The 72,089-nt window shown below is 45.0% G+C and overlaps 2 long non-coding RNA genes across 4 annotated transcripts; one reads left to right on the forward strand and one right to left on the reverse strand.

Annotated features, from left to right (window-relative positions):
* The first annotated feature begins 467 nt into the window (after positions 1 to 467).
* On the forward strand, positions 468 to 43,438 carry LOC146808844 (uncharacterized). 3 transcript variants are annotated; one of them, XR_014966268.1, is made up of 6 exons: positions 468 to 567; positions 1,026 to 1,090; positions 1,291 to 1,325; positions 8,197 to 8,261; positions 8,462 to 8,509; positions 41,587 to 43,438. It is a non-coding gene; the product is annotated as an uncharacterized LOC146808844 (long non-coding RNA). The 3 variants fall into 3 exon arrangements; XR_014966267.1 differs by lacking the exon at positions 1,291 to 1,325; XR_014966269.1 differs by lacking the exons at positions 8,197 to 8,261; positions 8,462 to 8,509 and having other exon boundaries at positions 1,291 to 1,338.
* Positions 12,170 to 43,875, reverse strand: LOC146808845 (uncharacterized). The gene is made up of 4 exons (XR_014966270.1): positions 43,758 to 43,875; positions 12,710 to 12,818; positions 12,523 to 12,621; positions 12,170 to 12,265 (listed from the first exon to the last, which is right to left on the reverse strand). It is a non-coding gene; the product is annotated as an uncharacterized LOC146808845 (long non-coding RNA).
* Between the last annotated feature and the right edge of the window lie 28,214 nt (positions 43,876 to 72,089).

Genomic DNA, 72,089 nt, shown 5'->3' on the forward strand with positions numbered 1-72,089 from the left:
GACCTCTAGATCTTGTTGGATCCTTTCTTTACTTTGTGGTTCCGATTACGATCTGGGTAGTTATCGCGGCATTCCAAACTATGTGGGAGCCCGTGGTAGGCTTGCAGTGGTTATCTGTAGCATCATTGCCCATTGTTTTCTGTTTTTCATGCTTATGCATGGATGTCAACACAGTTAGTTCACTCTTCATTTCGGGCTTTATCCAGTTTTTCGAGTAATTGGCTCATTTATCTAGAGCAGCGTAAAACCCACTAGCACGTATTAGACCCAGATCTGTCACCTTTGAGCGCATGCGCAATAATTAGTGTTTTCTTCACAAGCATGCCGAATGGTCTCCTCTGGCACGGCAGCAAGATCGATGTTCTTTTTGCGCATGCCTCTGAATCAGTGTCTCGGGACGCGCACTATTCCTAACAGCGGCGCATGCCCATTGATACATTTTAAAACAACAGCTGTTACCAATTCAGTTGTTTGGGACCAATGACGGCAGGTTTAAAAAGAGCTCCCCTTCCGCCTACCGTCACCTCTCAGACTGTTCGCAGTCCAGCCCGAGGTACCGACGGATAGGTGAGTAAGGGAAGCTCTCTGAAGTCCAATAAGCTTTTTTGAATGCTGTAAGCTTTTTTAGTCATTTTTCTTTTAGTCCTTCTCATGTTTCAATGTTAAACTTTTTTATTTGATGGGGTTTTGTAGTAGTTTACAAGTAGTCCTGTTTATTACGCTATCCCATCTCTATCTTTAGTATCCAGGGATGAGGGTATTTATACAGAAGGCTCCCTCTGGCCCTGGCAGTTCTGTAGTTTTTAGAACTATTCAACAATTGATTCTGGACAAAGTTTCCTCTTTTCACTGAGGCTCCACTCTAGTGATTTCCTGCATAAGCATCCTTCTTGTGGGGTAATGTGTTTTGTTGGTTGAAGATCTTGTAGGGTTATGATAATGATAATGTTTGATATATGGGTAGAGTTTACAGTCAGATCAGTAGCCTTTGGCAACTTTTCCGTTTTTACTCTATCTACTAACAGAGCGGTGCCTCTTCCTCCGAGCAGTCAGACGGTTGAGGTGAGGCGGTTCTCCCACACAAAGCTGGGTAAGTCCAACATAGTTATAATTTGATCTGAATTGGATGAATGTAACCACTTTGATGGTTTTTTTTCTTATAGTTTAGTGCTTAAATGGCATTAATTATCAGGTTCTTTTCTGAGACAGTGTATCTGTGAGCTAGTGATTTTTCAGTCCTTCTTTGCAGTTAACAAGGTTGTGATAGTTTGATTCTTATTATTTTTTCAGGAAAGAAGAGGTGATGCCCACCTTCCTAACACTAGGTCCGGTTAACTGGTAGGGTGGCTATGGCCACAGACTGGTCGGGCCAGTATTATTATTTCTCATAAGAACTGTCTTATGTACACACTTGCACGAATTGCGCTTATTTTGCAGTAGCTATTTTCTGTTTATTCCTTATTTTTTGAGGTCCTGAAGAAATCCGGGTCGAGTGACCCATCCGGCTGAAACATGTCGACCACAACTGTATTTAATTAGGAATTAGTCTATATATTTTTGAGACTATTAGGTGATTTTAGACATGACACTTGGACGCATGCATAATAAACTTAGTTTTTTTGCCCCAGTAGTCATTTTTAATCAGCACTTGCACTAGAGCACTGCACATTTATACACATATGTATCTTTTTTGAGTTCATATAGTTGGAGCATACATCTGGTTAAGAGTTTCTTCAGGAGTATCAGGGCCAGGTTCCCAGCAGGGCCCGTTGGCTCAATTCTTGGGCCGGTATCCTGTTCTCCTTTAGGTCCAGATGACGAGGCTCCGCCACTAATGGGTGGGCTGATGGACTCTATAATCTTACCGATTTGTGAACGAACTATCTGACCTCTTAGGGGTTTTTCTGAGTCTCACTACTCTCTTTTACCCGTCTCAGCAGGTATCTGTTTAGTTTAAATAGACTGAGAATCTCTTGTTAGTTGTCAAGTCTTTGAATTGGGATTTGAGATTTTTCAGTCTTTAATCATTTTCCCGTTGACCCTTCTGTATATATGTTTGTTAGTTATTAGAGCAGCTTAGGCTGTGGGTCCTTTGTTAGGTTTCGGACTTTTCCTTGAAACCTTTTTACGCTCCCCCAGGTCTTCTCCCTTTTTACACTGATCCCACTATGACTGACTTTGCAGGTCTAGCCTTTGATGACGAAACTTTGAGCACTATATTATCTGATAATCCTAGCATTCTTGACTCCTTACCAGAAATCACAGGGAGTCCCAAGGATGACTGGGCTACTTTACTGACCCTAAGGAGAACGCAGTCTCGAACAGCTATCCATGGTTTGGTCATGGCCGAATACTTGCGCGGGAAGTGTGCCCCCACCGGTTTGATTGTGACCAACACACCAAGACTATTCTTGACGGACAAACAATTCATGAAGGATTGGTCACTTATTGCCTGGCGGTGTACCCGTGACTGGTTAATCTTGATAATCAGCACGGCGAAACGCCAGGCCGATGCCATCCTCGTCGAAATACAAATTCTCGAGGGCCAAATCAAAACCACCCTCACTACCACTGCTTTTAAGAAACAATTGGATGAGACCAATAAGACCAACAAGGAATATCGAGACAATATTCTGATAAGCAAAATAGATAAATTCAAAAAGGATTTGGCTCGTTTTACCTGGGAGAAGATCTATCCCTATATGAGCGACACATATGTTGCTCCGGTATTCAACAGCAAAGGCAGGCGTTATGGGTCTAATTACTCATCGTCTGGGTCAGATCAAGAATCAAGTGACTCTGACTCCTTTACTGCCAAAGCCCCCCTGGGCAGAGGTAGAGGCCAATCTCGCAGATACAACCAAAGGAGGGGCACACAAGGATTCTTCCAGAACCAAGGTCAATGGTGGCCACCGGCTCCTTGGGGGGTCTCAACCGCCCCCTTTTCCGCCCCATATGCAAATGTTTCCACCACAACAGCAACCCTACCTAAACCAGTCTTTTTTAGGCCAGGGCGAAGGCCCTCCCAGGGGCAAACGGAGGGGTACCCCGTCGGTCCACTGGCAGGAAGACCAATCATTCCCGAATACCCGGAGCAGGAGGGGCAACCAACAACAGACCCCAAATTCGACCGGGAGTGAATGATTTAGTGGTCAACCTTAGCTCCAGGATACTCACAAAAGAAGAACTGAGTGTCCTCAACAAGGGTTTAGGTTTTGTGCCTACGTTTGGGGGTGATCCTTTTACCTTAAGGTGTGAGCTGGAGAAGTTCTTCAGGAAGATACGACTCTATTTTTTCTTTAAAGATAGAGAGACAGAAGATTCAAGTTCTCTGGAGGTTGCCAACACGGGTTTACGCCCGAAATCCAATTTTACACCCTTAGCACATCAGGTCCCGCACCAGGTATCCACTTTTGAAAGAGCTGTTACTTATGAGGTGATGGCACAATGCGACAAACGATTTACCAACTGCAGTAACTTTACCAACAAGGACAAATTGGCCCTTCAGCAGCTCACAAGAGATGCTTCCATAGTTATCAAGCCAGCAGACAAAGGGGGTGCTACGGTCCTCCAAGACACTTCGGTCTATCGTACCGAGTGTCTAAGACAGCTGAATGACACCAAATCCTATCGAATCTTACACACAGATCCCACATCAAGGATTAGCTTGGAGATACAACATCTGGTTGAGGAAGGAGAGGCTGAAGGTTGGATCACGCCACATGAAGCCAGATTTTTGGTCAATACAAATCCGGTTATTCCCTATTTTTACTGTATTCCGAAAATCCATAAAAGTCAACGACCACCACCTGGACGACCCATCATTTTAGGGATAGGCTCATTACTTGAGCCTCTGTCCAAGTTCGTTGACTTCTTTTTAAGACCAATTGTTATGGAAATGCCCACCTATCTTAAAGATACTTCGGATGTGTTACGGCTTTTGCCTGAGATAGAGTTTGACATCAACACTGACATTCTGGTCAGCTTTGACGTTGAGTCTCTGTATACTTGTATACCTCAACTAGAGACTCTGGAGTGTATCAAGGGATTATTAGAGGTTCGCGATCTGGATAGCATAACCCCTGTCACCTTCATAATGGAGTGCGTCAGAATCGCAATGATGGAGAACTTTTTCGCCTTTGAGGACCAAATCTTTCTTCAGGTCTCTGGGACCTCTATGGGTAGCATTTTTGCACCCAGCCTCGCCAACCTCTATGTTCATCTTTTTGAGCAGAACTATGTACTGAACCACAGCAACCCCTACCGACAACATCTGGTGCTGTGGAAGAGGTACATAGATGATGTTCTAGTGGTTTGGCGCGGTACCAATGTTGAGCTTCTTGCTTTCCATGCCTGGTTAAATCAACAAAACGTTTTTTTAAAGTTCACTATTGAGTACAGTCAACAACGACTCTCCTTCCTAGATATTTCCATCTTTCCAAACGAAGGGACTCTGCATTGTGAACTATTTAAAAAACCTATGTCCAGGAACTCGTTGTTGTCCTTTGATAGCCATCACCCTAGGGCTCTCAGGGAGAATCTGCCGGTAGGCCAGTTCCTCCGGGTTCGAAGGAACTGTTCCACCCGAGACCTTTTTGACAAACATGCCAGTGAACTTGCACTTCAATTACGGGCGCGTGATTATCCCAAGCGTCTGGTACGTCAAGCCCTGAAGAGAGCATCGAATAATGATCGTGATGCCCTGTTGGATCACAATCCCAGAAAGAATACCAGTGACAGGCTGACTTTTGTGACAACTTTTTGCACTCTATCTAACCAATTGCAGAAAACAGTTAGGAGACATTGGCGAATCCTGAATGTGACATCGGAAAACATCCCGCCCCCACTGTTTGCATTTAAGAGAGGTCCTAGTCTGCGGAACAGCCTGGTCCATACACGACCTCTATCACAACCCGCATGTGGAGTTAACACTCTGTGGGCTTTGAGTCCGGTACGAGGCCATGTAACGCCCTGAACGTCTCAGGATCGTTTAACAGACACGATAATGAGAACGCAACCACTTGTGAAGGTTTAGGTATTTTAATGAAGGCAAAAATAATACAAGGAATAAACAAAGGTTATAGTCACTGGAATCCTCCAGGCTAAGTACGTTACTAGCCCACAGCACGGATGGTCCTAACCGTCCTCTGCATATACGCCGATCCCGGCGTATGCCAACAGAGGGCAGAAATGAAATGGCCGTCAATGCCAATCGGTAGGCTGTGAGGGGCACGAAGAGTGTTGGGGAGAATCGAGGAGTCAGGGAAACACCCAGCCGGGGTCTCTACCTGAAGGGAGCAGCCGCTCAACCTCTTCCTCAGACTGCACCGGGACGCGGAGTCACCTCCTGGTGATGCGTCACCGATACCCCAATCACAAGCAAAGAAGACTGAACCGAGAGCAGCCGCTCGATCGATCCTGTGGACTTCCGAGTCTGTAACGCGGCAAACACCTCCTGGTGTGCGTTACAGCTGGCAGTCCCTGTATCTCTGGTCGGGCTGGGAGTTACGACTCCAACCAGCAAAAGCGCCACTGCGCTTTGACTCAGCCGAGTCAAAAAGCGAAGCTCAATGGTTATCCGGTAGAGCTTCCGGGTCCTTCACAGGTGACGATGGGGCAAGACACGGCCCAGGGAGTAACGACTCGACCTACCTCCGTTCTTGCCTTACTGGAGCACCACTCCGGAACACTGCTCTTCACTAAGCAGGTACGTCGGTTGTGAACACAATATCCGACAGCGTTGTACCTCCCGGTTCCTCCCTTTATAGGGCGTTGTTTTCCTTGAGTTATGTAACAGCTCTCCTGTTTACATAAGGGCGTGTTTTCCTTGAGTTATGTAACAGCTCTCCTGTTTACATAAGGGCGTGTTTTCCTTGAGTTATGTAACAGCTCTCCTGTTTACATAAGGGCGTGTTTTCCTTGAGTTATGTAACAGCTCTCCTGTTTTACATAAGGGCGTGTTTTCCTTGAGTTATGTAACAGCTCTCCTGTTTACATAACCTCTCAACCGCTAAGCATCCTGGGAGATGTAGTCCGTTTTCGCTGGTTACCGTTTTCCTCCCTCGCATGACAGGAATTCTTGACAGGCCACTATCCATGCGGCACTTGTAGTGTTTGCCCCCAGACGACCAAAACCATATCAGTAGATATAGGTACGAGTCGTCCGTGGATTTTGCAGCGTCACACCAACTGCAACTCCGACGGCGTGATCTACATGATTACGTGTCCGTGTGCTCTCAAATATATTGGTTACACTACACGTAAAATTAAATTACGTATTAGTGAACACAAAAGCACCATCCGGTGCAAGAAGCAGTCCACGTGCCTCACTGATCATTTTCTTGTACAAAATCATAAGGCCGATGATCTACGTTGGGTGGTGCTTGAACGTCCAGTAATCCCCCAGCATGTGCCAGACACTTCCAGATTTCTGTTCCTCAAGGAGCAGAAATGGATTTTCAGATTGAAAACTGATATACAAGGTTTGAATGATAGTATTCCCTGGTCCTTGATTTGATTTTTTGACTATCTCTTTGCTGGGCTCTGGGGATACTCAAATGTGTAAGTCATTCGGCAACAGACATTTTTGAACTGATATGACACATAGTTGCCTCATTATTTGCCGTTACTTTATATTCAGTATTTGGTCTGAGTAAGGTTTAGATCTATCCAGTGCTTATTAATGATTGAAGGATTTTGATCTTTCCATCTAAATACATCTCATCATTATGTTAAGCACTTGATGATTGAACTAATATGTACTTCCATCCTTTCAGGCATGTATGTTCCATGACTTTGGCACATGTTGATTTGAGGTCCGGCATGAACGACACGGTAGCTGTGAACTCCCCAGATACAGCTAAGACTCAGACAATTGAGTATATTGCTGCTTGCTACTTATTTTCTGATTTGTCTATTTCTCATTGTGGATGCTTGATTTTTGTGGTCATGCTCTGTGGCACACAATTATCTTACTACCTGGCTTCCGTCAACTTGATGAGACTACGTTTTTTTCATCCACTCGCGGGTGGTTTTGATTTATTGGTTCCTCATTGTTTTCTCATACATATGCTTTTTGAGAAATTTTTTGCCTTAGGTTAGGCACGGCGCACATGGCGCCTTCGCTTTCCCTGATATAGTGCAACTAAGCAGATCCCTAATTTTTAGTGAAGGGACCTCTAGATCTTGTTGGATCCTTTCTTTACTTTGTGGTTCCGATTACGATCTGGGTAGTTATCGCGGCATTCCAAACTATGTGGGAGCCCGTGGTAGGCTTGCAGTGGTTATCTGTAGCATCATTGCCCATTGTTTTCTGTTTTTCATGCTTATGCATGGATGTCAACACAGTTAGTTCACTCTTCATTTCGGGCTTTATCCAGTTTTTCGAGTAATTGGCTCATTTATCTAGAGCAGCGTAAAACCCACTAGCACGTATTAGACCCAGATCTGTCACCTTTGAGCGCATGCGCAATAATTAGTGTTTTCTTCACAAGCATGCCGAATGGTCTCCTCTGGCACGGCAGCAAGATCGATGTTCTTTTTGCGCATGCCTCTGAATCAGTGTCTCGGGACGCGCACTATTCCTAACAGCGGCGCATGCCCATTGATACATTTTAAAACAACAGCTGTTACCAATTCAGTTGTTTGGGACCAATGACGGCAGGTTTAAAAAGAGCTCCCCTTCCGCCTACCGTCATCTCAGACTGTTCGCAGTCCAGCCCGAGGTACCAACGGATAGGTGAGTAAGGCAAGCTCTCTGAAGTCCAATAAGCTTTTTTGAATGCTGTAAGCTTTTTTAGTCATTTTTCTTTTAGTCCTTCTCATGTTTCAATGTTAAACTTTTTTATTTGATGGGGTTTTGTAGTAGTTTACAAGTAGTCCTGTTTATTACGCTATCCCATCTCTATCTTTAGTATCCAGGGATGAGGGTATTTATACAGAAGGCTCCCTCTGGCCCTGGCAGTTCTGTAGTTTTTAGAACTATTCAACAATTGATTCTGGACAAAGTTTCCTCTTTTCACTGAGGCTCCACTCTAGTGATTTCCTGCATAAGCATCCTTCTTGTGGGGTAATGTGTTTTGTTGGTTGAAGATCTTGTAGGGTTATGATAATGATAATGTTTGATATATGGGTAGAGTTTACAGTCAGATCAGTAGCCTTTGGCAACTTTTCCGTTTTTACTCTATCTACTAACAGAGCGGTGCCTCTTCCTCCGAGCAGTCAGCCGGTTGAGGTGAGGCGGTTCTCCCACACAAAGCTGGGTAAGTCCAACATAGTTATAATTTGATCTGAATTGGATGAATGTAACCACTTTGATGGTTTTTTTTCTTATAGTTTAGTGCTTAAATGGCATTAATTATCAGGTTCTTTTCTGAGACAGTGTATCTGTGAGCTAGTGATTTTTCAGTCCTTCTTTACAGTTAACAAGGTTGTGATAGTTTGATTCTTATTATTTTTTCAGGAAAGAAGAGGTGATGCCCACCTTCCTTACACTAGGTCCGGTTAACTGGTAGGGTGGCTATGGCCACAGAATGGTCGGGCCAGTATTATTATTTCTCATAAGAACTGTCTTATGTACACACTTGCACGAATTGCGCTTATTTTGCAGTAGCTATTTTCTGTTTATTCCTTATTTTTTGAGGTCCTGAAGAAAGCCGGGTCGAGTGACCCATCCGGCTGAAACATGTCGACCACAACTGTATTTAATTAGGAATTAGTCTATATATTTTTTGAGACTATTAGGTGATTTTAGACATGACACTTGGACGCATGCATAATAAACTTAGTTTTTTTGCCCCAGTAGTCATTTTTAATCAGCACTTGCACTAGAGCACTGCACATTTATACACATATGTATCTTTTTTGAGTTCATATAGTTGGAGCATACATCTGGTTAAGAGTTTCTTCAGGAGCATCAGGGCCAGGTTCCCAGCAGGGCCCGTTGGCTCAATTCTTGGGCCGGTATCCTGTTCTCCTTTAGGTCCAGATGACGAGGCTCCGCCACTAATGGGTTGGCTGATGGACTCTATAATCTTACCGATTTGTGAACTAACTATCTGACCTCTTAGGGGTTTTTCTGAGTCTCACTACTCTCTTTTACCCGTCTCAGCAGGTATCTGTTTAGTTTAAATAGACTGAGAATCTCTTGTTAGTTGTCAAGTGGTTGTAAGTCAACCTTTTCAGACTAGCTGCCCTAGTGGTAGCGTAGGCTAAGCAGTCTTTGAGGCTAAACTCGTTAAAGCGTGCTAAGCAGGCTGTTTTACCAAATGTAACCCCCCTTTATACCAATGAAAGGACACCACACAGATATATATTGAAAATATATATGTATTTATTTCTCAAAGTATCCCCTAGACTCTTTATGAGCACAGGAGCACAAATCGTTAAACAAGACAATGTGATAATATACAGAAGTTGCACTTTATATGGATGGGCCCTGGTGGCCACTCAAACCATATACTAAAATAGTGGTATAAGTACCACGAACAGGAAAGGGAAAAGGCCTAGGGCCTCTAGAATCGCTGGGCCTACAAGGAGCTAACTTCAGTTAGTGACCAGGAGGTCCACGGGTCGCGTGTGCAGTGAAGAAAGTTACACGCGGGCTCCCATAGGGTTTCAATGGGTGCGTAAAAGTTACAAAGTTACTGCAGAAAGGGTCTTCTGAATGGACTACGATCTTTAGATTCAAAACAGACACTAGAGATGTTTCTCTACACTTGGGCACCGGAGTGCCAGCTTTACCTCACCCACAGGAAGCGGGTGCATAGGTCTCGAAGTGCGTCAGGTTTCTTCTATCGATTCAATGGAGCCTGATGACAAAGATGCTGCAGGCGGTCGGTCCAGAAGAGATGCGGTGGATCCAAGGGTGGATCGGAGTTGTAGAAGACCTGAAAGCAGAGGGGACAGTGTTCACAGTCACTAGCCAGTGACCGGCGTGGCACCAGGTAGGTACCAGGCGATGTCGGGTGCAAACAGGCAAAGAGGTGTAGCTTGTCTCCGCAGCCACGTGGTCCCTGAAGGTCGACAATGCCCAGGAGTCGAGTCACGAGCTGTCCCACGCAGGCTCTCGCTGTCGGCGGTGTCGGCGACTCAAAAGAAGCAAACAAGCCTTGGCAAAGGCAGGAGTTGTGGAAGTTCAAGAAAGCTGATTGTTCTGACCAGCAAGGTCAGAGGGGCTGCTCTTTTGGAGAGAAGCTAGGGCCAGTCTGGAGCAACCAGACCAGCGTCGTTGATTTTAAGTTTCGTCGCCAAAATGGCCACTAGCCAACGGGCCAGGGACCGGGCAGGCGCGTCGAGATGCAAAATGCAGAGGGGCCCCACGCAGATCGTGGAGATGCTGGAGGGCTCACCTTTGGTGCAGATGCTGCTCGATGGTTGGGCTTCTCAGGACCCAAAGCACAACTCGGAGGGAGCCTCTGTCGCTGCACTTGCAGCTTGTCGTCGGTCTTTCAAGATGGCTGGCTCCACGTGTCTCGGTGCCTCCACGGGTTCCTTCTTTTCAGGGACTGTGGATCGGGCGGTGAGAGGTCTGGAGGTCCAGGTCTTGTTGGGCTCTGGGCTCGGGCTCCGGCAGGAGGCGGCAGCAAAGCAGACGTTCAATAGCTGGTTGGTGCTTGCGTTAGCAAGATGGTCACTCCCTGACCATAGGGGAGATTTCCTTCAGTCCTCTGTGCAGCAGAGCGTCGAAGTTCCCGTCTTCTTCTTGTGGTTAAGTTGATTCCAGGATGTCTGAAGTCTTAGGACACAGCTCCTACCTTTAAGCGGATTCTAGGGGCCGGACTACCTGCTAGGTCCCTCCCTAAGGGTGGGACCAGGAAGGGGGGTGGTTACACCCCCAATCCTTTGTCCAGCTCGCCCCAGGTCCGGGGCTGGTGTGCCCCAGGACCGGTTTGAACTGGCATATGCACCGAGGCTCCTTGTGAGCCTCAGGCATGTCTGGTTTCTATCAAGCCCTACCTGACCAATACACAAAATCCTGTCTGGGGTGGTGCACGCACCCCCCCTGGCAGGAAACCCTTTGTCCACACCTCCCAAGCTGGAAGGACTCCCAGCAGCAGGAGGGCAGACTTGTGTCTGTGGTGGCAGCATCCATTTTGTGGAGCTGAGGCTATGTCTGATTTTACCCGGATTTCAGGTACTGTACATGTCGTGTCCCTCTAGAAGGGTGGAATGCTAACCCCGTCGCCAGAATTGGCGAGGGGTTAGTATTCCAATTCGTAGGACACCTTACTCGACATGTTTTGATAAAGCCAAACCAAAGATAGCATTTAACCGAGAGGTTCATAATGCACTTAAGAGTATATGGTATGACGATATCTGGAAACAGTAGAAGGAAGTTGTTCCGACCACTGCAGACAGGCTCAGCTCATGCCAGAGCACCATCTCACATGGAACCAAGCACTCTGCCTTCAGGATTGTTAAGGCCTGCCATAGGAGTGACTTATAGGTTAACATGTGTCCCATTTAAGGTTAGGTATAGGTATACTACACCTAAGTAAGAGGTGGTTACACCAACTTACCCCAGCTGAGTGATCAGCCAGTTGTGTCAAATTTGTTAGGCCAGGCCAGGGGTGGCACAATACATGCTTCAGCCCCTGGTAGGCCTTAGATACACCAATGCCCTGTGTACCTAGTGTACACTGGTATAGGGGCTCACAGGGTGATCCACTTCCAATTGGTTATGCACCTAGGGTGCATAGTGTAAATTTAGTAGAGAGAACAGCAGGCTGGGGGTCTGATTAGCAGGCCCACAGCCTCAATATGTCAAAAACCAGTGAAGCAAAAGCAAAAATTTGGGGTGACCATAGGATAGCAGACCCTACTCTCCTACAACTTCTCTGCCAGAACGATGTTTATTGATGCACCTCTGTCGATGATAAAAGGTATGGGACAACAATTCACCTTTAGTGTGATCTTTGGGCAATGTCCAAAGAAATGTTGTTATTTTATACAGTGATCTTGCTTGGTGATTTCAAAAAAGAACGAAAAGGTGACGGACATAAATGGTAGCACCTCACTTATATAATGCTGCTGCCTTATCGGGCTGTTTATGCACAAAAGCTCCAGCACCCTTCACCTGATGGTGCCTCTGTAAACAGATCTGACAATTTATTTAAAACAAATGGAGGTGCACTGAACATAGAATAGAGAGTCCAAAATATTTCTCTTTTTCTTTGTTTGACTTTATTTCATAGATGATAGATACACAACAACAGCCAACGCGTTTCGTTCCTTTAAAAACAGTTTTAACAGAACTTCTTCAGGGCTGCAACAAATAGAAAAAACATTTTTATAACACTCATTAAAAATGACGGACTAACGCATGTTTACAAAAATGTAAAATATTCTACAAATAGTACTCAATTGTTTTGAAGGTATTCTAAACTACACAAAGAGAGAGTCATAGTATACACAAGACACCATACATTCTTCAATGTTCTTTTTGACAAGTTCATAAAAATTTGAAAAATTCTAACTTATATTTACTAAAGCTAGAACTCAAAATAAAGACTACTGTCTCACCTCGAATTGATAGCAAGTCAATTTCAAACTTTATATTGGTGATTCGAGAGTGAAAGATCGACGGCATCTCCTACTCGATGTATAGGAGATCCAAATTAACTAAAAAGTGAAGCAAAAGAAACCAAATAAGCCAGACCCAAATTATTGCGACACATTTCAATAAATTATATAACTCTACATATCTCACCTTTAGACGTCGGTCGGTGATGGTTTAGATATATATATAAAAAACCATTGATTCATTTTAAAGATGAAAGGCCCTTTGTAAAATGGACTATCAGATTTATGATAGAAATCTGAAATTAAAAAGAAGAAAATACTCAATCATAATATTGTGGGTATGTTAGATAAAAATTATTATATAACAATTCAGCATTTCTTATAATTTTGAGATAATGAAATGTATTATCTCATCTCTACAAGTTGACACAGAAAAATAAATATGAGTATCATGAAATCCAAAAACGATAACCGTTTCAAAGAGAGACCTGTGGTAAATATTTCGTTACCGGTACTATTTTTTATGCGGTAAAATCTATCAAGAATAACTCAGTAAATATAAGAGGCAGAATCCGTGGTATTAGAGGTTTAAAATGCTTTATTCCTATACAAAGGAAGACAATTCGAATTGTGGGCCTTCTGTTCCATCACCACGAAAGTTCAGGAAGGAAGGGAGCACATATTATTAACAGATAGGCAGTTTTATAGAAAATACATTTCAGTGAAACAGATGCAAGAGGCGTAACAGCTGATAACAGGTGCATACGTAGCTAATAGAGGGCGTAATTTAATAAACGTCATCATACCTGATGTCATAAGTGGGTGGATCCATAAGAGAATCCTGCAATGTCAGCAGAAATAGTTGGCAGAGATGCGCGCGCAGCCGCATGACGTGTGATTGACGTGCAACTAGAGGGTGAAGGGGACTTGACATTTAGCTCTACATGTGGAGACAGAAGTCTGGGGTTATGTCAACCTAATTCCAAATCATATCAAATATCCTATGTTTAAAGAACTGTGTTATCCAAAAGGAAAGGTCTCTTAGGATAGAATCTTATTCTATACTGACTATACTGACTGTTAGTGCGTGTACAAGCGTCTAAGTGTCTACACTAGATGCGAGGGGGTAGGAATATTCCATGGTAACGGGGCTATGAATTACTTGCATGAGGACAGCGAGGCCTGGCCCCTTTGCACGGTAGCTGGAGGAGTGTTTACCTAAACTACTAGACAGGAATGCATCGGATGAGGAGCGAAGGAGATAATCTCGAAGGTGAAATACAGTTTTTTGGCAGGCGACAGGCTGGATCAGGCACCGTTAGCCGCGCAAGGAGTAAGACAAAGTTCATGGTCACAGATGCAGGCTCAGACTGGAGCTTTCAGAGGCAGAAGGCAGGAAAAGGCTTGATGACAGAATTCGGGCCTACTCGCCTGAATCTGTAAAATGTGGAAAGTGAACCATATAAAGTCGGTGGCCTTTCATACTTAGGAAAGGAATATCTGACTCATTCATGGCGGATCTGAAAGAGGACACGTTGACGGTGGACACACATATATTTGCGTCTTCAAAAGTAGAATAGGAGGGAACATACATGTACTTATAGCATGCACATGGAGCCGTTGGGGTCTACGATAGGGGACATAACTGATCACAAAATTCATATTTCCTCAGACCAAGCAGAAAAACCGAAGAATTCGTTTTTAGCGATAAAGAGAAACCGTGCATAACCCAATGTTTTAATAGATTATACCACTTTCAATTATTAGCTAGCGTCTCACCTGTTGAAAAGCTCCTACAAGTTTTGACGGAAATGCTACTTTGCATTGATAGTCACTCAGCTTCATAAATGCGAAGCATCGATCATTCACCTAAAATAATATATATAATAAAATATCTAATCAGCAAGTCACTGTTTAAAACCTGTGTATATGTATACAGATTCATAAAGAAACATTTATAGCATGAAAAATAGCTAGGGTCACAAAATAGATGGAAAAGAGACATGAATATGTTACTATATACATATAACATAATCAAATTCATCCTATGTATCGGATAAGTTCTTATCGATAGCTCTTATAACAGGTAAGTATACGGGAGGTGTCAATCGATATCCAAACTAAAAATAGGCGTTAGTTTGGACATACATATTAAACACTAAACAATAACCGCAAGCTTAATATTATACAAGTTGATAGAACGAGCGCAAAATATACTGACCAATAAAGAAAGTGTTATTCAATTTCAATTCTTGAAGGGCATTAGTAACCACATTAGGCAGTACCAAAAACCCTGACCGGAAGTGAAAATATATAGATGCATGAGTGATAAAGTCTCGGTTTCCCAATATAATATTCAAATATAACGTGACAGTCTGAAATATTTAATAAACAGTAGCCTTTAAACTTATTATACTAATTAATAAAAAGAACGCAAAATATACTGACCGATAGAGGATAGTAACATATTCATGTCTCTTTTCCATCTATTTTGTGACACTAGCTATTTTTCATGCTATAAATGTTTCTTTATGAATCTGTATACATATACACAGGTTTTAAACAGCGACTTGCTGATTAGATATTTTATTATATATATTATTTTAGGTGAGTGATCGATGTTTCGCATTTATTAAGCTGAGCGACTATCAATGGAAATTAGCATTTCCGTCAAAACTTGTAGGAGCTATTCATCAGGTGAGACCCTAGCTAATAATTGAAAGTGGTATAATCTATTAAAACATTGGGTTATGCACTGTTTCTCTTTATCGCTAAAAATGAATTCTTCGGTTTTTCTGCTCGGTCTCTCTTTGAAACGGTTATCGTTTTTGGATTTCATGATTCTCATATTTCTTTTACTGTGTCAACTTGTAGAGATGAGATAATACATTTCATTATCTCAAAATTATAAGAAATGCTGAATTGTTATATAATAATTTTTATCTAACATACCCACAATATTATGATTGAGTATTTTCTTTTTTTTAATTTCAGATTTTTATCATAAATCTGATAGTCCATTTTACAAAGGGCCTTTTATCTTTAAAATGAATCAATGGTTTTTTATATATATCTAAAGCATCACCGACCGACGTCTAAAGGTGAGATATGTAGAGTTATATGATTTAATTGAAATGGGTCGCAATAATTTGGGTCTGGCTTATTTGGTTTCTTTTGCTTCACTTTTTAGTTAATTTGGATCTCCTATACATCGAGTAGCAGATGCCGTCTATCTTTCACTCTTGAATCACCAATATAAAGTTTGAACTTGACTTGCTATCAATTCGAGGTGAGACAGTAGTCTTTATTTTGAGTTCTAGCTTTAGTAAATATAAGTTAGAATTTTTCAAATTTTTATGAACTTGTCAAAAAGAACATTGAAGAATGTATGGTGTCTTGTGTATACTATGACTCTCTCTTTGTGTAGTTTAGAATACCTTCAAAACAATTGAGTACTATTTGTAGAATATTTAAAATTTTTGTAAACATGCGTTAGTCCGTCATTTTTAATGAGTGTTATTAAAATGTTTTTTCTGTTTGTTGCAGCCCTGAAGAAGTTCCGTTAAATCTGTCATTAAAGGAACGAAACGCGTTGGCTGTTGTTGTGTATCTATCATCTATGAAATAAAAGTCAAACAAAGAAAAAGAGAAATATTTGGGACTCTCTATTCTATGTTTAGTGCACCTCCATTTGTTTTAAATAAAGTGATCTTGCTTGGACCTGGACTCTTCTCTGCATGAAGTGAAACCCACATACGCTTATCGTTCACCAATCAACATCATCATCGCACAGCCATTCTCTTCATTGTAGCTTGACAATTATGTTGAAGAACCTTTCCAAGATTAATTTGATGTTTGGTTTCCACTTGCCACTGGGACCTTCTGGTGTAGTGCTTTAAAAACAAAGCTGTGCTTTAGAAATGCTATAAATAAATGGGTGTCGCCATTTGGTTTTGTGGGCATGGCTAGATGGTTTCTGGAACTTTCTGGCATCCATGTTCTCTTGAACTGACTCAGTTGATTTCTCTTTCGCTTTGCAAACCATTATTAAATGGTTTTCTTTCCTACAGCCTTTTCATGTTTGTCCAATGACGGGATGTTTACTTTCGTGCAGAAAGGAGAATCTGCATTGGAAACACAATTTTGTCTTCTGAGGCATGACTTTATGGCCCTCAAACTTGTGTCTCTGATTACTTTTCATGTTCAATGCTGATTCACTCTGGGCTACTCCGGCTTCCATAGCGGCAGCTTGTCGATCTGCAGGTCCTTCTGCTCTCACAGCCATTAGACTCTCTCCATACCGAGTGTCTCAGACAGCATACGTCATCTGAAGGAGTCGGAAAGGCATCCATTGGTGACTCGCAGATGGATGGGCTCTTCATCATTGAATTCATTAAACTTGCAATGCTTGATGATGGCCTCCAGTCTGTCAGGAAAGTCATCCATCCTTGCTCCACCTTCCTTTCTAGCTTGATTTAAGATTTACCTTTCAAAGTTGACGTTTGGCAATGGATTGAACTTGATGTCTGATGCCTCCTTAGTCTGACAGCAAGATATTCTATGAGATTGGGGTATTTTCATTATCAGTTATTTCACTGCGTCACCTACAAGGTTCTTTAAGTAGTTGATGATCTTTTTGTCATTCGTTTCTTTTAGCTCTTCGATGAAATAATCGCTTGTTTCAATCCAGGCAGTCTATCTGGTGCCAATATTCAACTTTTTAGCTGTATAAAATATAGAAGCGAAGGTTTCAGGAAAGCGGTGTCCTCATAGCCAGTAGGTAACCTCACTGTGTGGGGAGTAAGGCCTTCTCCAGCGCCTTCTGCTGCCTGCTTGAAACGACACCATCCTCACCATCTGTAAGCACGAGCTGTGTGCTTGCGTCAGTGTTGTTGCTGCTGATCTGATGTTGCATGTCCTCTTTTCCATCTTTGGATGTGAGTAACTGTTTCCTCTCTTGCACATGGTCATTACCATTTTCCATCTTTTGCGTTGTACTTCGCTGCCTTTAGCGTTTCTCGGCACCTGGATGCTTCTGCTCTTGGTGCACTTTAGCAACTGGCAATGGCTGCCTTCTGCTTTCTCGTTCTATATACTTGCACTGCCTTTAGCGTTTCTCGGCACCTGGATGCTTCTGCTCTTGGTGCACTTTAGCAACTGGCAATGGCTGCCTTCTGCTTTCTCGTTCTATATACTTGCACTGCCTTTAGCGTTTCTCGGCACCTGGATGCTTCTGCTCTTGGTGCACTTTAGCAACTGGCAATGGCTGCCTTCTGCTTTCTCGTTCTATATACTTGCACTGCCTTTAGTGTTTCTCGGCACCTGGATGCTTCTGCTCTTGGTGCCCTTTTGCAACTGGCAATGGCTGCCTTCTGCTTTCTCGTTCTATATACTTGAAAGCTCGGTGTTATGTGGTGTCACAGACCTCTTCTTTCAACCATACTAGCTGGTTCAAGGCCGACTGTGATTAAACTTTCTGTAGGGCATTCGCCTTCTTTGAAAGCCTTGCACTGGCTGGAGTGGCGCTTTGACTCCTCATACGCCTTCTGTTGACGGCTTCACTTTGACTGAGGTGCCCATGGCACGAACGAGCAGTGTGATGGATTTCTGAAAACGCTCAGGGAGAGCGCTCTTTGGTTTTCGAGTCACGTCTCTTATACCTCGTCTCCAATTGTAGCGTCCTCCCCAGCCTGGTAGCCTGTAAATGGCCACGCCACACACAAAGCTCTGTAGTGCATGTCTTTATTCTTCAGAGTGCAACTGTTAACTGTATGCACTGCTGCATAAACTTTATTAACCACACCCAAACAATTACGTCATACTCTTAAGGGGTCCATCGGGGACCAGAAGGGTCCCACTAGTCATACTCACAAGACACTACAGTACACATCCTATGAGGGGGCGAAGCTTGCACTGTTTTTGCTCCGGCTGTACCTATTATGTGATGAAAGGAAGCATTCACCATGCTCCCTGTGTTATAGTTGGTGTGTGTGGAACATACCCTGGTGCCTCCCCTGTTGACACCTGTCCATTATCTAGTCATTGGGTTAGGGAAAGTTACACTGCTGCAGCTGCCCATTTTGTATCTATGTTCAGTGGTAATGAAGCTTGGTATGAAGCTTTTCAGTATAAAAAAGCCAAACTGATTGGCATTGTCACCGCTTGTTGTAATGCATAATGCACATAAAAGAATGAACCTTGAAAAAGATGTGTGAGGAGCTTATTTTTCGATCTCGCATATCAGACAGTGCAAGCCTTATTATGAACTTACCCCTGCCCACACTGCAAGCTGTATTGTGAACTTACCCCTGCCCAGAGTGCAAGCCTTATTATGAACTTACCCCTGCCCATAGTGCAAGCTGTATTGTGAAAGACCTCCTGCCCACAGTGCAAGCCTTATTGTGAACTTACCCCTGCCTACTGGTTGACTTTGCCACTCTCATTTGCTTGTTTCCAATGTGTTGCCTTGCCTTCCTCTTCTCCACTTTGTCCCTCCCCTGGAGCACAGCCTCTTTATCATCCTTTTGATTGGTTTACATGTAACCTTCCACAGATCACTTTTTAGGTCTCGGCTAGCGACGCAGCGCATGCGCGCTGGTCGCCTTGGCGAGATCTATTGTTGCCGCTTTCTGTGCCGAAGGGAGACAGGAGATGGCACGCGCGGACAGGAGATGTGCACGCGTATGGACAGGAGATGTGCACTCCGTATGCGTGCACATCTCCTGTCCCCGGAGGCTGGCGGTACACAGCGCACGCATCCCCCGCTTTCACTTTCCCTCCCCCCCGTCGGCTCCACGGAGCCAGCTTGTTTCCCCCCCGCTGGTTGATTCATGTTGGTGTCTGTGCAGTGTGTGTGTGTGTGTGTGTGTGTGTGTGTGTGTGGTGTCTCCTGCCCCATGCCTCCTGTGAGCTTCCCCGCACCCACCTGTCTCGGTCTCCCTATGAAGCCCAGCTGTCCTGTGTGTATGTGGGTCTTTGCATCATGGTGGTGTCAGTGCGGTGTGTGTGTCTGCCTGTCTGTTGTCCCTCCCTGTCTGGTGTCTGTATCTCTGCAGTCGGCCTGTTTCCTCATTTACACCCCCGCCGCCCACCCATTCCGGCGAGCATGTATTTAGACCATCACATGGTAGCAGACAGCCCAAGTTTTGGGAGATCGGGTTTTATGGAGACAACAGTAGAGATGAGTGACTGCTACCAGATGTAGATCATTCACTGAGCAGCGATGCGGCGGCTTGTAGCCGACATTCGTGTCCATTTCACAAGATTGTGGCAGTCTTGCTGTAGTGGTGTCTGGCTGGTGAGGAGATCTGGAGAAGAAGCGTTTGTTTTTAGGGGGGTCGGGTGTATTGGTGCTGGTGTCAGATTAATAGTGTCAGTATAGTTCCCAAGGAGGTTGTTTACCATTCCGGGAGACTCCCTCGACTTCAGGAAGACTTCATCTGTGTTCGATTTCTAAAGGCTTGCTTACCCAATCGGGGAGATGCTTTCAAGTTCGCGGAACCCTGGGCTGAGCACACGGGGTCATGGCGGTGTCACCCTGGGAGACTCCCAGGAATACAGGGTGACTTTGACTGTGTGATCTCTGAAGTCTAAGACTAGGGAGGGGGTTATCACTCATGGAGACTCTAGGCCATGCAGGGAGAATTGGACTGAACCTCCAGGACACATATCCAACAAAGCGCTTCAACGCTGCATCAGGGGTGCTAAGCGCTATACAAATGAAATTACAATAATGTAACTGATGCTCGTGTAAAGTGCTCTAATACCTCCAGGACGAGTTTGCGCTATATAAAAAATGCTTGCTCTCTTAAGACGTTCAATTTAATTTGAAGACATCTGAAAAGCAGCTGCCATGTCTGAAACGCTAAAGCAACTGTACACAATAAATCAAGGGGCGCGGAATTCCGTGCTACACATTGGCATGATAGCTGTCAGGCCTACAGAATGGAGACATCGAGGATCAGGAGGTCGGGGTACCTGAAGTTTATAACAAGCGAATATGTCCAGTGTTATTTTAATGAAATACTTCAGCACCAGGGACATATTGCAAAATCTTTTTTTACAGTCACGGGATGAAAATGTTAATTGTGAAAGATTATTGGGTTTTTTTCTGGTCGCTGGTCTAGGTTTTTTTTTTTTTTTACAGTCTCGTTTCTGCCCCTTCTTAAAAGCAGTTTTGATACGTGAGCTCTCTAGCACAACCTGCCCTGATTTGATTAGTTGTATCATGTCAGATCATTGTTATTTAAAATGCTCAAGTTGGTGGTGATTTTTTTCCTCTTGAGTTTGTTGAAGCATTGTGAAACTGTTGTGCTGTATTAATGATATAACAACAGCTTAATGTTGATTTATCAGAAATAGGAAATTGGAATATCAAAAGTTGCAGGTCGCTTGTGCCCGTTTTCTATTTATCTGATCAAATATAAGGTTCCTGCTCAAAGAAGAACTAATGCCATGTTGTGTTCTAAAGAATTTCAGGCCACAAGATGGGATTTATGTAATATAGGTAGATGATCTTAGGCAGGGCTTTAAGTGGGGTGAAAAAACTGGGGGGGGCTCTCAAAGGGGTGTGGCCAATGTAATCAAGGGCGTGGCTGAAAAACACGTAAGCTAAAAATCTGTGTTTAGCATAGTGTGCCGCCGAACTTGTATTTTGCTGTTTGTCATTGCATCTAGATATATGATACAACAAGTACCATCATACCTACAACAAGTCAGGACTATTGGTTTTGTCAATGGTTGTTAGTTGCATAAGATAGGCAGCAAATATGGGTTGCATATAATATTGAAAAAGCTTCCACTTAAAGCCCTGGTGACACCACAACTATGTTGCTGCTCCTGTGTTTCAAAAAGAGAAGGGAAATCCAGAGAGAAAATGACTCTTTAAAGGATTTCCCTTCCCCTACAACGCTCACCTGGCATGACATCATGCTGCAACTTCTCCACTAGTGAGAAGTGAGCAGTGTGAGCAGCGCACGTCGATGGGCCTGCTGTCACTGCAGTCTGGAAAAAAACGGACCGCCTGTGCCAGGGCACAAAACAGAGCCCGATAGAGACCCGTTTCGAGCCCCCCTTTAAACAAGTATTTGCAATGCAATAGGTCTCGCATTTATGCAAGTTTGAGCTATTGGCATTGAAAATACCAATGCCTTTAATTTTTGTTTACTTTCTAAAAACCAAAATAAAAGGAATTGTTATTTACAATGCCAATAGCTTAAACTTGTGTAACTGCGAGACCTATTGCATTGCAAATGCTTGTTTCTCTTTTGGGTAAGCATTCCAAGAGAGTGCATGTGCTTTCCAAGTCTTTCCCTGGCGTGCTTATGTCCCCTTCCATTGCACTCCATGTTGCTCGTGCTCATGTGCTCGTCACATGCTCTGTGCTTAATATATTTTTCTCTGTAGCATGTGCAGGGCCACTGGAATTATGTGGCAAGGGAGGACCAAATTATGCGACAGAGTTAACTAAATTATGCGTCAAGAAAATACAAATTATATGGCATAATGCAGCACATTTTGTGATATCAGTTCATTAGTTTCTCATTTCTAAATAAGTTAACACTGTCTGGACAAAAGTTTCACCTAATTAGAATTAGTTTACCACCCAAATACAGCCATATGCAACTCAAAGGTGGACCGTCAACCTTTGTAAAGTGCCGTCCGCTGCGTAGCAACAAGTGTTGCCAAATTTGTGCTAACTTTTGATCCATTTGAGCTAGAATCAATTTATTTTGTTAAAATCTGCAAATTATGCAGCAGATGATGGATTATGTAGTAAATGCGTCAAATCCACAATCCTGCAAAAAACGTGGGGGCTGCAGTATCGCATAATACCAGTGGCCCTCAGCATGTCATTCTCCCCTCGCCCCTTTCTCCTGTCTCCCTCATGTGCTTCTCTGTGTTTCCCTCTCTCACAGGTGCTGCCTTTCCACTCGTTCTGGCTCTATTTCTGGTTTATTCCGCACACCCGCTCATCTGCTCCTTCCTCCATTCCTCCCAACCCTATGCCGCCTCTTTTTAAATATTTATTTTTGGGGGTGGGGTGGGCCAGGCAGCAAGTTGCTCCCACATCAAAAAAAGTGGCTTGCACTGCTTTATTTTCTTTTCTTTTTCTTTTGCTAACTCTCTTCGGTTCAATAAATTAAAAAGAAATGGCACCCATATCATTTCAAAGGCACGTGCATCATTAATCATGCATATGCGTGCTCCGCAGCACTGCGTGAGAGGGAAAGGATAGAAATGTGCCGTATTAAAACGAATAAGGCACATTCCTTCCTTTTCCCCTGTGCTGGTGAACTTTTGGCTGCCTAGTTCCAATGCAGACACCCTTGCAACAGGGTGCCTGCGCTGTAAGGAGGATTGCATTTCTGCAGGAAGGGGCACCTTCCTGCACAAAAACAATTCCCTGAGGCTTTTTCCTCTTTCTATGTGTGCTGCAGAATATATATAAAAAAATAGTGCTTAGGTCTCGCTGTGCTATCCCCTCAATACCAATATTTTTGGCCCTTCCCAGTCACAAGACCTTGGGCCACAAACACAAATGAGTGATCATTTTATTCAAGAGACCGAGGGGAATGCTGGGTAGTAGGACATTTGTTCCGGCGCATTGATCCCACAGAGATAAGTGAGAAAAATCTGATTTCTTTCAGCTAAATTTGAGGTTTGCAGGGGATTCTGGGTAGGCAAACGTTGGGGGATCCATGCAAGCCATACCTCTCTGGTCTCTGGCTGCCTGGTTTTCAGAAATGTCTGGGTTAGGTAGGTTTCCCTAGACGGCTGCCCAGCCCGGGACCAAAAACTCAGGAGATCCCTTTGCGAAACACCAGGTTGTTTTGAGATAGGTAATTTTGATGTCTCCACAATACGTTTTGGGCCCTTCCTGGCCGCGGGCATTAGGCCTAGCAACACAAGTGAGGTACCATTTTTATCAGGAGACTCTGGGGAATGTTGGGTGTGTGGAAGTCTGGAGATCCACGCAGATCGCAGAACTTTCCATCACAGAAATGTGAGGAAAATTTGTTTTTTTCTTTTTACAAAGTTTGAGGTTTACTAAGGATTCTGGGTAACAGAACCTGTTGAGAGCCACACAGGTCACCACATCCTAGATTTCTCTGGGTGTCTAGTTTTTACAAATGTATTGGTTTGCTAATTTTCCCTAGGTGCCGGCTGAGCTAGGATTCAAAATCTACAGCTAGGCACATTACAAAAAAGGGTCCATTTTCATTGGAAAAATGTGATGTGTCCACGTTGGGTTTTGGGCGGTTTCCTGTCTGGGGCACTAGGCCTACCCACACAAATGAGGCACCATTTTTATCAGGAGACTTTGGGGAATGCTGGGTGTGTGGAAGTTTGTGGAATCACGCAGATTTCAGATCTTTCCATCAAAGAAATGTGAGGAAAATGTTTAAAATATATATATTTTAAACAAAGTTTGAGGTTTGCAAGGTATTTTGAGTAACAGAACAGGTTGAGAGCCACAGAAGTCCCCCATCCTGTTTTCCCCTGGGTGTCTAGTTTTCAAAAATGTATAGGTTTGCTAGGTTTCCCTAGGTGCCAGCTGAGCTAGGGTTCAAAATCCACAGCTAGGCACATTGCAAAACAAGAACTGGCATTGCCAATAGGTCTTACCTTTGGGGCCTTATAAGTGTTTAGCCAGAGCTATTGACTTTGCCAATGTCTTTAAGCTGTGCTGTAGAGAAGTGTGGCTGCTGTGCAGCATGCTGAAAAGTTTTAATAAAAAAGTGTCAAAAGCATTTTTGTTACCTTCTATATATGACCAAGAAGGCATTATGTACAACTGAACAACCATATTTTAAAAAAGTATTTACAATAAAAAATGTCCTCAGTTTTCTTTTGTTCTTGCAATGCTGGCAACTTGTTTCTGCCTATTCCAATGGTTGTTTGTTAATGCTTTTTTGAGGGGGCATAAACAATCGGAGGGTGATAGTTGGGAACTAGTACCTGTATTATAACACTAGCAGCGGCCAGACGCTAGGGGAGAATCAACAGATGCCAGATTCCGAGAGCAGGCTGAGGTGGTGCTGAGGGATGCTGAGGTTGTAGTGGTGGTGGTGACTGGTGCGGAGATGATGCTGAGGTGATGCTGATGTGGTGCTGAGTGATGCTGTGGTGATGCTGAGTGATGCTGTGGTGGTTCTGAGTGATGCTGTGGTGGTGCTGAGTGATGCTGTGGTGGCGGTGAGTGATGCTGTGTGGCGCTGAGTAATGCTGTAGTGGTGCTGAGTGATACTGTGGTGGTGCTGAGTGAGGCTGTGGTGGCGGTGAGTGATGCTGTGGTGGTGTGAGTGATGCTGTGGTGGCCCTGAGTGATACTGTGGTGGTGCTGAGTGAGGCTGTGGTGGTGCTGAGTGATGCTGTGGTGGCGCTGAGTGATACTGTGGTGGTGCTGAGTGAGGCTGTGGTGGTGCTGAGTGATGCTGTGGTGGCGCTGAGTTCGTTCCACTGTGCTTAAAAACTGTTGTGTAAGGGGATCTGATTTCCGTGTGAATCGCTATAATGCCCTTGGTTCAAGTTTGCGCTATAATTATGCGGGACAGGCAAGCAGGTGTGGCCTAGTGTAATGTAATCGGACAATATCAGTTGAGAGCTCTACGTATTCACAGCTCAGGGAGTGCATCTTCTTATGACAAATCTCCTAATATCACACCCGTTGCGGCTAGGGCTGCAGATGTTAGAACTGGGTAACTAGGTTAGAATCTCGGCTCAGGTGCAGCATCTTCTGATTCCGTGCAAATCGCTTCGTTACACTGTGCTTAAAAACTGTTGTGTAAGGGGAGCTGATTTCCGTATGAAGCGCTATAATGCCCTTGGTTCAAGTTTGCGCTATAACTATGTGACAAAACAGAAAGAGAGGCAGTGACAAGAGAAGAAGTGGACAGAACAGGGGGTAGTAACAGGGAAAACAGGGTGTGCAGTAACTGTAGAGTAACTGGAAAATCAGGTCCAGTGATAGGAAAGCGAGTGGGTGCAGTGACCGAACAAAGAGTAGGCAATAACATTTGAGAGAGTGAACAACAACAGGATGAGGTGCAAATGCGAGGAGGAAACAAAAGTAGAGATGTCAATGAAAAAAGAGAGGGGCAGCGAAAGGAAAGGTGCTATAAAAGGTAAGTAGAGCTAACAGGGTGAAGAGAGGCAGTGCAGTAAGACAGGAGAAGAGTGATAGGAGAGAAAGTAATTGTGACCAGAGAGAAGCAACCACTACAGCAAAGGGGGCCGCAAAGGAGTGGGGGGGACAAAGATCAAACAAAGATGGTAAATGACTGTAGAGAGAGTGGGCAGTGATATGAGAGGCAAAGAAAAAACTTTTTTTTATTTTTTTATTAACATTTTGGAAATGTAGCCAACATTTCAACATACAAAGAACAATTAGGTCATGATACAGTAGCGTCCATCCTCCAGGTCTGCAGCAGCACCTGGATTCCACAAGAAAAAAACTTTGACAACAGGAGAGAGGTTCACAGACAGAAAAAAGCAGCAGTGTCAATATAAAAACGGTGGCCAGTAGTAATTGTGACCAGAGAGAAGCAACCACTACAGCAATGGGGGCTGCAAAGGAGTGGGGTGACAAAGATCAAAGAAAGATGGTAAATGACTGTAGAGAGAGTGGGCAGTGACGTGATAGACAAAGAAAAAAACTTTGATAACAGGAGAGAGGTTCACAGACAGAAAAAAGCGGCAGTGTCAATAGAAAAACGGGGGCCAGTGGTAGAAGAGCAAGAGAGAAGAGCAACTACTGAAGAGAGCTACAGAGGGAAAATTGACCGAAGGGATCTAGAGAGAGACAGAGGCACTAACAACAGAGAAAACAAGAGGGAGGGGTGGGGGGAGTGCACACACGCATGTGCTAAGCAGCAGCTGTTTGCTCTTTTTCCAAGCACACACTTGTGCTTGTGGCGCGCCATTGCACACTCCAGCAAGCTGTATGCCGCCACAAGCACGAGTATGTGCTTGGAAAAAGAGCTGTACGATGGCTAAAGGTCTACTAAGCAGCGCATGCGCGCTGCATAGGCGAGACCTAAAAAGGGTCAGTTTTCACTGGAAAAATGTGACGTTATATGGTAGGCTGTTTCCTGTTGCGGGCGCTAGGCCTACCCACACAAGTGAGGTAGCATTTTTATCGGGAGACTTAAGGAAACACAGAATAGTAGAGCATCTTGTTGGAGGGCCTCATCTTGAATTTATGATTAAATGGCATCCTGAATCTCATGGGATAGGAGTTTTTTGGAGTTACACTGCTGTTACTCTGGGTTCTCACTTCTTTTGGACCATCAACGTTTGATCTTGAGTATTTTCTTCTGCACCTCTCACTTTTTGAGTCTCTGCTTTGCCACCAGTTCTTGTAGATTTCAGATAAATTAATCTACTGTTGCTTCTCTTACTCCTACTCAGTTATCCGAGATGGTGGAACTGCAGTTTTAACAGTTCCACATGGTATGACACCCCCAAACTCCTGTGCAAAGGACATAAGAATTGCAGCATGGAGAGGTGGTGATTTCAATCCCAATTCCAGCAGTTCTGTTTACACCCCATTCCATTTAAGAAGCTTTCTGGAGGTACGAGAAGCATTCACCCGTTTGTGTAGGATGATAACTTCCCTCCATGATCACATGGACATTGTTTCCAGTCATACACTTCAAACTCACAAATCATTGGTCTTCTGTGTTTTATTAAAATAATTTGATAGAGGCAAACTAAGACTACAACACACAAAATGCTTACATCCCTGAACCCTAAAATAAACCTTTGCTTAATTTACTACTACTCTACCCTTTATATGCTCCGTATATACACAGAATGTACAGTTTGTATTATGGTCCTTGTTTGGAAGTAGATATGATGTAATCTAGGGCTTGTAGGCTACCTCTAGAAGGACCAAAAATTGGGCCCGCCATGGCCCATCCAGATGAGAATTTCTCGAGCCGGGCCTGGTAGGCACCCTTCCATCATGGTGCAAAAGTGCCCGTGTTGGCACTAAGCAGCGGGGAACAACCTTTACAACGCAACTTTTACAACGCACTACCTTTACAACGCATTTTTTACAACGCACAATCCATTACAACGCATGACATTACAACGCAGGACACTACAACGCATTTCTAAATACTACCTTTACAACGCATTCCATTACAACGCATACTACCATTACAACGCATACCATTACAACGCATAATATAGTAATATACTATCCAACACTTACCCTACTGTTGCACCCCCTGGAGTTAGAATAGTAATTTTTACCCCTATACTATCCAACACTTACCCTACTGTTGCACCCCCTGGAGTTTGAATAGTAATTTTTACCCCTATACTATCCAACACTTACCCTACTGTTGCACCCCCTGGAGTTAGAATAGTAATTTTTACCCCTATACTATCCAATACTTTCCCTACTGTTGCACCCCCTGGAGTTAGAATAGTAATTTTTACCCCTATACTATCCAACACTTTCCCTACTGTTGCACCCCCTGGAGTTAGAATAGTAATTTTTACCCCTATACTATCCAACACTTACCCTACTGTTGCACCCCCTGGAGTTAGAATAGTAATTTTTACCCCTATACTATCCAACACTTACCCTACTGTTGCACCCCCTGGAGTTAGAATAGTAATTTTTACCCCTATACTATCCAACACTTACCCTACTGTTGCACCCCCTGGAGTTAGAATAGTAATTTTTACCCCTATACTATCCAACACTTTCCCTACTGTTGCACCCCCTGGAGTTAGAATAGTAATTTTTACCCCTATACTATCCAACACTTTCCCTACTGTTGCACCCCCTGGAGTTAGAATAGTAATTTTTACCCCTATACTATCCAACACTTACCCTACTGTTGCACCCCCTGGAGTTAGAATAGTAATTTTTACCCCTATACTATCCAACACTTACCCTACTGTTGCACCCCCTGGAGTTAGAATAGTAATTTTTACCCCTATACTATCCAACACTTACCCTACTGTTGCACCCCCTGGAGTTAGAATAGTAATTTTTAACCCTATACTATCTAATACTTACCTTAAATGCAATTTAATATTATGCGTTGTAATGGTATGCGTTGTAAATGTAGTATGCGTTGTAATGGATATGCGTTGTAAAGGTAGTTTTTAAAAATGCGTTGTAGTGTACTGCGTTGTAATGTCATGCGTTGTAATGGATTGTGCGTTGTAAAAAATGCGTTGTAAAGGTATGCGTTGTAATAGTATGCGTTGTAACGTCATACATCCCTAAGCAGCACATTGTGCGCCAGTGCTGGGAAAAGGCATTATGTTAAGTATGACGCGTTCCTGCCCTTTCCCTGTCGCACAACGCAGCGCAGCTAGGTGGCTTGCTCCGCTGCGTCACATAATGATAAATATGCTCCTAGATTTTTATAGTTTTAGGATAATCTAGGGGCATCAACATAGTACTAACGTGTGAAATTAATGATTTTGATAAGTTCCTAGAGTGCTCTAATGTGTACTTTAAAGCGGGGTGGGGAGATCAGCGAGCCTTCTGGTACTCCTGCCTTGACGTTGTGAGGTGTGGAGGTGAAAGGAAGTGCTGAGTTAATGATTGAATATTGCCTGGGGGGAGAACTAATCTAGGATCATTCCTTCAATGTCCATTTCTTTTAGTCGGAAAATTGAGACTTCATGTTGTATTGTCATGGCTGATTTAGGTTAAGCATCAGTAATGCCGCGTCATCGTTTCGATCGACGGGGGTTTTCAGATGATCCCATGTCGAAGTTCAGGCGATTCAGTACCTCCCCCCGGAAGGACACACATTTTTGGACACAGACAGGCGGAGTGTAAGAAATTGGGTTGTTGGTTGAGTGGGTTGTGAGCAACCACAATCTTTGTCGGGTTGAAGCACAAGCCAAGCCTAAATTAACCTGTGCTCAGCGCTCTGCTCGCTTGACACGCAGCAGTCAGGCTTAATTCATAGACTTATCAGTCGGTATTCGCGAGGGTAGGCCAGCATTCTCATCAACTTAATGCATTTTACAGATACACCTTCACATGTACCAGTGGCGTTCTGGAACAACTAACTGGAGCTAATCTCCCAATTGTTTACCACAACTTCGGTATCACGTTAATCGAGGCACCGATAGTGTCTCATTACGTTCGCCACATTGCAGAAAGTTGGATTCTCTCGGTGTTTTAGACGCCCTGTGAGTTTTTTTCTCGTTTCATTTCCCCTACATTTTGACACGATTCCTGGGTATTTGCTTCATGCGGACACTTCCAGTTGGACACCTCCAGTTTATTTTTATGTTTGATCTCACAGGTCCTTATTGACCCGCTTGGATAATAGTTTCGGGCTTAGACTCAACCTCATATTTGGATCTTTTACCAAGGTACAGACGGTTTCATGCATGATATCAAGCACAACGTTTTTTGGCACACTTTGCACATGTGGTGATTTGGGACTTTTGAGTTTCCTACGAGCCCCGGTACCGTCTTTTCTCACACGAACCCCACTTTGTGGCTAATTACCAACCAGTTTATTCTAGTTTACTCAGTCTGTAGCTTTTAACCCTCCTGGACTATAGAGGCCTATCACCCCAATTTTCATCTTTGTTTGAGCTTCATACCTCAGTGTCTATTGAATGTAATGAATGAGATTAATTTTGTTTGTAGATATCCCCTGACTAAGCGTGGTGCATCCACCCGAATTGCATTGGGATCGAGATTTGAGTTTCCTCATATTGTATTGACTCGTCGTATGGACTTTTGAAATTGTTTTTGATTTGGATCTTCTACAGACGCGCTAATAAAAGAAGCACATCAGGAAGGAGAATTTTGTCCCTGGTTTATTGTTTGAACATCAACATTGTTCTAATAGATTGTTAATTGTATACAATATTGGTTCTTTATATGTTTTTACCGCATGTTAAAGCAATTAAGTGTTTGAGAAATCGATAATGCACACTCACACATGAGTGTATTAGGTTGTGCATGTCCTGTCTAGAACATATTGCTCTAGTTGATATTTCTTGTTTGAATTGGTGGTAGGGTGGAACCACCACAGGCATTGCACACCAAGTTAGAACAGTTGCAACAAAATTAGTTTAGTTGGAGTAACAGTTAAGTAGAGTGCACGCCAGCTGTTATTATTATCTCAACTTTATGAAAGTGGCATTTTCAAAATTGTTATTTAAAATCTGACTTCGGCATAAATTAGGACTTTTTATTACAATTCTAAAGACACCAAACACAAACTGGTTACTTGTTCCCATTTGGAAATTACAGCTTATTGAACATAATAAGGTAACTTCAATTTTATCCTATGGGAGAAGTAGGCCTTCAGTACAAGGGCATGTAATACTTAAACATACATGTCCTACTTTTAAATACACTGCACCCGCACTTTGGGCTGTCTAGGGCCTATCCTAGGTGTTACATATGTATTAAAAGAAAGGTTTGGGCCAGGTGGAAAGTTTATTTTGCCCGGTCGAAACGACAGTTTAAAACTGCCCACACTGGCTGCAATGGTAGAACTGGGGCTAGTTAAGCGGGTGGCACACTCAGTTTAAAGGGTTACTTAAGTGGGTCCCACAATTAGTGCTGCAGGCCCCCTGGTAGCATTTAATTTACAGACCCGAGCCACAGGTAGTGCCACTTTACAAAGGACTTACAAATTAATGACATATGCCAATTGGGTATAAGCCAGTTACAATCTTTCGAGGAGAGAGCACAAGTACTTTAGCACTGATTAGCAGTGGTGAAGTACAGAGTCCTAAGGCCAAGAAAAATGAACTCTGCAAAAATAGGAGAAGTGAAAGCAAAAGGTTTGGGGCTGTCCCTGCAGAAAGGGCCAAGTCCAACACAGGTACACCATAGCATGTGTGCTTAATGCTTCTGAGACAGTGGAAGGGCAATTGAAAGTTTCCCTATTTCACTTCATGAGCAGAACACACCATCTGCACAGTATGCATCCTTCACAAAGCAGTTACAGCTGGGCCAAAACAGTGCAAGTTTCCTTCCTTCACAGAACAAGTACAACACAGCAGCTTGAGTGCAAGCTTCAGTCTTCTCAGAAAAAGGTAAAGCTCACGATCTGCACTTTTAGCATCCAATCCTCACAAAATAGCTATAGCAATTTAGCAGAAGTGGAAGCCGTTCCATAACAGAACAGGTACAGTACACCATTATCCCTGCAAGCAGCCCTCACACAACAGGTACAGTACACCACTATCCCTGCAAGCAGCCCTCACAGAACAGGTACAACTGAGCATCAGCAGTGCAAGCTTCTCTCTCTCATGAACAGGTACAGTACACCATTATCCCTGCAAGCAGCCCTCACACAACAGGTACAGTACACCATTATCCCTGCAAGCAGCCCTCACACAACAGGTACAGTACACCATTATCCCTGCAAGCAGCCCTCACAGAACAGGTACAACTGAGCATCAGCAATGCAAGCTTCTCTCTCTCATGAACAGGCACATGATGATAACAGCAGTCCAAGATTTTCTCCCTGACAGAAAAGTCCTAGCACTACATCAACAAACCAAGCTTCCTATACAGATTAGGTACAGCACAGTCTGCCTCTACAGTGCAAACAACCTTACCTATTTGATGTGTGTGCAGGAGTATTGTTCTGTGGATTGGTGGGTGTGTGGATGGCTGAGTGGGTAAATGCTTGGATATTGACGGGTAAGGAGAGTGATTGGCTGTGTTGATCTGTGACAGGGTGGAGGAGTGGGTGGTAGGATGGTGGAGTGAGTTGGTGGGCAGTTGAGGGAGTCAGAGGCGTGATGGCTCATGAATGTTTATTTGGATGATTGTTGAATTTGTGTGCATGGAGAGAGGGATAAGTAGATGTCTTTGGGTGAAGAATGTATGTTAAAAGATGATGTCTGTGGATTGATAGGTATATGTGCAGAGGTGAGTGATGGTCAGTTTGTGTGTTTATGGGTGGATTAACGGTCACTGTGTGTATTAGGTTTATGTGTATGTCTATGGTGTGTGGCCAGATAATGTTGTGTGCAGATGGACACATGTACCATGATGATGCTGTGCTTGGATCTACCCTAATTGGCACACAGTGAGCTGTATAACACTTGTCTTGTGACCTTGCAGGGCATTTACATCTGCCAGCTGGGCAATAAAGCACTGTGGATCATTGTGATGGGGCAACGTTGCCATCTAATCCCTTTGGGAATCCTGATGCTACAAAATGACTTTGGTGCTGTCTTTTGTGCATTTACATGTCATATTCCAGTGTTAGATTGCGAAAAACATGAAGTCTTTCATATGAAGCTGTGACTCTGCCAATAAGACAGAGCCATTACAGAAAATATCATAACTTAAAGAATAGAAGGAAGCCATCTTGGAATGAGGTATAACATGTGGTAGCACTGAAATAAAGGGGTGATGTGCACATTCCAAGAAATGAGTCATCTCAGAACGAGGTATAACTTGAGGTAGCGCTGGTAACAAAGGAGGTGACCTACACGTTGCAAGAAGGGAGACATCTCAGAAGGAGGGTTTGCATGTGGTAGCACAGATAAAAGGTGTTAGTTGCACATTCCAAGAAGGACGCAATCTTAGAATGAGGACTAACGTGGTGGCATTGAATCAAAGGGTGACCTGCACGTTCCAAAAAGTGAGCTGTCTCAGACGTTCCAAAAAGTGAGCTGTCTCAGAATGAGGTGCAATTCGTGGTAGGACTGGTATCAAAGGGGGAGTCATACACATTCCAAGAAGGAAGCCTTATAGAATGAGGTATAACATGCAGTAGCACTGGTAACAAAGGGACTGACATGCACATTCTAAAAAGTGAGTCATCTGAGAATGAAGCATAACAACCGGTTGGACTGGCAACAAAGGGGCATGCACATTCCAGGAAGTGATCTCAGAATGAGGTATAACATGCAGTAGCACTGGTAACAAGGGGGTGACATGCACTTTCCAAGAAGTAAGCCATCTCAGAATGAGGTATAACATGTTATGGTACTGGTAACAAATGGGATGACATGAGCATTCCAAAGAATGAGCCATCTCAGAATGAGGTATAACATGAAAAGCATTGAAAACTAAAGGATTTGAACTAGTCATTGTATGCTTAGGAACTGTGATCACCTGTACATGTTTACACTATGATTCACAGCATGGGGCTGCATAGTACACAGAATTAAAGACCCCATTTTAACTGCTAGATTATTGTGCCCCAGTGCCCGAACATCCGACCTAAGGCCTCAAAGGGACACGAAGCTCCGACACTGTGCATGGATGGGATATTCATTCCACACAGTACACAGAAGTGGAGTGAGTGAGACTGGTTATAACAGGCATTAGGACCTGCCTGGCACTGCAGGTCACTAACATAAGTATTTGTAAAGCACACATTCAGCCAAGAGTATCTTGGCTCTGAATAACAGATGGTTATTGTTACCCAACTCAATGGTACTCATTTTTATCGACCTCAGAAGGATGAAAGGCTTAGTGGACCCGTCGGGATGTGAAGGAGTGAATATGAGGCCAAACAAAGGCATTAGTCCACTAAGTCACCCGATCCGGATAAGGAACTAAGGAAATATTGGAGTTTGTGTCACCCTATGCACCCCCTCGATCTCCCCTTAGCTACACCTATGCACAATTCTTGAACATTAGTAGATCTGCTTCTCTTACCATCTCTACGCTGACAGCATCCAAATATAAACCGATGTCTTGTTGCCATACTACAGACTGCCCCTAGATGGCGCTGCCCGCTCGCATGCTCAGATCGTCTGATCCTCAAATACTCCACTTGAGTTAACCACCAGCCAAAAACCTCTCCCAACTATCTCTTACCTCCTTGCGCCCAGACACCGCCCCCGCCCCCTCCACAGCCGGAAACCTTGGAGTTCTCTTAGCCTCCCGCCTGAGGTTGGGCTCTCGACACCCACAGAGCTACAGATGCTCCACAGAAGGAAAACCCGCCCCACCTTCACTCAAACCACAAATTACTCACAAATAGACTTGTTATGAGCAAACTCGATTATTGCAACAGCCCTAACTAACCAAGCATTCTCCGACATGCCACAGGAATTGTACTCCTCGCCCGTCCAGGCCACAAACCCGCCCGCCTCCCCTTCTACCACACACACGGCGCTCTGCCAACAGCGGAGGCGGGGGCGCGCGCACCTTATAGCTAAGAGGCCCAGGTTTTTGATTTCTACTTGTTTTTACATATATTGTGAGATCCAAACCCCAATATGAGATCACCCCGAAATTCTACCCAAATAAATCGGCTGCTGCGCCGCCTCCAGTTGGTCTCGCGGGCAGAGAATTCCCTCCTCATCAGAAGAACACAATTTTGCGGAGTTAAACAGAAACAAATATTCCAGCCAAAAAGAATTGAGTTCTAGGACAAAAACAAGGCAACAAGTGGATTTTTAATACAAAGAAGCTAAATGTGGTACAGAGAAAATATGCATGAAATGCCATAACGGCTCAAAGTGCAGAATTAAACACGTAAATGTAAAAATCATAGAACCCATGCATCCCGAATTAACCGATATCATGTAAGTATTTGAAGTGTCAGACTCATAAAGAGTTTAGAAAAGATCTCATGGAGAGTCTAAGTCAATATGGGTTTTGAAAAATAAAGTCTCCAGTCCTATTGGCAGCTGTAAAATCCCACAGAACCTCAGTCCTAACCAAAGACTAAACTTCGACAGCTAAAGTCCAAGAACTTTTAGACAGAAGTCACTCTTTCTAAAAATAGATTCTGCAAATTCAGCATGGTTAGGGCCACATTGGCAAATCAGAAACTTCCACGTATATGAAAAAGACATTAAGACTAATCTACCTCTTAAGGTAAGAGAAATTTTCCATCTTCTTGTCTGCAATCACCCTCCGGAGGTGAGGACAAAAGGAAATATCCCTCTCATAAAGGCCCACAGAATCTGTACGTCCATATCCACAGTTCCAGTGGAAGTTTATGAAAATGATACCTTGGGCACGTGGTGGAAGCTTCAATACAGTCTTTCTAATAATGTTGTACACACGTCATTCTCTTGGTGTTCCGCGGAGACCAGACGAGGGATGGCTTGGTAGCGGGACACTGATGAGAGGGGAAGGAGTAGAGGCCGGTGCAACAGAACATTAGAAACTACAGCCAGATTAGCAATCACAGGATTTCACTGGAGAGTGTGGCAGAACTATCCATCTCCTCATCGACCCTTCTAAATGACCAAAGTAATTCATTTCAGGAGCAACATCATTAGAACATCATTTACAACTCTTTGAATGATTAAAAAAAATAAAAAGAATTATAAGAAATAATTTTCACATGAAATGTTCGTATTTTCTATATTTTCAAAAACGCTATAACAATAAGAAAACGATGTATCTGCCTGTATTTATTCTTAGATATGGATAAAAATGCAGAATAGTGTTTTTGGGCGGATTATCAAAGATGTCCGTCATGACACCTGAAACAGGTGCTCAGATGGACAGGTTAGCGCGTGTGGGAGCGAGTTAGCCAGTGGAGCTTAAATATCTACAGATATGTACGTGTGTGTGTGTACTACATGTTTTCACATGAGTGTACTGATGTATCATACATGGCTCCTTACAGCATTAAAACCCATCACGCATTCATGTATAAGTGCACCTTTATCGATTAACTATATTCAGACAGACTAGAGGCTGCTTTATTTTTTACAAATCACAAAATAAACGTGGATAAAGACGGATAAAGTTAGCAGAAAACAATATGGATAAATACAGACTGAAATGCCCAAAAAATAAATACCATAAAACTGTGGGTCCTACAAGTGATGAGGGGTCCAATGAATACCACGTACACATCAATAGCTGGGGTGTGGGGGCCACCCACAAGCAATGGAGGAAGCAAAGTTTACCACATACACCAAGAGTGGATGGTGTATGACAGGGGTACCCAACCTTTTCTATACCCCACGGCCCCAGGAAATGTTAGCTGAAAGCTCGCACCCCCTACAAAAATTATATCACGTTTGAAGACGAATAGTCAATTTTTTTTTTTTGAACCACAGATTGAATGAAGCACATACAGTATTGCGAGTGTAAGATTTAACGACAAAAAATTAGCTTTGACTCAGTGCCTAAAATGTTGCACCCCCTGAAATGCCATCTCGCACCCCCTGGGAGTGCTGTAACCCCTGAGTGGGAACCCCTGGTGTATGGGGTCCACTCAGAAGCAATGTGAGAACTAATGAATACCACATACACCACTGAAGCAAAGACAAGGAGATGCAAGAGGGGGCGCTGCCAGGGAACTCAGGAGAGTTGGTGACAAACAGTGATTCTGTTAAGGAGGCAGAAATGAGGCTTAAAATGATGGGGGTTCTCCATGAGCAGTAAGGGGGGGTGGGCTGGTGGTGAGAGGTGTCTAGGGTTTTGGCTCTGTCACGCCCAAACAGACTCAAGGGAAGACACCTGCACCACCCTGCACTTTACATGGACAATAAGGCTGGACGGCATGGGAGGAGAGTTTTAGCCGGAGACGTCACTGCCAATCATCAGTGGGCAGGTGGGAGGGGCGTAGTGCACACAGTTCGGCTATATGCACAATTTATGCCTCAGCAGCACACTCTGGGGAGGGGTTACTGTGTTCGCATATTACCATCTTCGCCCTTGTACTCACTAGAGGGTGGTAAGATCGCGATTGTGGGGAGAGGAGTCGAGTGCAGGCAAATTGGGACAGTTAACAGGACTCTTATGGTGGCAGCCACTGCTAGGGCTTTGCTATTAGGCAGAGGGGCGAGAGAGGTGGGGAGCATCAAATAATTTAAAAACATAGAGGGGAAAATGAGAGAGGTGAGTCTTGTAACAAAGGCAAATGACAGCGCAGAGACACAAGTGAATGGTGCATAGGTTCTATACTAAAGGGGGCAGGTGACCTGGGGCGCGTTGATTCAACAACGTGTCAGGGGCAGCATAAGTGACATTACATACTGTTTAATCTTAATGAAATCACAGGAAGTGATCTCATATGACCCTTGCCCCTGATTTTTTGCAGGAAGTCATGTCACATGATCTTATTCCTGATGACATCACAATAATTGACACAATAATTGACACTGCTAAAGTTCCAGGCATGATTAATGTAACAGCACAACACGGACACGTTTACATTTCAGATTCCATCTATATTATGGTGCTGACGATCTTTGAAAGTTCTGTGATGTAACACTTGCTCTGAATTGTAGTGAGGGACTGAAGTGAGAAAGGCGGGCCACTACTAGGGGGGTTTCTCTCCCAAGAGATTTCTTATGAAAAGAATGTGGTCAAACAGTGCACTTTAAAACACAATTTTCACATACATTTGCCAAAAGCCATTGGCTCTGTAAGGAAACGGATTAAATGGTCAAATCCTTTCATGGTGTGCCAACCTGACACTCCTCAGGAGGTGACTCCATTTTTTCAAAATGTTCTATGGACTCCACCATTTGTCAAAAACGGGTTCCGTTGTGCCTGGGCCAGCTTTGTGTCATGGGTGACCCACTATGCCCCTATCAGATTTTTATATTTTCCATTGATGCCATCCATACACCGTAGATGACCCTTTATTTCTAAAATGACCTCAGTGTTTCAGGGCCGGCGTTTTGTCATGTTTGTCCCCCTTCCAAATTTCAGATTGTCCTCCTTTATATTAAGAATCATCTCCAATGTTTAAGTACCAGGGTGGGCAGAATTAGCGGGATTTGATTCTAGGGAATTCTGTGGAATTGCATTAAAATTCTGTGAGATTCTGCGGCGGAGCGGAGCGGGCAGTTGGTGCTATTTTCTTAGCCAGGTATGGGGAACTCACCGCACCCCTTGCAGTTAACAGAGGAGTCAGGCGAGGTTGCGTGCTAGCACCTACGCTGTTCTGCTTATACATTAATGCATTGGTTGATATAATGAATGAGTTGAAGGACACAGATGCCCCGAATTTAGCGAATAGGTAAGTGTCGGCAATGATGTTTGCCGATGATTCTCTAGCTCTTCAAGTCGCTGATGGACATTCAGAGGATTCTTGATGGCTTTGGTACTTTTTGAAGAAGCGGGGGGCTGGAAATCAGCACCCAGAAGATGAAATATATGGTCTTCAACCCAACGAGCACAATACGTCCCAATCCTCTTGTGAACGGGATCCCGCTAGTGAGGGTATCAGTGTTAGAATATTTAGGTCTCACCTTGACAGAAAAAATGTATTGGGAGTCACAAATAGTTAAATCAAGCCTCAAGTTATCGCAAACAGCAGGAGGGCTGGCTAGGCTATTTAGGAACTCTTTTCATAAGCCCGTAGGTCCAGCTCTGGAGATATATAAAACGCAAACAAGGGGTGTTGTAATGTATAGGGCTGAACTTTGGGAGCACTGTCTCAAAAAACATGACTAAGTCCGAGAACAACTTCATTAGACAGCTATTTGGTCTCCTCCCCAGTTCTCAACTCACCCCACTGCACCTGGACCTGGGGATGAGGCCAATCGTAGAGGAAATCGGCTTTAGACCCCTGACATTTTGGTATTGAATTTCGGCGACCCCTGAACTGGCTGAATACAGGACTGAACTAAAGGAGGTACTTGGCGTGGTTTGCACACACTAAGGAAGGACTTCGTAGTATAGGTAGAATGAGTTTATGGAGCAACCCAGAGGTATCTTGTCCCTCAGTATCCAGGAAACAACTGGTCAGGAGATAGGGGGGGGGCAAACTTGCCCATCTACATGAGAGCTCATCCACAGGCCCTCTAACGGATAATTTCTTAAAAATCAAGCATGATTATAACCTAGAGCCTTGCCTGGATGAAATACAACCAGCTTTAGCCAGGACACTTTATGTCCAGTTTCGGCATGGGTCTCTTCCCCTGCGTGCATTTTCTAATAAATGGGCCGGCCGCTGAGCCCTTGGGTGTCCTGCATGCTGTAGTTAAGAGGAGACCGGACTCCATGTGTTCTTTTATGAACTGGTTATAAAAAGGCCAGGCAAAGATGGTTGATCCAACTATGTCGGAATCTAGGTTCCAGGCGTTGTGAAGAAAAATTTAGACTTCTGAAATATAATACCCAAATGCCAATTGTATATGCTGTATCACGCTTTTTAGCTACCAAGTGGTGTGTGTGCAAGCCATTTTTAGAAAATAATTGCTGGACATAAGTTGTCCGATTGCCATCTCTGATGTGTCTCAAATCAATTTTAACTATATTTTTAGCTGAGTTTTAGTTAATGTTGAATTTCTGAAATGTGCGCATACTGATTTGAATTGCTCCCATCATAGGGGATGTTCCCTCTCGTAGGGTATCCCTGAGCAGCAGAAGGCACAAGCTTACATTGATAGTGGGGAGGAATGGTACACGCAATTAAGTACCCTATTGGGCAAGTAGTTTGTAGAGCATGGCTAACTGGCAGTATTGTAAACCATCATTTTTTATATCCCTTTTTAGACATCCAACAGGACGGACTTGAAGGTGTATATTTATAATAATCTGTTTTTAATGTATTGTATGAGTATTGCTATGCACCTTTATGGTCTTCAGACTGAAATAAAGTAAGAAAGTGAAGTGAACTATTTTGTTAGCGCAAAATGCACCCTCACATCCATAAACGGAGCCGAGGATGCATTTTGCTCTAAAAAATAGTGCTACCAAATACCAAATGCACTTACACTCATACCCTTCGGCACCCTCATATATTCTGCAGTGATTACTGCAGAGTATGTAAGTGTGACAAAGCATGCGCATGGCTGAGAATACCCCGTGCCACCCAAATACTCGGACTATAAATACTCTGAGTAAGTAAGGGGACCGAGGGGTGTGCACAGCAGTGTAGTCAGTGGTTTTTGAACAGCGCCAGAAGACGGAGCAGTCCCTCTGATTTTAAAAATCACTGTAGATTAAACTTTAATCTGCAGTGGGTTTTAAACAAAGAGGAACTGGTCCAGCCCTGTTTAAAAACCAAACAGTGCTGATTAATTTGGCCGGCGGAGCAGCAGAATTTATTAGTGATTCCGCCTTACAAGAGTAACACAGAATTAAATAGGGCCCGATTCACAGTACTAACTTAAGACAAAATCCTAAACTTACTACTTTTGGTATTCACAGAAGTTAGGATTTTGTCTTAAATTTGTTTTAAGACAAATTTAAGACAGACTTAAGACAAACTTAAGACAGATTTAAGACAGACTTAAGACAGACTTAGATAGGATTTTGTCTTAAATTTGTCTTAAGACGAACTTAAGACAGACTTAAGATAGACTTAAGACAAACTTAAGACAGACTTAAGACAGACTTAAATTAGGATTTTGTCTTAAGTTTGTCTTAAGTCTGTCTTAAGTCTGTCTTAAGTCTGTCTTAAGGTTGTCTTAAGACAAATTTAAGACAAAATCCTAACTTCTGTGAATACCAAAAGTAGTAAGTTTAGGATTTTGTCTTAAGTTAGTTCTGTGAATCGGCCCCTAAATTCCTCCAACCCTGCCGGTGAAATAAAACATTTCGCCCACCTCCTCGTTAGTACCAGCATTTGTGTACAGGCGTCCCATTTGTCAAGAAGTACCTCTAGCACACCATTACCTGCATCTCACCACGGGTGTTCATTGTGTCAATAATAACCTCTGGTGTGCCAGTATTTTGTCACTGGTGTCAGTCAGGCTAATAATTGTCTCAAGAATGCCATCACTGGTCTTTCCCATTGGTGTCTCTATAAAACAAGAATTACCATAAGTATGCCAGGGTCAATGACAGACTTGAGGCGTAACACCCCATTCTCACCCACACTCACTTACATTCTCTAACTCACACTCAGTCATTCATTCGTACTCACACTCTCCAACACTCCCTTACATTGATTCTTATTCATTCTCACTCACTTACAGTCACTCAATTTCATTCATTATGAATCCCTCATACTTACTGACACTCAGTCTCACCCAGACACTCAACCTCTCTCAAACACACATGCTTACACATACATTCACACACACTCATAGATACACACACCTTACATAAACACACGCTCTCCAACATACACTTTAAAGCATTTCTGCTTACCTTACCTGCCACCAAAGGTCCCATTACAGCTAATTGTGCTCCATTTTATATTACAGTAATAGTGAATAATGCCCTGTAAGGAGAGATCGCACATTCATCTGCAGGCATCACCCTGCTGGCCAGATATTGGAGGCATGCACTCAGGTCCCCGGATGTGCAGTGATTCAGCCCTTCCCACGGCGTGAAGTGCGCTCAGCCCAGCTGAACCAGGATGTGCTCAATGGAAGACTTCACCCAGGATCAGAGCTGCCCTGTCCCTGGGAGGATGAGGAGGACACAAGGGGGCTGTGGATGTAGGAATGGGCTCGGAACAGAAGTGGAGGAAGCACTGGCTCTTAGTGGGAATGAGGTGAAAGCGCACCTGCCAGGTATGTGCAATGCTGCTAGGAAAATGTCTGACGTCACCTGTAGACTGAAGCTCCTGGAATGGAACTGCCTCAAGGCGCTTCCTGATTGGAAACGGAGAGCGTGCAAATGCAGTTTCCGGAACGAGGTGTTGGGAGTTCCTTCCTGAAGGCGTGTTGATGAGCCTCACAGTTATTGGGAGTGAGTGTCATATGTGAGCCTTTGGGGTAAATTGGTGTTTTGAAAAACAGATTCCTCAGCAGTGTGTAAAGGCTGTGGGTGCCAGCTCACAATGATTGTTACACTTGGCATACTCTATTACATAGCAGGCAAACTAACACAGGGACATTCCCAACTCCACCCCCTTTCCTGAAGAGCCAACAGCTTCATCCTAAGAGGCGGAGCAGAGCAATTTAGGCTCCACCCTTTCACGTCAAAGAAGCACCATGTTCACGTATACCTGACACTATATACGTTGTGTGCTTTAACTTTATTTACACAAAATGTGGCTTCCAAATGCGTTATTGATATGTGTTCTCTGTCGAAACTGGAGACCAGTAAATGTGTGTAGGTTACATTTCAGACTAACTGTGAGATATGCAAGCCACATTTGCATTTACACCTTATTTCAAGTTATAATGCATCTATGAACGTGTTGCATATGCAATCATGAACTCATTTATTCATATTTGTATTTATTGTGAAGTTATATGTGCACAGACACTCATATATTCAAAATTCACATTGAAATACTTAGCTAAAGTTAGCTTGACTAAACACCTTAACTTTGAAATGTCTTTTGCTTGCTGTGCGCGTTCTTTCTTTTGCAGGTGTGTTCTCGAGATTTCATAGCGACAGAAAGGAGTATTGTTGTATTATTGATAGCGAGGCCTGGGAAGAGAAATCTTGGCAAGGAGCTGAAGAACTGGCGAGCAGGAGAGGCCACCTGTTCCTCACATATCAGGAAGAAGAAGATACCTGCGGCTGCAGAGACTGTTCAAGTCCCCGGTATCGGAAAGTCGAAGGGTGTTGCCGATACCTACTGTGGAGAGGAGAAATCATTGGGTTTCTGGTGACATGGGGAAAGAGATGTTTCTTCTTAAACTTCTTGACACCGTTAGAGTTCAGTTCAGATCCTTTCCGAATGAGCGGTACAGACCTCTCTATCTCCCTTGTTGGTGTGTGGCTTTAGGCTAAGCACTTAGTCTGTTTAGAAGATTTCGATTGGAGTTTTCACTGTGCTGACACCTTACAGAATTTCTGATTTCCTCCGAGACCTTTTCACAATGACTCTTTTGCTTTTTATTTAAAATGTGGGTTTGATGATTTTAGAATCTGTTCATGTTTAGGGAGGAGGACCGGAGTTTCTTTAAGGGACCCTCATTTCTATTTCTCAGTATCCATATTGCCGTGACTGCGTTCATTGCATGCCTCATGCCATTGAATCTGAATTTCTTCCCACGTCTCGTTTTGTCCATTTTCATTCTGTACCTTTATAATATGTTTTTGATGTGCACTTATATTGGATTGATTGTTAACTTGTAATAAACCCACTTAACTTCATTTACTGATTCCTGGCCCTCTTTGTGTGGTCACATGGGCTACATGAAAGTCAACTCGTTCTTCAATGTTGACTCCCTTAACTTCTCAGTAAACTTAAAGGTCCATCGGATGGGGAACGGTATTCGCTTTCCTGCGCACCTGTAGGCGTCTCCCACTCTTCAGTTCATAGCCAACCTCGAGAATTCAACTTACAGGCCCCCCTATTTCCCTCAAACCCCTCTTTCCACACTCCTCTCAAATCTCCTCTCCTCCCACACTTTTGTCTTCCTTTCTTTCCTTACCTAGACCTACCTGCCTACTTTTGCCACTATGGACCTACCTGTTTCTGGGAGCTTACTGGCTCTTTTGACGTAGCCATTTTAGACCTGCCGGTGCTCCGTAACCCAGCGGCTGCACAGCCTCATGGCCCCAGCTAGCCTGTCTGCTCTGGAGACAAGGCCGCCCAGTGGTATGACTGCCTTATCCACAGGAGCCAAAACTAATAAGCTCCTGCCCAGTCCTGGCAGTTCCGCCTCTCGCCGGGCGTATGACGGAGCCTGTTCTCATTGTTCCTGGAACTGTCCTGCTTATCAGGAAGGAACCATTATATACAAAGCTGCCATTGTGAAAAGGTATGACTCCTGCAATTTGTCTCTAATTTTTTAATAAGGCTTTGACAATACAATAAGTCCCGTACAACCCTTCCCACAGTCTCCAACTATTGTTTATTGCCTTGGCATCACGGCCAACATTTAGATTTTCTGGTGGTGGATGGCACGCCTTGCAAGTGATTGCCAGCCCTGCGCCCACCCTTCACTTGCGGTGCACATTGGTTCAACCCTCAAGAGTGCTTGTGCCAGCGGTGAAGACAGGGATGCAAATGACATCTCTGGCAAGCCTTATTTCCTGCATTCCCTGTCTTCTTGCATTTGTTGTTTGTGGAAGTTTCTCAGAAGACATAGGTCAGTGCGGTGCCAGTGAATGGGTTTATGTTCCAAGACCATGGCCGCTCATTAAAGATTCATGTCCAGGCTGCAGCTGCCAATATTTGCCAAGAATAGATGGCTGTGTTTGATCACTTAACCATGGAGTGGTAGAGTTTGTTAGATGTTAATGCTGCATCAGACTCCTGTGTGCCCAAGGTGTGGCCTCGTGCACAGAAGAATGCAGGACAGTGGCATGCTTCTGTTGGTGTTTCAGACACTTGAACTCACAGAGATGTGGAATTGGTAGTGTTTGATGGTTGTAAATCTGCAGCAGACACCTGCAGACACAATGATGCAGGCAGTTGTGTGGGACTGGTTGTGTGTCTTGGCTGTACATTTGCATCAGATTCCTGTTCACACTCTGTACACACGGATGTAGACAGCTGGGTCCGATTAGTTGGTTTGTTGGTTATAGTTCTACATCGAACACCTGTTCGCACAGTAACCTAGGCAACGGTGTGGGATTGGTTGTGTTGGTAGGTAATTATTTTGATAATTCTGTATCATACACCTATACACAAGAATGCAGATATTGGTGTGGGACTGGTTGTGTTTCACGGGTATGCCTTTGCATCAGACACCTGTACACACAAGGATGCCAACAGTGGTCTGGGGCAGAGTGTGTTTATTGGCCAATACCACATCACACTACTGTAAACACAAGGTTGCATGGTGTGGTGTTGGAGTGGCTGCTTTTGACCGGAGTAAGTTCACATCAGCTACCTCTACACACAATGATGCAGCGATTGGTGTGGGATTGGTTGTGTGTGGTGGTTACAGCTCCTCATCCGACAGCTCTACACACACGGTTACAGATACTGATATGGGATTGGTTGTGTTTCCTGCATATACAGTTGCACCTGACGCCTGCACATACAAGGATGTACAGTGCTACGCAAACAAATTATGGACGGAATGCTGAATTAAACATACATTCACCCCCAGTGAAGAGATCTGGGTTAAATCCATCATTCTTTTGCTCACCATGCCACCCCAGTTTAGACCCCAGTTTACACCCAGCCAGATGCAAACCAGTCTTGACCCTGTGCCTCATGGGAACAGTCCAGACCGAACTGCCAAGCCAGGTCCTCCCTGAACCGTAAACAAGCATCCTGGGACCGGTTTCTGGGTATTACCCTTCATCAGCCAGGCTAGCTTGAATCCAGTGGCCCAGTGAGCAGTCCATCAATTGTGTGTCTTTTGCTTTCTCGCCCTAAGTGCTCCAGGTATGCCCAGACGTGGGTCCTAGGCTCACTGTGCCACTGGAATCAAGCTATCCTGGCTGATGAGGGGTGAAACTCCGAAACCGGTCCTAGGATGCTTGTTTCCGGTCCAGGGAGGACCTGGCTTGGCAGTTCGGGCTGGACTGTTCCCGTGAGGCACAGGGTCAAGACTGATTTGCACATGACCTGGTCTAAACTGGGGTGGCATGGTGAGCAAAACAATGATTGATTTAACCCTGATCTCTTGACTGGGGGTGAATGTTTTGATTTGTCCTGCATTCCGTCCATCAATTGTGTTTCTTTTGCACATACAAGGATGCAGCGAGGAGAGTGGGTCTGGCTGTGTTTGATGGTCATAATTCAGTATCAGACGCCAGTACACACAAGGATGTAAATATCGATGTGGGACTAGTTGTGTTTGATGTTTGTAAGTCCACATCAGACACTTGTACACACAAGGATGCAGATATTAACCTGGGTTTGGTTGTTTGTTGATTGTAATTCAGCAACAGATTCCTGTACACAGATGGATGCAGAGGAGCAAGGTTGGACTAATTATTTTTCTGGTTATAAATAATTCTGTATCGTGCACCTGCGCAGAAAAAGATGCAGACATTGTTGTGGGATTAGTTGTGTTGTGTATACACTTGCATCAGGCACCTGTACATAGAAGGGTGCAGACTGGTTTTGGTTGTTTGATGGTTGTATGTTCGCATCAGACACCTACAAACACAAGGTTGCAGATATTGGTATAAGAGTGGTTGTGTTTTTTGGGTATACATTTTCAAAAGAAACCTGTACATACAAAGATGCGGGCAGTGATGAGGGATCAGTTGTGTTTCACGGGTGTTCCTTGGCATCAGGCACCTGTACACAGAAGGATGCAGGCAGTGGTGAGGGATCGGTTGTGTTTCACGGGTGTGCCTTGGCTTCAGGTACCTGTACACAGAAGGATGCAGGCAGTGGTGAGGGATCAGTTGTGTGCCACAGGTGTGCCTTGGCATAAGGCACCTATACACACGAGGATGCAGGCAGTGATGAGGGATCGGTTGTGTTTCACGGGTATGCCTTGGCATCAGGCACCTGTACACACGAGGATGCAGGCAGTGGTGAGGGATCGGTTGTGTTTCACGGGTGTGCCTTGGCATCAGGCACCTGTACACAGAAGGATGCAGGCAGTGATGAGGGATCAGTTGTGTTTCACGGGTGTGCCTTGGCATAAGGCACCTATACACACGAGGATGCAGGCAGTGGTGAGGGATCGGTTGTGTTTCACGGGTGTGCCTTGGCATCAGGCACCTGTACACACGAGGATGCAGGCAGTGGTGAGGGATCGGCTGTGTGCCACAGGTGTGCCTTGGCATCAGGCACCTGTACACACGAGGATGCAGGCAGTGATGAGGGATCGGCTGTGTGCCACAGGTGTGCCTTGGCTTCAGGCACCTGTACACACGAGGATGCAGGCAGTGGTGAGGGATCGGCTGTGTGCCACAGGTGTGCCTTGGCTTCAGGCACCTGTACACACGAGGATGCAGGCAGTGGTGAGGGATCGGCTGTGTGCCACAGGTGTGCCTTGGCATCAGGCACCTGTACAGACGAGGATGCAGGCAGTGATGAGGGATCGGTTGTGTTTCACGGGTGTTCCTTGGCATCAGGCACCTGTACACAGAGGATGCAGGCAGTGGTGAGGGATCGGTTGTGTGCCACGGGTGTGCCTTGGCATCAGGCACCTGTACACAGAGGATGCAGGCAGTGGTGAGGGATCGGCTGTGTGCCACAGGTGTGCCTTGGCATCAGGCACCTGTACACAGAGGATGCAGGCAGTGGTGAGGGATCGGTTGTGTGCCATGGGTGTGCCTTGGCATCAGGCACCTGTACACAGAAGGATGCAGGCAGTGATGAGGGATCGGCTGTGTGCCACAGGTATGCCTTGGCATCAGGCACCTGTACATACGAGGATGCAGGCAGTGGTGAGGGATCGGTTGTGTTTCACGGGTGTGTCTTGGCTTCAGGCACCTGTACACACGAGGATGCAGGCAGTGGTGAGGGATCGGCTGTGTGCCACAGGTGTGCCTTGGCTTCAGGCACCTGTACACACGAGGATGCAGGCAGTGGTGAGGGATCAGTTGTGTTTCACGGGTGTGCCTTGGCATCAGGCACCTGTACACAGAAGAATGCAGGCAGTGTTGAGGGATTAGTTGTGTGCCACGGGTGTGCCTTGGCATCAGGCACCTGTACACACGAGGATGCAGGCAGTGGTGAGGGATTGGCTGTGTGCCACAGGTGTGCCTTGGCATCAGGCACCTGTACACACGAGGATGCAGGCAGTGATGAGGGATCGGTTGTCTTTCACGGGTGTGCCTTGGCATCAGGCACCTGTGCACAGAAGAATGCAGGCAGTGTTGAGGGATTAGTTGTGTGCCACGGGTGTGCCTTGGCATCAGACACCTGTACACAGAAGGATGCAGGCAGTGATGAGGGATCGGCTGTGTGCCACAGGTATGCCTTGGCATCAGGCACCTGTACATACGAGGATGCAGGCAGTGGTGAGGGATCGGTTGTGTTTCACGGGTGTGCCTTGGCATCAGGCACCTGTACACAGAAGAATGCAGGCAGTGTTGAGGGATTAGTTGTGTGCCACGAGTGTGCCTTGGCTTCAGGCACCTGTACACACGAGGATGCAGACAGTGGTGAGGGATCGGTTGTGTTTCACGGGTGTGCCTTGGCATCAGACACCTGTACACACGAGGATGCAGGCAGTGGTGAGGGATCGGCTGTGTGCCACAGGTGTGCCTTGGCATCAGGCACCTGTACACACGAGGATGCAGGCAGTGATGAGGGATTGGTTGTGTTTCACGGGTGTCCCTTGGCATCAGGCACCTGTACACAGAAGAATGCAGGCAGTGTTGAGGGATTAGTTGTGTGCCACGGGTGTGCCTTGGCATCAGGCACCTGTACACACGAGGATGCAGGCAGTGGTGAGGGATCGGCTGTGTGCCACAGGTGTGCCTTGGCATCAGGCACCTGTACACACGAGGATGCAGGCAGTGATGAGGGATCGGTTGTGTTTCACGGGTGTGCCTTGGCATCAGGCACCTGTACACAGAAGAATGCAGGCAGTGTTGAGGGATTAGTTGAGTGCCACGGGTGTGCCTTGGCATCAGGCACCTGTACACAGAAGGATGCAGGCAGTGATGAGGGATCGGCTGTGTGCCACATGTATGCCTTGGCATCAGGCACCTGTACATACGAGGATGCAAGCAGTGGTGAGGGATCGGTTGTGTTTCACGGGTGTGCCTTGGCATCAGGCACCTGTACACACGAGGATGCAGGCAGTGATGAGGGATCGGCTGTGTGCCACAGGTGTGCCTTGGCATCAGGCACCTGTACACACGAGGATGCAGGCAGTGGTGAGGGATCGGCTGTGTGCCACAGGTATGCCTTGGCATCAGGCACCTGTACATACGAGGATGCAGGCAGTGGTGAGGGATCGGTTGTGTTTCACGGGTGTGCCTTGGCTTCAGGCACCTGTACACAGAAGAATGCAGGCAGTGTTGAGGGATTAGTTGTGTGCCACAGGTGTGCCTTGGCATCAGGCACCTGTACACACGAGGATGCAGGCAGTGATGAGGGATCGGTTGTGTTTCACGGGTGTGCCTTGGCATCAGGCACCTGTACACAGAAGGATGCAGGCAGTGGTGAGGGATCGGCTGTGTGCCACAGGTATGCCTGGGCATCAGGCACCTGTACACAGAAGGATGCAGGCAGTGGTGAGGGATCGGCTGTGTGCCACAGGTGTGCCTTGGCTTCAGGCACCTGTACACACGTGGATGCAGGCAGTGGTGAGGAATCGGCTGTGTGCCACGGGTGTGCCTTGGCTTCAGGCACCTGTACACACGAGGATGCAGGCAGTGATGAGGGATCGGTTGTGTTTCATGGGTGTGCCTTGGCATCAGACACCTGTAAACACGGGGATGCAGGCAGTGATGAGGGATCGGTTGTGTTTCACGAGTGTGCCTTGACATCAGGCACCTGTACACATGAGGATGCAGGCAGTGGTGAGGGATCGGTTGTGTTTCACGAGTGTGCCTTGACTTCAGGCACCTGTACACATGAGGATGCAGGCAGTGATGAGGGATCGGTTGTGTGCCACAGGTATGCCTTGGCTTCAGGCACCTGTACACACGAGGATGCAGGCAGTGGTGAGGGATCGGCTGTGTGCCACGGGTGTGCCTTGGCATCAGGCACCTGTACACACAAGGATGCAGGCAGTGATGAGGGATCGGTTGTGTTTCACGGGTGTGCCTTGGCATCAGGCACCTGTACACACGAGGATGCAGACAGTGATGAGGGATCGGTTGCGTTTCACGGGTGTGCCTTGGCATCAGGCACCTGTACACGCGAGGATGCAGGCAGTGGTGAGGGATCGGTTGTGTTTCACGGGTGTGCCTTGGCTTCAGGCACCTGTACACACGAGGATGCAGGCAGTGGTGAGGGATCGGTTGTGTTTCACGAGTGTGCCTTGACTTCAGGCACCTGTACACACGAGGATGCAGGCAGTGGTGAGGGATCGGTTGTGTGCCACAGGTATGCCTTGGCATCAGGCACCTGTACACACGAGGATGCAGGCAGTGGTGAGGGATCGGTTGTGTTTCACGAGTGTGCCTTGACTTCAGGCACCTGTACACACGAGGATGCAGGCAGTGGTGAGGGATCGGTTGTGTGCCACAGGTATGCCTTGGCATCAGGCACCTGTACACACGAGGATGCAGGCAGTGGTGAGGGATCGGTTGTGTTTCACGGGTGTGCCTTGGCATCAGGCACCTGTACACAGAAGGATGCAGGCAGTGATGAGGGATCGGTTGTGTTTCACGGGTGTGCCTTGGCATAAGGCACCTATACACACGAGGATGCAGGCAGTGGTGAGGGATCGGCTGTGTGCCACAGGTGTGCCTTGGCATCAGGCACCTGTACACACGAGGATGCAGGCAGTGATGAGGGATTGGTTGTGTTTCACGGGTGTCCCTTGGCATCAGGCACCTGTACACAGAAGAATGCAGGCAGTGTTGAGGGATTAGTTGTGTGCCACGGGTGTGCCTTGGCATCAGGCACCTGTACACACGAGGATGCAGGCAGTGGTGAGGGATCGGCTGTGTGCCACAGGTGTGCCTTGGCATCAGGCACCTGTACACACGAGGATGCAGGCAGTGATGAGGGATCGGTTGTGTTTCACGGGTGTGCCTTGGCATCAGGCACCTGTACACAGAAGAATGCAGGCAGTGTTGAGGGATTAGTTGAGTGCCACGGGTGTGCCTTGGCATCAGGCACCTGTACACAGAAGGATGCAGGCAGTGATGAGGGATCGGCTGTGTGCCACATGTATGCCTTGGCATCAGGCACCTGTACATACGAGGATGCAAGCAGTGGTGAGGGATCGGTTGTGTTTCACGGGTGTGCCTTGGCATCAGGCACCTGTACACACGAGGATGCAGGCAGTGATGAGGGATCGGCTGTGTGCCACAGGTGTGCCTTGGCATCAGGCACCTGTACACACGAGGATGCAGGCAGTGGTGAGGGATCGGCTGTGTGCCACAGGTATGCCTTGGCATCAGGCACCTGTACATACGAGGATGCAGGCAGTGGTGAGGGATCGGTTGTGTTTCACGGGTGTGCCTTGGCTTCAGGCACCTGTACACAGAAGAATGCAGGCAGTGTTGAGGGATTAGTTGTGTGCCACAGGTGTGCCTTGGCATCAGGCACCTGTACACACGAGGATGCAGGCAGTGATGAGGGATCGGTTGTGTTTCACGGGTGTGCCTTGGCATCAGGCACCTGTACACAGAAGGATGCAGGCAGTGGTTAGGGATCGGCTGTGTGCCACAGGTATGCCTGGGCATCAGGCACCTGTACACAGAAGGATGCAGGCAGTGGTGAGGGATCGGCTGTGTGCCACAGGTGTGCCTTGGCTTCAGGCACCTGTACACACGTGGATGCAGGCAGTGGTGAGGAATCGGCTGTGTGCCACGGGTGTGCCTTGGCTTCAGGCACCTGTACACACGAGGATGCAGGCAGTGATGAGGGATCGGTTGTGTTTCATGGGTGTGCCTTGGCATCAGACACCTGTAAACACGGGGATGCAGGCAGTGATGAGGGATCGGTTGTGTTTCACGAGTGTGCCTTGACATCAGGCACCTGTACACATGAGGATGCAGGCAGTGGTGAGGGATCGGTTGTGTTTCACGAGTGTGCCTTGACTTCAGGCACCTGTACACATGAGGATGCAGGCAGTGATGAGGGATCGGTTGTGTGCCACAGGTATGCCTTGGCTTCGGGCACCTGTACACACGAGGATGCAGGCAGTGGTGAGGGATCGGCTGTGTGCCACGGGTGTGCCTTGGCATCAGGCACCTGTACACACAAGGATGCAGGCAGTGATGAGGGATCGGTTGTGTTTCACGGGTGTGCCTTGGCATCAGGCACCTGTACACACGAGGATGCAGACAGTGATGAGGGATCGGTTGCGTTTCACGGGTGTGCCTTGGCATCAGGCACCTGTACACGCGAGGATGCAGGCAGTGGTGAGGGATCGGTTGTGTTTCACGGGTGTGCCTTGGCTTCAGGCACCTGTACACACGAGGATGCAGGCAGTGGTGAGGGATCGGTTGTGTTTCACGAGTGTGCCTTGACTTCAGGCACCTGTACACACGAGGATGCAGGCAGTGGTGAGGGATCGGTTGTGTGCCACAGGTATGCCTTGGCATCAGGCACCTGTACACACGAGGATGCAGGCAGTGGTGAGGGATCGGTTGTGTTTCACGAGTGTGCCTTGACTTCAGGCACCTGTACACACGAGGATGCAGGCAGTGGTGAGGGATCGGTTGTGTGCCACAGGTATGCCTTGGCATCAGGCACCTGTACACACGAGGATGCAGGCAGTGGTGAGGGATCGGTTGTGTTTCACGGGTGTGCCTTGGCATCAGGCACCTGTACACAGAAGGATGCAGGCAGTGATGAGGGATCGGTTGTGTTTCACGGGTGTGCCTTGGCATAAGGCACCTATACACACGAGGATGCAGGCAGTGGTGAGGGATCGGCTGTGTGCCACAGGTGTGCCTTGGCATCAGGCACCTGTACCCACGAGGATGCAGGCAGTGGTGAGGGATCGGCTGTGTGCCACATGTATGCCTTGGCATCAGGCACCTGTACCCACGAGGATGCAGGCAGTGATGAGGGATTGGTTGTGTTTCACGGGTGTCCCTTGGCTTCAGGCACCTGTACACACGAGGATGCAGGCAGTGGTGAGGGATCGGCTGTGTGCCACAGGTATGCCTTGGCTTCAGGCACCTGTACACATGAGGATGCAGGCAGTGGTGAGGGATCGGCTGTGTGCCACGGGTGTGCCTTGGCATCAGGCACCTGTACACACAAGGATGCAGGCAGTGATGAAGGATCGGTTGTGTTTCACGGGTGTGCCTTGGCATCAGGCACCTGTACACACGAGGATGCAGGCAGTGGTGAGGGATCGGCTGTGTGCCACAGGTATGCCTTGGCATCAGGCACCTGTACACACGAGGATGCAGGCAGTGGTGAGGGATCGGCTGTGTGCCACATGTATGCCTTGGCATCAGGCACCTGTACACAGAAGGATGCAGGCAGTGATGAGGGATCGGCTGTGTGCCACAGGTATGCCTTGGCATCAGGCACCTGTACACACGAGGATGCAGGCAGTGATGAGGGATCGGTTGTGTTTCACGGGTGTCCCTTGGCTTCAGGCACCTGTACACACGAGGATGAAGGCAGTGGTGAGGGATCGGTTGTGTTTCACGGGTGTGCCTTGGCATCAGGCACCTGTACACAGAAGGATGCAGGCAGTGGTGAGGGATCGGCTGTGTGCCACAGGTATGCCTGGGCATCAGGCACCTGTACACACGAGGATGCAGGCAGTGGTGAGGGATCGGCTGTGTGCCACAGGTATGCCTGGGCATCAGGCACCTGTACACACGAGGATGCAGGCAGTGGTGAGGGATCGGCTGTGTGCCACGGGTGTGCCTTGGCATCAGGCACCTGTACACACGAGGATGCAGGCAGTGGTGAGGGATCGGCTGTGTGCCACGGGTGTGCCTTGGCATCAGGCACCTGTACACACGAGGATGCAGGCAGTGATGAGGGATCGGCTGTGTGCCACAGGTGTGCCTTGGCATCAGGCACCTGTGCACACGAGGATGCAGGCAGTGATGAGGGATCGGTTGTGTTTCACGGGTGTGCCTTGGCTTCAGGCACCTGTACCTTTGCTAACATAGTCAGAACCTGGGGTTTCAAGATATGTCCTTACGCCGACAACACCCAGTTGGTTATCTCCATCGGTGAGAGACTACGAGACTAGGCAAAATCTCTCCTGTTGTCTATCAGAGGGGGCAACCAGGATGAAAGCACATTGCTTAAAGCTGAATCAGAGATTCTCCTCTTCGGCGGTGCCCATCACATCTGGGACACATCTCCTCCTGGTGGCCATCGTCACTGGGTTCTGTGTCAGAACCTAAGAAAGTGGCAAAGAAGCTCAGCTTTATGATAGACGCTTCTCTCTCTATGCAGGAGCAGGTTAACGTGACATGGGGCAAATGTTTTGGCCTACTCAGGATCCTACGGAAACCTTCCCGTTGGATCCCTGTGGACTGGCGTAGAACTGTAGTCCAGGCATTGATTACCAGTAGACTGGACTATGGAAATGCCCTTTAATTGGATTTGGCAAACTTTATCTTCACGTCACTACTGCTTATCCAAACCGCTCTCTCTAGGCTGCCAATCGGCAAGAGGGCCAAATGTAAACTTTTATGCCATGTCCACTAGGCTCTCGACAACACCGGCCCTAACATTCTACGCAGTGAAGTGGAATTTTACAAACATGCGCAAAACCTGCGTTCATCAAATCTTGCACTGGCTAAAGCTAATCGCATGAAACGAGGCAGGATGGGTGGCCGTTCATTCACCCACTTGGCAGCTGCTCGCTGGAACTTAAGGCCCACTGATCTCCGTGTGACCTCAGACCACTCCAGGTTTAGAAAGAACCTAAAAACTTTGCATTTCTTTGATTAAAACAAGTGCTGCAATTTCTTAGAGCCTGCAGCGATCCAGCACCGTGAGATCCCTCTGGGAGTGAGTGTCCGGTCTCTAGAAATATGGAAAATAAATAAATATGATTAGGAATGAGTGAGGCACCATTGAATTGTATGACACTGGAATAGGTGAGTATCCAATGAAGTAGGTTACACAGGAATAAGTGAGACTGCAGTGAAGTGTGAGGCCAGTGATGAGTGGAGTCAGTGAGGCAAATCTAAGGGGCCTATGTACAAGAAACTGTCGGAGCTCGGAGCTGCGCCAAAATTGGCAGCACCACGCTCCGACGTTTCCAAAACACAGGGATAAGTATAAGTATAAGTATAAAGAAGCTTATTAAGCGCTCGAATGCCATAAGGCGTCTTGGCGCTGGAGTGTGTGAAGTCAATGGAAAGGGGAGCCAGTCGCTAATGAGTGTTGAACAACTGAAACTTCAGGGCCTTCCTAAAAGAGGAAAGATTCTGTTGAAGTCGCATAGCCACTGGTAACTTGTTCCATACACTGTATTTCCAACAATACAGCGCACCCCTGTGTTTCCCCTAGCGCTGGCGGTAAAACTAGCTGCCTAGCACCAATGCAGGCCCCCTTGTGCTGCAGTGCAAGGGGCCTGCGTTGGTAGGGGATGATTGTTTAAGTGCAGGAAGGAACACATTCCTGCACATGAACAATAATTGATGGCGATTTGCTACTTCTATGTGCGCTGCATTCTGCAGCACACATTGAGGGAGCAAATCACCATTATTTAATGATTGTTTATATGCAGAAGGGTCACCTTCCTGCACACAAACAATCATTAAAGGCATTTTACTCTTTCTACGTGGGCTGCAGATGCAACACACGTAGAAAAAGCAAAAATTAGGAGAAATAAAAGCATTTCTCGCCGTGGCCATTCTAACGCCTGCTCTTGCATGGCACTTGCTTTTACACCTCCTTGTAAATCTGGGGCAGCGTCAAAGCAGTGAGTGCGGCAGTGGAACGCCCACAGTACCCTCCAAGGCACGTCCCCTTCACACAGATACCTGCGTGAAAGGCGAGCATATTTACAAAGAGGTGTTAAGCCGTGGCTTACGGCCACTTTGTAAAAGTGGTGCAGTGCGGTGACATTCCGATGGCGTTACCCCCTTGTAAATACGCCCCTAAGTGTCTTTACTATTGCGACAGACTGTTGAACCCTTCCTTGTCCTTTCCAGTTTCACTGGAAGGGCCAGTGGCCTGTGGGTGAAGTGTTTCTCACGCTAAAGGAAGTGGATTCGGTTCTGTTTGTGATTTCGAGAGAGGAAGTTCTCTGCCAAGAGTTGGGGCCTGGCCTGGGCTCAGGGTTTCTCACTCGATGGAGAGTCTTTAAGTGAAACTGTCAGGCTGTCACTAGTGAAGACATCACTCCCTCAGCAGTGACCACACAACACAGGCTGGTATTAGGAGTTCGTGTGAAGCCTCTGGCCCCCTGGTCGGAGAGGGCTTCATAAGAGGGGCTACAGTCTAGTGTGTCAGGGCAGAGAGGAGGACAAGTGACGCTCCATGGTAGTGTAAACGTGAGAGAGGAGGACAAGTGACGCTTCATGGTAGTGTAAAAGTGAGAGAGGAGGCTAAGTGATGCTTCATGGTGGTGTAAATGGGCATAGAGGGGGAGCAAGTGACGCTTCATGGTAGTGTAAAAGTGAGAGGGGGCAAGTGACGATTCATTGTAGTGTAAAAGTGAGGGGGGGCAAGTGATGCTTAATTGTAGTGTAAAAGTGAGAGAGGGGGCAAGTGACGCTTCATTGTAGTGTAAAAGTGAGAGAGGGGGGCAAGTGATGCTTCATTGTAGTGTAAAAGTGAGAGAGGAGGCCAAGTGATGCTTCATGGTGGTGTAAAAGGGCATTAAGGGGGAGCAAGTGACGCTTCATGGTAGTGTAAAAGTGAGAGAGGGGGCAAGTTATGCTTCATTGTAGTGTAAAAGTGAGCGAGGAGGGCAAGTGATGCTTCATGGTAGTGTAAAAGTGAGCGAGGAGGGCAAGTGATGCTTCATGGTAGTGTAAAAGTGAGAGAGGGGGGCAAGTGATGCTTCATTGTAGTGTAAAAGTGAGAGAGGAGGGCAAGTGACGCTTCATTGTAGTGTAAAAGTGAGAGAGGAAGGGAAGTGACGCTTCATGGTAGTGTAAAAGTGAGAGAGGGGGGCAAGTGATGCTTCATTGTAGTGTAAAAGTGAGAGAGGAGGGCAAGTGATGCTTCATTGTAGTGTAAAAGTGAGAGAGGGGGGCAAGTGATGTTTCATTGTAGTGTAAAAGTGAGAGAGGAGAGCAAGTGATGCTTCATGGTAGTGTAAAAGGGCATAGAGGGGGAGCAAGTGACGCTTCATGGTAGTGTAAAAGTGAGAGAGGGGGGCAAGTGACGCTTCATTGTAGTGTAAAAGTGAGAGGGGGCAAGTGACGATTAATTGTAGTGTAAAAGTGAGAGGGGGCAAGTGATGCTTAATTGTAGTGTAAAAGTGAGAGAGAGGGCAAGTGATGCTTCATGGTGGTGTAAAAGGGCATAGAGGGGGGGCAAGTGATGCATCATTGTAATGTAAAAGTGAGAGAGGAGGGGAAGTGACGCTTCATGGTAGTGTAAAAGTGAGAGAGGAGGGCAAGTGATGCTTCATGGTAGTGTAAAAGTGAGAGAGGGGGGCAAGTGATGCTTCATTGTAGTGTAAAAGTGAGAGAGGAGGGCAAGTGACGCTTCATTGTAGTGTAAAAGTGAGAAAGGAAGGGAAGTGACGCTTCATGGTAGTGTAAAAGTGAGAGAGGGGGGCAAGTGATGCTTCATTGTAGTGTAAAAGTGAGAGAGGAGGGCAAGTGATGCTTCATTGTAGTGTAAAAGTGAGCGAGGGGGGCAATTGATGTTTCATTGTAGTGTAAAAGTGAGAGAGGAGAGCAAGTGATGCTTCATGGTAGTGTAAAAGGGCATAGAGGGGGAGCAAGTGACGCTTCATCGTAGTGTAAAAGTGAGAGAGGGGGGCAAGTGACGCTTCATTGTAGTGTAAAAGTGAGAGAGGGGGGCAAGTGACGCTTCATTGTAGTGTAAAAGTGAGAGGGGGCAAGTGATGCTTAATTGTAGTGTAAAAGTGAGAGAGGGGGCAAGTGACGCTTCATTGTAGTGTAAAAGTTAGAGAGGGGGGCAAGTGATGCTTCATTGTAGTGTAAAAGTGAGAGGGGGCAAGTGACGATTCATTGTAGTGTAAAAGTGAGGGGGGGCAAGTGATGCTTAATTGTAGTGTAAAAGTGAGAGAGGGGGGCAAGTGATGCTTCATTGTAGTGTAAAAGTGAGAGGGGGGCAAGTGACGCTTCATCGTGGTGTAAAAGTGCAGAGAGGGAGGCAAGTGACGCTTCATTGTAGGGTAAAAGGGGAGGGATGGGACTAAGTGAGACTGTTGTAGAATATAGGAGCAGAGATGGGGGAGTAGTGAGTCTGCATTGTGGTGTATAAAGGGAGAGATGGGGGATAAGTGAGACTGTGTTGTAGTGTATGCGGGCACTGAAGAGGGGTGAGAGACTCCCTTGTAGTGTGTAATGCCACTCATATGGATATGAGTGAGACTCCAGTCCTTTGTAGGGTACACAGGCACTCAAGAGAAGTAAAAGAGACTCCTTGTAGTACGTGATGCCACTCATTCGGATATAAGTGAGACTCCTTTGTAGGGTATGCGGGCACTGAAGAGGCGTGAAAGAGACTCACTTGTAGTGTGTGATGCCACTCATTCGGATATAAGGGAGACTCCATTGTAGGGGCGGCGGGCACTGAAGAGGGGTGAAAGAGACTCCTTGTAGTGCGTGATGTCACTCATTCGGATATAAGTGAGACTCCGCTGCTAGGGTCTGCAGGGACTGAAGAGGGGTGAAAGAGACTCACTTGTAGTGTGTGATGCCACTCATTTGGATATAAGGGAGACTCCGTTGTAGGGTATGCGGGCACTGAAGAGGAGTAAAAGAGACACCATGTAGTGCGTATTGCCACTCATTCGGATATAAGTGATACTCCATTGTAGAGTGTGCGGGCACTGAAGAGGGGTGAAAGAGACTCCATGTAGTGTGTGATGCCACTCATTCGGATATAAGGGAGACTCCATTGTTGGGGCGGCGGGCACTGAAGAGGTTTGAAAGAGACTCCCTTGTAGTGTGTGATGTCACTCATACGGATATAAGCGAAACTCTGTTGTAGCGTGTGCGGGCACTGTAGAGGGGTGAAAGAGATTCCCTTGTAGTGTGTGATGCCACTCATTCGGATATAAGGGAGACTTCGTTGTAGGGTGTGTGGGCACTGAAGAGGGGTGAAAGAGACTCCCTTGTAGTGTGTGATGCCACTCATTCGGATATAAGGGAGACTTCGTTGTAGGGTGTGCGGGCACTGAAGAGGAGTAAAAGAGACACCATGTAGTGCGTATTGCCACTCATTCGGATATAAGGGAGACTCCATTGTAGGGGCGGCGGGCATTGAAGAGGTTTGAAAGAGACTCCCTTGTAGTGTGTGATGTCACTCATACGGATATAAGCGAAACTCTGTTGTAGCGTGTGCGGGCACTGAAGAGGGGTGAAAGAGATTCCCTTGTAGTGTGTGATGCCACTCATTCGGATATAAGGTAGACTTTGTTGTAGGGTGTGTGGGCACTGAAGAGGGGTGAAAGAGACTCCCTTGTAGTGTGTGATGCCACTCATTCGGATATAAGGGAGACTTCGTTGTAGGGTGTGCGGGCACTGAAGAGGGGCGTAAGAGACTCCCATGTAGTGCGTATTGCCACTCATTCGGATATAAGTGATACTCTATTGTAGAGTGTGCGGGCACTGAAGAGGGGTGAAGAGTAGTGCGTGATGCCACTCAGGCAGATATAGGGGAGACTTCATTGTAGGGTATGCGGGCACTGAAGAGGGGCGTAAGAGACTCCCTTGTAATGTGTGATGTCACTCATACAGATATAAGTGAGACCCTATTGTAGTGTAAGAAGGCAGTGAGGAGAGGATGGAGAGACTCCAGTGTAAGGTGTGAAGGCCTCAATGGGTAACCAGTGAGACTCTACTAATGTGTAGGAGGGCAGTGACAGGGAGCGAGTGTTACCCTACTGCGGTGCATAGGACAGGGACGAGGACAGAGGGGGAACTCCAGTGTAGTGTATGGAGCCAGTGATTGACATTGAGTAAGACCACATATCTGTATGAGGGCAACAGTGGAGGGTGAGTCAGCCACAACTATAATGAGTGAGGGCAGTAAGTGAATGAATGAGCGAGACACGACAGAAATATTTGACCATGTCTTTGTTTATTGAAGCTATCTGAGCTCCAGGCACGCGGATGCCCTCGGGCCACTTCAGGCTGTGGACAGGGTAACCAAAGACCTTGTTCTTTTATACTCTTCTTTTCCAAACTATTAAACCACAGAATGACAGAAACATGGAATTTCCTTGCTAAGCCAAGAGAATTAGCTTAATGCAAGAAGTAAACAAACAATGGGTTACTCAAGACTTGAAGAACACACATGGGTTTCCTGGAGCTATCAGACGTTTTTTGAATTTCTCTAACACAATGTCCAGATGGGGAAGGACCAGTGGCGAAGATGGATGCCAACAAGATGGCCGCTGCCAGTGCTAGCGCCCAGAAGTTCACCTAGTCCAGAACTCTATAACAGCGGGTGTTAAAGCTCTTGTTGAAGGTCCTCTGGTGGTTTCTCGCGTGGAGATGCTTTAGGGCCGGATGTATCTTATTAAAAGAAGGCACAACTGATATTTCACCCATGATAGTCTCTTTATATCTTTAGGTTGTTTCATTAAGAATCTTGAAACTGTTCCTGAGGTGAAGTGAGGCCCAGTTCCCCAGTCCTAATCACCCTTCTTTTTCTAAAATTCCTCTAGGTAGGTTATGTGACCTTACCCTATGGCTTTACTTTACACCAGCTAGATGTGTTTGTTTTAAATACACTACAAAATCTAGGTAAGAGAACTGTGTCACTTAGGTAAAACTATGGCATACTCCCACTAGCGCTGTCTCCCAACTCCTGCAAGGTTTTTTACCCTCATGCCAGTGGGCAGTACTGTTTTAAAAGTGCATCCGTGAATATTGCAACATATCAGGGCATTAAGAATAATGACCAATGCTACCCAGTGGCCCACCACTTTAAAGAGATTCATGATGGAGATGTGTCTATTTTAACATATTTTGTCATTGATTCAGTGCCCCTAAACTTTAGAGGCAGGAACAGGAAGCAACAATTCAGAAGACGTGAATCTAGATATATCTGGAACCTCAATAGTAAGAAGCCTGTAGGTTGAAATACTGAAGAAGAGCTTTATGTACATTTGTAAATCCAGCCTTCCCCCTGTCTTCCATGGTCAAGGAAAATACAAAGATATATTACTTTTTTTAGACATCATGAAGCTACTGTGTTTTTAGAAACTAAAATAGAGAATTACTTTTAGATAAAGTCTTTATTGGTACAGCTGTTGATTTCGGATTTTACAAACACACTTTTCTGGGGAGGTGTGAGATGTGGTTTAAGAATTGGGGATGAGGATTATTGGTAAAGTTTCACAATTATTTTCACAATTATTTTTCAAAATGTATTAATGTAAGACATATATCCCTTACAAATCCCCCCTAAACATTAAGGAATTAATTCCAGGCATTGGGCAGAGCAAGAAGAGAAAGAGACATGATTATGAGAATGTGATTTGTAGAAATTAGGTTGTTATTTATATATAAACAAACACTCGTTTTTAATAAATTGATTAAGCAAATTAATTTTAAATCTGGTAGGGCGAATATTGATGCCCTCTGTATCTTAAATTTCTGCAGCAAAATCTATTTCTATTTTTACATCTATAACAGTCTCTACATAAATGTATACATGTATTCACTTTACTCTAATTTGCCTTTTTGCACATTTTCCCTGACTCAAATATGATAGGTTTACAGCGTACATGTTAATATTTTTTCAATGTTTATAGTGACATTAGCACTATGCATGTATTAATGTTTGGCCGTAAAGTTTTTTGAGCCAGTTTGAAAAGGGCTGGTGAGCCAGTCGAAACACGCCATGTGCTGCCACGCAGAAAATAAATGAATTATTAACCACCCAGCAAAGTGTCGGAATTTATCTGGGGAGTTTCAGGACAAACCTGTGTTATATATATATATGGTGTTTATCTGCAAGAAAGGGCTTTTTCAAGTGTACAACCTGTAGGGATTGCAAATTTGGGGTAAATAAAACCTCATACCTAACCCCATTTTGTGAAAGAGCGAAGATAATCAACAAACACCTAACTTGCAAGTCGGACCATGTAGTCTATGTATTGGAATTTTATATTATGCACAAAGGTCCTTAAAAAACATTTATAACATAATGATGAATATATACCAGGGTCAGTACTATATTATAGAATGTCCAGCCGGACAAACAATTTAATAATTCAAAGAACTGTTACGCATATTCAAGAGCACACAAGGAGATACAGTGGACCACAATCCTGCGTCCTACATACAAACAAAAGACAATTACGTTTGGACATTTAGTAGTTCAGGCTAATAAACAAAGGAAACTTATGGTCAGTGGAAATAGAAGACAAGCTTTCCATGAACAATATTCACACTGGGTTTAACACAATGGTTTAACGTGTAAATATTTTACATAGGTCGACGACGTTTCGATCCCCTTTAAAACGATATCGGGATCAACATGAGGACGGTATAATTATTTGCCTGAATATAACATACTGCCTTGAGAAGTCTTTAATTCTCAAAAATGGTGAAGTAAAGATAAGTGACTTGGCTTTAAGCGGCGCGGTGAACAATTGAGGGCACCTGCGTCTTAACGCAAAGGCTCAAGAGTGAGCCTAAGTAAATGGAGGTGGATGGCACTGGACGATAATAGGATCCAGTGCGGGGCGGCAGTGGATTCCGAATGGACGGAGTCCTTGGGCGCAATGGCAGTGAATGCACAAGTGGACACCAATATTTTGGGAGCACCAAATTACAAGCCCACAAACACATACTACAACACATTAGGGCCATTACCAAGTCAGACCCCACCTACCCCACTATAAAGACATTCATGAAAATAATTTAAAACATCTTAAATATTTTTTAGTGGATGCTGTTCCCAATCATAGAAGAGGTGGCAATAGAGAAGCTAAATTTAGGAGATTAGAAACACGCTATATTCTAGAATTGGATACCAAAACTCCGGGGGGCCTGAACACCAGCGAAGACTTGTACACATGCCTATAACTGAATTAGACAACTGTAAATCAATTATGATGTATATAATATCACAACATGAAATAGCTCTTACTAATTATTTTTATCAGGATTTGTGATACAGTTTTAGATAGATATTTAATCTAGTAATTGGTATTATCTCTTGATCAATGATTATAGATGAATTTACGTTGCTGATGTTAAAACCTGTAATGTATATCTTTGTAGTTTTAGACGATTTTTTCACTGCTGCTAAAAACAGAAAATATTACATCGTGGTTAGGTACTTTATAGTAATCTAAATGATTAAGTTGGTGAAGACACACTTTAACACTTTATAATTTTGCTAATTTTAATGGAATACACCAAACAGAGCAGATTTATAAGGTATTTAACCATGGTTTTTATCAAATCGAGCTGTGTGCAATAAAAATTTGGACATTGATGTATGTATCAGTCTTGAAAGCCCGAGGCAGTCGAGATATCTATCTATCTATCTATCTATCTATCTATCTATCTATCTATCTATCTATCTATCTATCTATCTATCTATCTATCTATCTATCTATCTATCTATCTATCTATCTATCTATCTATCTATCTATCTATCTATCTATCTATCTATCTATCTATATATATATATATATATATATATATATATATTGCTCCTCCTCACTCGAGTAACTGCCGCCGCACGCCAAACCAGAGGGTGCGTCGTCTAACGCGAACTACTCCAGCAAAGTTCGCCAATTATCCACCAAACCTCTGCCAGCAGCCAAAGGATGACGACGCCGTGTCTGAGCTCGATAAAGTTTTATTCAATCAGCCGATTTGTACGCGTTTCGCCTGCCCAGCAGGCTTGATCACCAACAATTCAACTGAACTCGAGTGCCTTATTTACATAGTTTCTTGTGCTCGTGACACGTCACATGGTATGACTACAACTCTCATGGTATGATCAAGCCTGCTGGGCAGGCGAAACGCGTACAAATCGGCTGATTGAATAAAACTTTATCGAGCTCAGACACGGCGTCGTCATCCTTTGGCTGCTGGCAGAGGTTTGGTGGATAATTGGCGAACTTTGCTGGAGTAGTTCGCGTTAGACGACGCACCCTCTGGTTTGGCGTGCGGCGGCAGTTACTCGAGTGAGGAGGAGCAACAGATTGGACCGCCGCCCCCCCGTACCGATCACAAAGGAGGTGCAGGCGTGCACCCCGGAGCGGGATTCCAGGGCTTGTACCAGCTGACACGAGGTGGAGACTGGCGGGGTAGTCTACCGACGCTGGACACCAGTGCCGTGCCAGGTACGAATTTCCCTGTACAGCGGTAACGGGAAGAGGGGAAGTCTGCTATCGTAGTCAATAACTGCAAGCAATAGTGCTGTGTAGTGGCTGACGGTTCTGGGCTCGCAGCGGCCAGCTGTATATTGAATGCCATTATGTCAGCCGAAGAACTGAGAGAGAGGGAGGAGGCTGCACTTGCCATTTTCGATGACGCATGTGTAATATCGGCAAAACCTGGCAAGTACACAATCGGGGACAAAGGTACGGATGTACAAGCACGTTTGAAACGCTTGGAAAAACTCAAGCGCAGTGAACTATCAAAGTGGTGGGAATCGAAGTCCCTCCAACGTTATCTAGAGGTGAAGAGAATTCCCCGGGGGCTTCGAATTATGGTGGCCCCGACATATGAAGACCCAAACCCAGCAATGCTGAATGAATGGGCACAAAACAACTTCGAGTCGTCATGCAGGATGCTGGTGATTCTAGTGAAATATGCAGATATTGATCGGTGTAAAATTCTGGAAGAAATTTCTCAAATTTCTGAAATGCTGGCCAAGGAAAGTAACCAAGAACCGATTGAGAAGTTTGAGAAGGAAATGAAAGAACGACTTCTCAAACTGGAAAAAACGATTAAGGAGAGAAAAGCGCAAAAATTTATTCGTGATAAAAATGACTACGAACGTGGTCAAATATACACCTTTGCGAGGAAATTTGACACAATTCGCAGACAGAGGATGAACCCACAAAGCCATACACAGACAGATGCCCAGGCAGAACTCAGTAGTATCCAGAGTTCTGAGGTGGATACGGATATTGAGGATAATCCTACCCGACCCATTGGCACAACAGTACCATCAATAATAGATGAATTTAGTTTTTTAGAGCACGAAAGGAGATTCAATCTCCGTCCACGTCCGCCCCAGACAAACGAAGGCACACGAAGAGGAAGAGGCAGAGGCAACAGAGGCGCAAGGGGGCTAAGCTCTGGCAGAGGAAAAATCAACAAACAATGATGGATGGAATGGCTGACAATGAAAATCAAATAATCAATATGACCAACATCAAACTAACGAAAAAAGAGGAGAATATATTAAGTCTTGGCCTATCCTACTGCCCGCCGGCAGACTTTGACTATGTCAAAACGAGAGTAGATGTTTTCAAGTTCGTGAGAACATTGAAACTAAAAAAACACTTTGCCTCAAATCTGGATAAGAGAGCATATCCCACGCAGCCCAATACATCGGAGGTAGTCCATCCAGCGGGCTTAGTGGTAAACGATATGGACTTGCTCATGAATTTAAGACCAATGGAGGAGGCATCTGACACTACTATGGGAGTTGTTGCAACCGATACAACAGATGAACGAGTATCGATTTCCCAGGCTCAGGAAGTAGCCAGGGAACAAGAGGTGGACATTGGGGGCAGTGACCCCACTAGGTTCAAACTACCCTCGAGATTCATCCCGCTAACCGCAAGAGATGCGGTAGATGTCTATAATGACCTCGTTGTGAATGACTTAAAAAATCTGGAAAAATGCACAAGCGTCAAGAATAAAGCATTCACGAAACATCAACAAGAATACACTGCATTGGTGAATAGACTTGCAACAGATGACACCTGTATAGTGCGGAACGCTGACAAGGGTGGCAACATTGTCCTGTGGGACAGGAGTAGCTACCTTGCAGAGGCGCATAAACAACTTAATAATATCAATAATTATGCGAAAATCAAAGAAAATGTCATGCAGTCAAGCTATAAAATGTTTAATGATCAACTTTACATATGGTACAGTCAAAGTCTGTTGACACGTGATGAATTATCATTTTTGAAGATTGTGAATCCGGTTGTACCAGTTTTTTACCTGATCCCCAAGGTCCATAAGAGCAAACAAAACCCCCCCGGGAGGCCGATTATTTCTGCCATAGGAGGGGCGTTTGAGAACACTTCGAGATTTTTAGATTCTTTTCTATGTCCCTTGGTGAGAAATCTACCAGCCTTTATCCAGGATACTGGCGATTTTCTGAAAAAGATTTATGACCTCCCCTGGGAGGAAGATTTGCTGTTGGTTACAATAGATGTGGCTGCATTGTATACCAGCATTAGGCATGAGGACGGCCTCCAAGCTGTTAGGCACTTTTTGGGCAACCGACCTATTAAACTGTGGTCACATACACAAATGCTGCTTTCCATGATCTCTACCTGTCTGAAGAATAATTTCTTCCTCTTCAACGACCAGCTGTACCATCAGATCTGCGGTACAGCGATGGGCACCTGCTTCGCCCCCAGCTATGCTAATTTGCATATGGGCTGGTGGGAGGAGCAGGTGGTCAAGGTTAGCCATCAGAGAGAATGGGAGGAGAATGTACTACTTTGGAGTCGCTATATCGACGACCTTTTCATAATATGGAGGGGGTCGGAGACAGCAGCGCAAGACTTCATTAAAAGGCTACAAAATAACAACTTGAACCTTAGCTTCACCAGTTCAATCAGTAAAACCGAGGTAAATTTCCTTGATCTCACGGTCTACATCAGTGAGGGTAAAGTACAAACTAAACTATTCAGGAAACCTACCTCGACCAACACACTGTTACACGCTAAGAGTTTCCATCCCTTTAGCCTTATTAAAAGCATTCCGTACGGGGAGAGTATCAGAACTATCCGGAATTGCAGTGAGAGTCCGGTGATTGAGAAAGAGCTTTCGTGTTTGCAAAACCGTTTTAAAGCTAGAGGTTATGCAACAGATGTGATCGAGCAAGCGATTACGAAAGCCAAAAAGAGAACCCGGGAAGACATTTTGTTCAATGAGAGCCGTGGTCAAATTAATCGCAAAAGAGGTAACATCAATGAAGTACGGATGATCACCACGTTTAACAAAAGCCATAAGCAGATCAGGGGTATCCTCTCCAAACACTGGCATCTGATCCGCAACGATCCCTTATTAGGGAAATTGGTACAGAAAAGACCATTGTTGTCCTTCAGGAAGGCACACTCGTTCAAGCAGATGCTGGTGTCTGATATGATTACATCCAAAAAGCAGCTGCCCATGGGCAGTGCCTGGCTGGCGAGAAAAGCGGGCTTCATAAAATGCAACAAATGCAAGGCCTGCAGCCATGGCAAAAACACGACGTCTTACACATTAGGCCTCTCTAAACGAATCAAAAAAATAAAAGGGAGCCTTTCCTGTAAGACGGATTACGCTGTCTACGTCCTGCAATGCCCTTGTGGCTTGCGGTACGTGGGCAGCACAATCCATCCTGCCCATAAAAGGATTTTGCAGCATTTGAGGGCCATCAAGAACGGGGACAGGTCATATCCCGTGGCCCGCCACTTTGAGTCTCATCATGAGAAGAACGAGAAGGGACTTTCTTACTTTGTTATCGATTGTGTTCCGCATAATGTGAGAGGGGGCAATAGGGAAAGGCAATTGAGGAGATTGGAGTCAACTTACATCTTGGCTCTCAATACCCGTTCCCCCACAGGTCTCAACATTGAGGAAGATCTTATTACACACCTATAATAGGATCTGTTTAGAAGTCTAAGGAAATGGCAGCAGCAATCCCCCTCGACTGTGTTTTAAAATTTGTTAAAAGTGTTTCTTTGTTGCTTTTTGGTTTTGATTTTTATGGTGTGCACACACATAAATTCTCTTTTCTTTTCTTTTTATGTAAATTTTTGTTATAGTTTATAGCAAGATACGTCCTACTGGTAATTAACGAATGCCCACTTGGGCATTAAACGCTAAACGGGGTACACGTGGCAAACAGGCAATTTTTTGCAATGTTAAAATGTAGCAACTATTGAAGTTTGGCATGCTATGAAATTGTCAAGATGCTGCATGTTTTTGCATTAATCGATTAATATTATATTGTTTATGTTTGCTCAGGCTCTAGTAAGCAAAGAGTCTTTGTACCGTTGGACTACGAGTCTGTTTTCTAATGCACTGGAGTTGTAGTCATACCATGTGACGTGTCACGAGCACAAGAAACTATGTAAATAAGGCACTCGAGTTCAGTTGAATTGTTGGTGATCAAGCCTGCTGGGCAGGCGAAACGCGTACAAATCGGCTGATTGAATAAAACTTTATCGAGCTCAGACACGGCGTCGTCATCCTTTGGCTGCTGGCAGAGGTTTGGTGGATATATATATATATATATATATATATATATATATATATATATATATATATAGATAGATAGATAGATAGATAGATAGATAGATATAGATATATACATAGATATATAGATATACATATGTAGAGATATATATATACATATGTAGAGATATATATATATATAGAGAGAGATATATATAGATATATATATATTCAAATATCTATTTAACCACTGTGTATCTATTGGCACCACAGCGCCATAAGTCTGTTGTCTGGATCCATTATAAGGTAGTTACACGTGTCACTTTAAATTGTTGATCCAGAAACTGCAGTGTCGTCATGTGATCAAAGCCGTGGACGGCCGAAACGCGGAATGGTGAACAGCCCGTAATAAACACGTTGTCACGTTAATTGTAGTCTGTGTCCGTTTCGTCACTTCAAAAGACTCTGTGAAAGCGGAGTGATATAACTGGCTACACACCTCCACACGCAAGAGTTCCACAGCACCAAGGAGCAGATATCCACAGGTAATTTACCAAAAAAAGTGCTTTATTAGTACACCATTGTGCAGAGCATGGATGGTCTACGCGTTTCGGCTCTCCGCCTTCAACTGGACCATATTGTCCTGCTGTCTAGATCGTCTATTTAAAGTGAACAAGTGCAATTAGATCCCTTTGTCTATTTCTACTATTTGATACTCACTAGACTGCAAACCCTCATCATATAAACAGATATGGAAACATCCGTCCGCCATTTTTTGCTCATGTTCGTATCTGTGAAGTACATTTCATTATTCATTTCATGGCAGTGAGAAGCAAATACATTAATTCATAATCGCTCTAAGGCGAGATGTGAACATTAAAGGTTTTTGTGCAAAGTACGCAGTTTTTTAAAAGAAGAAGGGAGAGAAAGAATCCGATTTTTAGGAATAAGTGATGAACATTTTAGATGGAAAGTGCAATTGTGCTAAAAACATTAAAATGAACATTCAAAATATATAATTTCAATATCTTAAACGTCTGTAAAGTACTAGGTGATCAATCAACCTGTTCATAATAAGTTCATCTTCTAAAATACAATATTCGATCATTTCTAAAAGAATAAAATTGGAACCATATGCTAATCAAGAAGTTCATAGGAATTTGTCTGTGCTATTGTGTGTTGTTCTCCATTTGCAAGTGTCAATATCAGAGAAGAGTGATATAGTATATGTGTTACAAAAAAGTGCTTGGTGCTTTGTGCAATAATTTCTCGGTTTTCTTTCCACTTATACTCTTCCATTTGATCTTGGTGTATAAGTTTATATAAAAAACCTGTCTCTGAATTTCAACATTGGATTCGCCATATATGACACCAAGGAGAAGTTCATCGAACATGGTCCCATTGTACTTTACTTGTTATTGCACAGTAATTCTTCGTCTTTCTATTTTTCTTCCTTTTCGTCTTTGCCTTTCTTGTTTTTAACTCCTCTATATTTCTTATCACAGTTTGTTGTGTAACACCTGTTTCTCTGTGTGGTGATTTATCTTGACTGTCCCCATATTCTATGCCATGGTCCTGATAGAAGATTTTTGATTCCATTCTTTATTGTAGATGTATATGTAATCCTGCGTCCAGATTATGGCCGAACAAATTTTCAGTCCCAATGGCTAGGATGTATTGAGACTCTGTTTTTCCCAGATCCAGGGTTCTATCACCTCCTCGTTCTTTCTGCCTTACTATTTTCAGGCCAAAGTATCTTAATAGTTGGCTGTCACTTGAGGGATGTTTCGAGAAGTGTTTCGCCATGGGATAAGAGAAACCTTTGTTCTTTATAGCTCTCAAGTGCTGGAGTACTCTTAGCTTTAGTTTGTTGATTGTACTCCCCACATATTGCTTTTTACAGGGGCATTCCAATATATATATCACATATTTGGATTCACAGGTGATGTGAACAGTGATATACTCTGTTCTCCCATTTTGAAGTTGGTATGAACGGGTGTTCTGACCATGTTCGCAGGCCCTGCATTTTGAACACTTCCAAAATCCAGGTGTATTTAGCCAGGTGGATGTTCCAGGTTCTTTGATCTCCAGATGGCTGTGTGTTAAGAGATCTCCTAAGGAGCCGTTTTCCTGTATGTTATACTCGGATTAGGTGGTAACTTTCGCTTCAATGTTTCATCATGCAACAAGATGCTCCAGTTTTTCTTTATGACATCTTTTAACACTTTGTTTTCAGTATTGAAGTCACTGATCAAGCGTGTTGTGTCATCCTTTTCTTGATCTTCCTTTGTTTCTAATAGTTTTGGTCTTGATTTGAGTCTGACTTTAGCTCTTGCAGTTTTAATGACTTCCAATGGGTAACCTCTCTCCAGGAATCGTGTACTCATCTCATCAAGATTTTGTTCAATGTCTGGTGATTCTGAACAATTTCTCTTGGCACGTATCATCTCTCCGTAAGGTATACTCCACTTCAGATTCGTTGGATGCTCACTATTGGCGTGGAGTATACAATTGCAAGTGGTTGGTTTCCGATGCATTTTTGTGCATATTTTATGATCCCAAATGTTACTTGGTTTTTGCTGTATGTGGATGTGAAGGATACATTGTAGTTATTGTTGTTCAATGTTTGGATGAAGGTTTCAAGATCTGAATGTTCTCCTTCCCAAACCACAAAAAGATCATCTATGAATCTTGTCCAGATTTTGATCTTAGACCTGTGTTTGCTGTTTGGTATATCTGCTTTCCAAGCCACCATGAGTATATTCTCGTATGTGGGGGCAAATGAAGTACTCATCACTGTTCCTTGCTTTTGGAGGAACAGTTCCCCTTTGAAAAGAAAGATGTTATGGTTCAGGCATTAGTGTAACATTTCGGTGAGCATCTCAGAGTGTTCTAGGAAGCTCAATGATCTGGTTTTCAGAAATTGTCTGACAGCTATTAATCCGTCTGAGTGGAGGATCGATGTGTACAAAGATGTCGCATCTATGGTTACCATAATTAGTTGATCATTCCACTGTATATCCTGAATTTTCTTATATATATATATTTCCCAAAGCGAAGCGAATCCAAGAAAGAATCCACATGAGCTCACTCGGTCAGTTTCTGCAGTTTTAATCTTGATACAGGAGATAAAGATGGCGCGTTTCGACCACGTCTTGGTCACACATATATATATATATATATATATATATATATATATATATATATACATTCCGCTGTGATTTTTTTATATTGAATTTATTATTCTGTTTTTTGTAATTTCTTTGGTTATCCCTCCGTCATGTTGAAAATTATTTCCAATTTGATTGGATATATTTTTTGGTACTTTTTTATGGGTTACTGTAAAGTTAATGCGTGCATAACAACTTACATCAGGGTGTATTTAGCTGTGTAACCACTATGGTACAATTGGTTTTGACTTTGTCATTCATTATTTTTTTGGGAAATATGCACAGTATTAGCATTTCTTTCATGATCACCCTTTTTGTAGTTTGAAGTTTGTTGTTTTGTATGCCGCTATTCCATTGGTTCTTACGTGAGGGAGGGGCTAACATTACACTATATCTTTATTGTTTGGTTCTTCAGGTGTCATGTGATCAAGGCCGTGGCAACGTGGCCGAAACGCGTCATGCCGATTGACTCAAAAGAATAAACCTGCTTTAAACATATCTCTCAGCGTGTGGTGGTCTGTACCTGTTCCAGTTATCTGCTGGAGTTTGGGAACTCTTCGCCTTATTCATTGTGGCAAAGTACGGCTGTCTTTGCTTACGGACCC

This window comes from Triturus cristatus, chromosome 7 (assembly GCF_964204655.1).
Source record: "Triturus cristatus chromosome 7, aTriCri1.1, whole genome shotgun sequence".
Lineage (NCBI taxonomy): Eukaryota > Metazoa > Chordata > Amphibia > Caudata > Salamandridae > Triturus > Triturus cristatus.